The 72,089-nt window shown below is 38.3% G+C and overlaps 1 protein-coding gene and 1 pseudogene across 1 annotated transcript; one reads left to right on the forward strand and one right to left on the reverse strand.

Moving 5' to 3' along the window:
• Positions 1 to 1,330: 1,330 nt before the first annotated feature.
• Positions 1,331 to 36,847, forward strand: LOC116478770 (zinc finger protein 254). The gene is given in 5 exon segments (XM_032170271.3): positions 1,331 to 1,877; positions 20,678 to 20,804; positions 21,284 to 21,379; positions 34,071 to 35,688; positions 35,690 to 36,847. Coding segments are annotated over 5 exon segments (1,872 nt in total). The 5' UTR covers positions 1,331 to 1,874; the 3' UTR covers positions 35,718 to 36,847.
• Positions 36,848 to 63,712: 26,865 nt separating this feature from the next.
• LOC116479552 (hepatitis A virus cellular receptor 1-like) overlaps positions 63,713 to 72,089 on the reverse strand; it is an 8,736-nt pseudogene continuing 359 nt past the window's right edge.

Consider the following 72,089-nt stretch of genomic DNA (forward strand, 5'->3'; position numbering starts at 1 on the left):
CTCGTGATCCACCCACCTCGGCCTCCCAAAGTGCTGGGAATACAGTCGTGAGCCACTGCACCCAGCCCAGAATTTTTTTTTAACGTGATATAGAAAAGCTAACTATATTTAGATCTGTTACTTAACAGAAAATTTGAGCAACAAGGCAAATTCCAGTCTCTACTTAAAATATGGAAATAAACCGGGCATGATGGCTTACGCCTGTAGTCCCAAGCTGCTCCAGAGGCTGAGGCTGGAGAATCGCTTGAACCTGGGAGGCGGAGGTTGCAGTGAGCCAAGATTGCGCCACTGCACTTCAGCCTGGGCGAAAGAACAAGCCTCTCCTGGAAATAAAAAAAGAGTGTATAAACAAAAGCAAAATATGCTTTTGATGAAGAAAGTTAGAAACATCTTGTCTACTTTGAAATTATTTAAAGGTTGTTTCAAATTGAAAACATAAGAATAATGTAGATTAAAATACAATATAAAAACTTAAAAAATGGCCAGGCACGATGGCTCACGCCTGTAATCTCACTAACTTGGGAGGCTGAGGCGGGTGGATTACCTGAGGCCAAGAGTTCGTGACCAGCCTGGCAACATAGTGAAACCCCATCTCTACTAAAAATACAAAAAATTAGCCAGGTTTGGTGATGCACGCCTGTAATCCCAGCTGCTCGGGAGGCTGAGGCAGGAGAATCGCTTGAACCCAGGAGGCAGAAGTTGCAGTGAGCCGAGATGGCACCACTGCACTCCAGCTTGGGCGACAGAGCTAGACTTCGTCTAGACAAAAAATAAAAAATTATAAGAGATCATAAAATATGTATAAAAATCTAGAATGGTCAAAAAGACAAATTTGATGGACTTTATTTTTGTTATTATTATTATTTTTGAGACAAAGTCTCCCTCTGTCGCCCAGGCTAGGGTGCAGTGGCAGGATCTCGACTCACTGCAACCTCAGCCCCCTGGGTTCAAGGAATTCTGCTGCCTCAGCCTCCCGGGAAGCTGGGGTTACAGGCGTGCGCCACCATGCCCAGCTAATTTTTTTTCTTTTATTTTTTTGAGACGGAATTTTACTCTTCTTGTCCGGGCTGGAGTGTAATGACGTGATCCACGCTCACTGCAGCCTCCACCTCCAGGGTTCAAGCAGTTCTCCTGCCTCAGCCTCCCGAGAAGCTGGGATTACAGGCACGTGCCACTACGCCCAGCTAATTTTGTATTTTTAGTAGAGATGAGGTTTCACCATGATAGGCTGGTCTCGAACGCCTGACCTCATGTGATCCGCCCACCTCGGCCATCGAAAGTGCTGGGATTACAGACATAAGCCACCGCGCCCAGCTGATGGATTTACTTATAACGGTTTATCAAATTAGCTTTAGTACTGATAATACATTATTACTAAAGTAAAAGTTGATTTTTTCTTGAACAAAAATTTTATGTATTATTAATATACATAAAATATGTTTGTTCACATTTCGAATACATTGAAAAAGAGAGAGAGCAAAAAAGATACAGAATTTTCCCATGCTCTGGGGTGGGCCTGGCTCAGCTCAGGGAGGAAGCCCTGCCCCATAAGGCTGCAGCTTAGGCTGTCACTCTTTCTTCAGCCTAGGGTGTGATCACATCTTCTATCACTCAGGTTCTGAGTAGGCGGGGCCTTAAACGTTATCCAACTAGGGACGTTGGGCTGGGAACTGTCCAATCAGGCACACAGCTGGACTGGACAAGGCGGCTTCCGGGATATGGCGGGGTCTTTGTCTCTCGCTGTTGCCGGAGCTCCAGGTCTGTCTTCACTGCTCTGTGTCCTCTTCGCCTAGAGGCCCAGCGTCTGTGGCGCTGTTACCAGCAGGTATTGGAGATCCACAGCTAAGATACCAGGACCCCCTAGAAGCCTAGAAATGGTAAGAATGCCAGCGCGACATCCCGAGAGAGGGGAGGGGGCTGGGTGGAACTGGTGAGAAGCGGCTGTGGCGGGACTCAGGCCTCCCCGCAGTCAGCGCCACAATCTGCGCCCAGCTGGACCTCAGTCCCTTTCAGAAATAAGATGGCGGCTGCGCTGACAGCCAGGCCCCCAGGCCTCCTGTTTCTTCCCTGCGCAGTGACTGTGCCCTGGCCTGGAGCCCTCTCTGGGCAACTGTGGACCCGCAGCCCCGCGTCTCTCCCAGATTGTGCAGGGACCCGGGGAGGGTCCTCGGGGAGAATCCTGACTCGGGTTGCGGGTTCATGAACGGGAAGAGCTTTGGTCTGTGGGGTTCCCAGACCCTCTTTTTTTCCATTAAAAATTTATGGGCGTCACTGCAAAAATATTAAATAATTTAATAAAAGAATGATTCAAAAATTGTACAGCACCCAGCTGTGGTTTGTACCTTTGTGGGCCATGGAAGGGACCTGAAGAAAAGATTGTTACGAGGTTCATGATAAAGAAAACTAAATTCATTAATTGGCTAGGTACAGTTATCTAGGTTTTCGTTTTTTGTTTTTTTTTTTTTGAGACAGTCTCACTTTTTTGCCCAGGCTGGAGTACAGTGGTGTGATCTCGACTCACTGCAGCCTCTGCCTCTTGGCTTCAAGCGATTCTCCTGCCTCAGCCTCCCTAGTAGCCGGGACTACAGGCGCCCGCCACCACAGTTTTTTTACTTTTAGTGGAGACGGGGTTTTACCATGTTGGCCAGGCTGGTCTCCAACTCCTGACCTCAGGTGATCCACCCACCTCGGCATCCGAAAGTGCTAGGATTACAGGCGTGAGCCACCGTGCCCAGCCTAGTTTCTTAATTTTTACATTTAAGGCGGAAATATCCTGGTTATGTAATCAGAGCTTAATTGGCAGCTTATTCTTGGTTAAGCATGAATTTTGTTTCCACTAATGTAGTAATTTACCAAAAAATGCTCTTGAGTTTAGATTTTTTTTTTTTTAGAAGTAGAAATCCGGGGACTAGAGCCACCTCAATCGAATTGCCTGCCACTTAATTATTTCACACTCCACAGGGGACTGCTTTTTTCCTGAAATTTTCACATGTATCCCACGCAGGGCCTCAAGTCCACCCCTCATCCCCTATTCCTCCAGCCTAACTCTGGCTTGCAGGAAAATACTAAATTTCCCGTTTTGTCCGACATTCCCAAATGTCAGTTTCCCCTCCCTAATTCACTTTATCAACTCTTTGTCCTTTAGTGTAGATTTTGATACCTGTTTTAATTTTTATTTATTTATTTATTTTAATTTTTGAGACAGAGGCTCGCTCTGTTGCCCCGGATGGAGTGCAGTGGTGCAGTGGTGTGATTTAGGCTCACTGCAACCTCTGCCTTATGGGATCAAACGATTCTGTTATCTCAGTCTCCCAAGTAGCTGGAATTATAGGCGCCCGCCCCCACGCCTGGCTAGTTTTTGTATTTTTAGTAGAGACCGGCCTTCACTATGTTGGCCAGGCTGGTTTCAAACTCCTAGCCTCAAGCGATCCGCCTGCATCGGCCTCCCCAAGAGCTGGTACTACAGACGTGAGCCACCTCGCCTGGCCAATTAATCTTTTTCTTTTTTTTTTTTTTTTTGAGACAGAGTTTCACTCTTGTTGCCCAGGCTGGAGTGCAATGTGAAGATCTCGGCTCACTGCAACCTCTGCCTCCCAGGTTCAAGTGATTCTCCTGCCTCAGCCTCCCTAGTAGCTGGGATTATAGGCATGTGCCACCATGCCTGGCTAATTTTGTATTTTCAGTAGAGACAGGGTTTCTCCATGTTGGTCAGGCTGGTCTCCAACTCCCGACCTCAGGTGATACGCCCGCCTTGGCCTCCAAAAGTGCTGGGATTACAGGCGTGAGCCACTGCACCCGGCCAATTAATCATTTTTTGACAAAGCATTTGATGGCACATTTAAAAAGATTTGTTTTCTTTTTGTAAATATTTCCTATGAGAAGAAAGCAAAGAATAATCTCCTGACACTGTATTGTAAAATATCTCTGTGCGTTTTTTTTCTTCTATTTTCCCTAGACACAGATATCTTATCAGAATGTTTTTGGGTCAAGTTTTCCTTTTAGAAACTATAGTGTGATGTGTCTTCAGTCACCGTTCGCTTTTCTTGGACCTGGGTTTCAGTACTGTATTGGGATAAACTAAGATACCCACCATGGCTATGTCTGCTTAGAGTGTCTAGTAAATATCAGCTTCTGGGTCATATTCTCTCACAGGAAAATCTGAGGTATTGAGTGTTGCTTCCCAAGTGTGCAGGTGGATGCCCTGAGTCTAAAAGGCATTTCCTGGTGCACTTTTTTTTTTTTAAAGCTAATTTTTTGAAACATTAATATGGTCTTCACCCAACCCAGCTTTCATTTCTTAAAGACACATTGCTGGTCAGTCAATCAGATACTAGTATTGAGGAGAAAACAAATAATTTCTGCCTCCTGGTTTCCTTTAGAGGACAGAAAAATAGTAAAAAATTTCTAGAAAACAAAACAAAACAAAAACCAGGGCCAGGCATGGTGGCTCATCCCTGTAATCCCTGCACTTTGGGAGGCCAAGGAGGGTGGATCACGAAGTCAGGAGTTCGAGACCAGCTGGCCAACATGGTGAAACCCCATCTGTACTAAAAATACTAAAAAAAAAAAAAAAAAAGCTGGGCGTAGTGGTACATGCCTGTAATCGCAGCTACTCATGAGGCTAAGGCAGGAGAATCACTTGAACCTCGGAGGTAGAGGTTGCAGTGAGTGGATATCACGCCACCGCACTCCAGCCTGGGTGACAGATTGAGACTCCATTTCAAAACCAAAAACAAACCGCAAAAAACTGACCCCAGTGAGATGGTGTAAGAACTTGCAGACTAAAATGCGCCTGAGGCACTCACTGGGGCATAGTTCAGAGTCTCCTGAGAGGGGGTTATTGAGCACTTTAGTGAGTAGGATGGGGTGGGACAGTCTCACATAATTGGATGGCCTGACTTGACACATGATTAAGACATATCTGTGTCTTAAAAAGGTTTTTTCACTTATTTTGACCTAAGGTTTGTTTTCGTTTTCTTGAGACAGAGTTTCCCTCTGTCACCCAGGCTGGAGTGCAGTGGTACCATCTCGGCCCACTGCAGTCTCCAAATCTTGAGTTCAAGTGATTCTTATGCCTCAGCCTCCCAAGTTGCCAGGGCTACAGGTGTGCACCACCACACTCAGCTAGTTTCTGTAGTTTTAGTAGAGACAGAGTTTCACCATGTTGGCCAGGCTGTTCTCAAACTTCTGGCCTCAAGTGACTCACCTGCCTGGGCCTTCCAAAGTGCTGAGATTACAGGCGTGAGCCATTGTGCCCTGCTCACCTCAGTTTTTTAACTGTATATTGCATTTTATTAGTAGAGCTTGAAAGGTAAGAAAATATTTACAAAGGGCATAAAAGAGGTGAGTTTCAGAAACTTTAATATCTAATAATGTATTTTATTTGTTGAACATTTTCGTTTACCTTTTTCTTTCTCAGAGTGAGTTTAGGAAGTTTCTTGGGCATGTTTTTTTTTATGGCAGAGTGATTTTTTTTTTTTTTTTTTTTTTTTTTGAGACAGAGTCTCACTCTGTCGCCCAGGCTGGAGTGCAATGGCGCCATCTTGGCTCACTGCAACCTCTGCCTCCTGGGTTCAAGCGATTCTCCTGCCTCAGCCTCCTGGGTAGCTGGGATTTCAGGCACACACCACCATACCTAGCTAATTTTTGTATTTTTAGTATAGACAGGGTTTCGCCATGTTAGGCTGGTCTTGAACTCCTGACCTCAGGTGATCTGCCCGCCTCGGCCTCCGAAAGTGCTGGGATTACAGGCATGAACCACTGTGCTTGGCCTATGGCTGAGTGATTTCAAACAGAATTCCATCTAGCTTTTAGAATGGTAGCTACCAAGGAAAAAAATAAAGAGAAAAAGATCTCTCTTCAATTTCAGCTGTAGACAATGAATACATTTCCACAAAACAATATGATAGATAATTGATGAGTTAAATAGATTCCTGAAAACTTCAATTCCTTTTATAGCAGGGTAAATTCTTGGTAGTGAATATCTTTGTTCTATATCCTGTTATTTTGTGTGTTTGATTGTTTTTTGAGATAAAGAGTCATACTGCGACACGCAGGCTGGAGTACAATGGTGCGATCTTAGCTCACTGCAACCTCCAATTCCCAGGTTCAAGTGATTCTCCTGCCTCAGCCTCCCGAGTAGCTGAGACTGCAGGCATGTGCCACCACACCTGGCTAGTTTTTGTATTTTTAGTAGAGATGGGGTTTCACCATGTTGGCCAGGCTGGTCTCAAACTCCTGACCTCAAGTGATCTGCCCACCTTGGCCTCCCATAGTGCTGGGATTACAGGTGTGAGCCACTGCGCCCAGTCTTATATCCTGTTATTTCGATTTTTGAGTTTAATGCTAAATTTTATGTGATGAAACTTGGTACCTCCTAGAAGTGTTCCTATGTGATTAATTTTTTTTTTTTTGAGATGGAGTCTCGCTCTGTTGGCCAAGCTGGAGTGCAGTGGTGCAATCTTGGCTCACTGCAAGCTCCATGTCCCGGTTTCATGCCATTCTCCTGCCTCAGCCTCTGGAGTAGCTGGGACTATAGGTGCCCGCTACCACGCCCAGCTAATTTTTTGTATTTTTAGTAGAAACAGGGTTTCACCACGTTGGCCAGGATGGTCTCGATCTCTTGACCTCATGATCCACCCACCTCGGCCTCCCAAAGTGCTGGGATTACAGGCATGAGCCACCGTGCCTGGCCTTTTTTTTTTTTTTTAAATGGAATTTTGATCTTGTTGCCCTGGGTGGAGTGCAGTGGGCGATCTCGGCTCACCTCAACCTACACCTCCTGGGTTCAAGCAATTCTCCTTCCTCAGCCTCTCGAATAGCTGGGATTACAGGCACCCATCACCACCATGCCCAGCTAATTTTTGTATTTTTAGTAGAGATGGGGTTTTATCATGTTGGCCAGGCTGGTCGTGAACTCCTGACCTCAGTTGATCCACACGCCTTGGCCTCCCAAAGTGCTGGGATTACAGGTGTGAGCCATCACGCTGGGCCAAGCAATCCTCTTGTACCTCAGCCTTCCAAGTAGCTGGGACTACAGGCATGCACCACCACGCCTAGGTAATTTTTGTTTTTGTATTTTTTTAGAGATGGGATTTTTCCATGTTGCTCAGGCTGGTCTCAAACTCCTGAGCTCAGGCAATCCACCTGCCTTGGCCCCTCAGAGTGCTGGGATTACAGGCATGAGCCATTGTGCCTGATCATACCATATTTTCTTTATTCAGTCTACCACTGATAGGCATTCAAGTTGATTCCATGTCTTTGCTATTGTGAATAGTGCTGTAGTGAACACCCTTGTGCATGTGTGTTTATTGCAGAATAATTTATATTTCTTTGTGTATATACCCAATTATGAGGTTGCTTGATGAAATGATAATTCTGTTTTTAGTTGTGTAAGAAATTGCCACACTGCTTTTTACAGTGGTTGAATTAATGTACACTTTAACAGCAGTGTATAAGCATTCCCTTTTCTCTGCAACCTTGACGTCTATTTTTTGGCTTTTTAATAGCTGTTCTCACTGGCATGAGATGGTATCTCGTGGTTTTTCTTTGTATTTCTCCAATAATTATTGATAGGCATTTTATTATATGTGTGTTAGCCATATATTTGTCTTCTTTTGAAAAACATCTTTTTCATGTTTTTTGTCTGCTTTTTAGTGAGGTCTTTTTTTTCTTGTAAGCTTAAGTTTTTTATGGATTCTGGACGTTAGACCTTTGTTAGAAGCATAGTTTGCAAATGTTTCCTATCATTCTGTTGGTTGTCTGTTTACTGTGTTGATAGTTTCCTTTGCTGTGAAGAAGCTCTTTAGTTTAATTAGGTCCAATTTGTCAATTTTTGGTTTTTTTGCAGTTGCTTTTTGTGTCTTCATTGTGAAATCTCTGGAGATTCTATGTCTAGAATGACATTTCCTAAGTTATCTTCCAGGGTTTTTTATAATGTTAAAATAAACATTTCAGTCTTTAATCTTGAGTTGATTTTTGTATATGGTGTAATAAAGGGGTCCAGTTTCAATCTTCTACATAGTGCTAGCTCATTATTCCACCACCATTTATTACATAGGGAATTGTTTCCACATTTCTATTGTCACCTTTGTTAAAGATCAGATGGTTGTAGGTGTGTGACATTATTTTTGGACTGTCTATTCTGTTGCACTGGTCTATGAGTTTGTTTTTGTACCAGTTCCATGTTGCTTTGTTTACTGCAGCTCTGTAGTATAATTTGAAGACAGGTAATGTAATGCCTTCAGCTTTGCTGTTTTTGCTTATGATTACCTTGGCTATTCAGACTGTTTGGTTTTATATGAATTTTACAATGGTTTTTTTTTTTTTTAGTTCTTTTAAAAATATTTTGGGCATTTGATTAGAATAGCATTAAATCTGTAAATTTTGGGGGGCAGTATGATCATTTTTAGGATATTGATCTTTTCTATTTATGAGCATAAAGTTCTTTTCCATTTGTGCCATTTCTGACTTCTTTAAGCATTGTTTTGCAATTCTTACTGAGATCTTTCACCTTCCTGGTATTTGTAGATATTTTATTGTTTTTGTGGTAATTGTGAAGGGATTGTGTTTATGATTCGTATTTGGCTTGGATGTTGTTGATTTACAGGGACACTACTAATTTTTGTACACTTTGTATCCTGAAATGATACTGCAGTTGTTTGTAAGTTAAAGAGCTTTTCTGTGAAGACTATATGGTTTTCCAGATGGAGAATTATGTTGTCTGCAAACAGGGATAGTTTGACTTCCTCTCTTCCTGTTTAAATGCCTTTTATTTATTTTTATTTTTATTTTTTTGAGATGGAGTCTCGCTCTGTCGCCCAGGCTGGAGTGCAGTGGCAGTCTTGGCTCACCACAAACTCCACCTCCCAGGTTCAAGTGATTCTCTTGCCTCAGCCTCCTGAGTAGCTGGGATTACAGGCGTCTGCCACTGCACCTGGTTAATTTTTGTATTTTTAGTAGAGGTGGGGTTTCACCATGCTGGCCAGGCTGGTCTCAAACTTCTGACCTCGTGAGCCTCCCACCTTGGCCTCCCAAAGTGCTGGGATTACAGGCATGAGCCACCGTACCTGGCCAAATGCCTTTTATTTTTATCTTTTGCCTAATTACTCTGACCAGTACTTCCAATTTTATGTTGAATAGTAGTGTTGAGAGAAGGCATCTTTGCCTTGTGCCAGTTTTCAAAGAGGAATGCTTCATTCTTTTTTGTTTGTTTGTTTTTCTTTTTGAGATAGAGTCTCACTTTGTCTCCCAGGCTGGAGTGCAGTGGCACAATCTCGGCACTCTGCAGCTTCCACCTTCTGGGTTCAAGTGATTCTCTTTGCTCAGCCTCTCAAGTAGCTGGGATTACAGGCACCTGCCATCACACCTGGCTAATTTTTATATTTTTAGTGGAGACAGGGTTTTGCCATGTTAGCCAGGTTGATCTTGAAATCCTGACTTCAGGGGATCCACCTGCCTTGGCCTCCCAAGTTGCTGGAATTACAGGCATGAGCCACTGCACCCGTCCACTTCCAGGTTTTGTCCATTCAGTATGTTGGCTGATGGTTTGTCATAGATAACTTTTTATTTTAAAGTATGTACCTTCAATGGCTAGGTTGTTGAGGGTTTTTAACATGAAAGATGTTAAATTTTATCAAAAGCTTTTTCTGCATCTATTGTGGTAATCTTGTGGTTTCTGTCTAGTTTCGTTTATGTGATGAATCACATTTCTTGATTTGTGTATATTGAACCAACCTTGCATTCCCAGAATAAATTCTACTTGATCATACTGGGTTAGCTTTTTGATATACTCCTGGATTTGGTTTGTCAATATTTTGTTGAAGATTTTTGCCTCAATGTTCAAAGATATTGGCCTGAATTTTTTTTGTTTGTTTTATCTTTGCCGGGTTTTGGTATCAGAATAATGCTGTTCTTATATAATGAGTTGGAAAGAAGTTACTTTTTCCTAATTGCTTAAAATAGTTTCTGTAGAAATAATAATCAGCACTTTTTTGTACATCTGATAGAATTCAGCTGTGAATCTGTCTGGTCCTTGGCTTTATTTGGTTGGTAGGCGATTTATTATGAATTCAATTTTTGAGCTTCTTATTAATCTATTTAGGGGTTTCGTTTCTTTTTTGTTAATTCTTGGAAGGATGTATTTGTTCAATACTTTTTTCATTTTTTCTAGATTGTCTTGTTTGTGGGCACAGAGGTGTTCATAGTAGATTTCAAGATATTTTTGTGGGGTCAGTGGTAATGTCTCTTGTTATTTCTAATTGTGTTTATTTGGGTCATCCCTTCTTCCTTATCTAGTTAGTGGTTTATTTTTTTCATAGATTTAATTCCTGGATTTTTTGATATTTTGTCAAGTTTTTATGTCTAAATCTCAGTTTAGGTCTGATTTTGGTTATTTCTTGTCTGCTGCTAGCTTAGGGATTGATTTTCTCTTGCTGCTTTCATTCTTTTATTGATGATGTCAGGTTGTAAAATGAAGATCTTTCTAACTTTTTAATTTGAGCATTAAATGCTATAAATTTCCCTTTAACGCTATCTTAGCTGTATTGCAGAGATTCTGGTGTGTTGTTTTTTAGTTCTTTTTTTTTTTTTTTTTGAGATGGAGTTTTACTCTTGTTGTCCAGGCTGAATGCAATGGCACAGTCTCAACTCACAGCAATCTCCGCCTCTCGGGTTCAAGCATTCTCCTTCCTCAGCCTGTCAAGTAGTTGGGATTACAGGCATGTGCCACCACGCCTGCCTAATTTTTGCAATTTTAGTAGAGACAGGATTTCACCATGTTGGCCAGGCTGGTCTCGAACCCCTGACCTCATGTGATCTGCCTGCCTCAGCCTCCCAAAGTGCTGGGATTACAGGTATAAGCCACCGTGCCTGGCCTGTTTTTTTGTTCTTATTTGTTTAAAATAACTTCTTGGTTTCTGCCTTAATTTCATTATTTACCAAAAAGTTATTCAAGTGCAGGTTGTTTAATTTTTATGTAATTGTATCAGTTGTTTTATTTTTATTGAACTATATTTCTGTTCAGCTGTGGTCTATGTGTTTGGTTTGTATAATTCTGAGTTTTTTGAATTTGCTGAGGATTATTCTATTTCTGATTGTGTGGTCAGTTTTTGAGTATGTGCCACATGGTGATGAGAACAATGTATGCTATGTTATTTTTAGATGAAGACGTCTGTAGATGTCTTTTAGGACTATTTGATCAAGTGTGGGCTTTAGGTCCTAATGTTTTGTTAATTGTCTTCTTCAGTTATCTGTCTATTAGTGCCTGTGGGATGTTGTAGTCTCCCACTATTATTGTGTCAGAATCTGAAACTCTTTATAGGTCTCTAAGAACTTGCTTTATTCGTGTGAACCTGTGAATTTTATATAACACCTTTCTCTCTTCTGCTTTTTCTCCCATAAGCATTCTTACGTGTGCACACAGTGTGCAAAATTCAGATGTCCAAGAGTTCAAGGACATGTTATGGACCTGTCTGTTGTAAAACAAAATATAAATTAGAAATAAGAGGTTTGGTCCACATTAAAATGAGAGAAAATATCTTACTAAAATCTCTTTTCTTAAAACATTTAGATTATGTGTAGATTTTTATCCGTTTTTTTGAGATATATATAAATCATATTAACAGCAAAATAAACCTTTTGTCATATTTTTTTGACTCAGGATTGTCTTTATCTGGGACCTGAGATTAATTTTTTTGTTTTTGCTTTGGCAAAAGATTATTCTTATGATAATCTTTTAAAGTTGACACAGATTTGTTCAGAGTAAAGCTCATTCCAAGAGCACACAAAAGTTGAGCATAAAAATAGATAAAATTTAGCAATACAGAATTATAAAGATTAAAAGATACTGAGTAAGTTGTTTGACAGAAACCTGATTATCCATGGTGATTGTTTGCAGGCTGAAGTATTCATACTACAAAAGCAAAAAGAGTTCAGTTTATGGCCAGATGTGGTGGATCATGCCTGTAATCCCAGGATTTTGGGAGGTTGAGATGGGCAGATCACCTGAGGTTGGGAGTTTGAGACCATCCTGACCAACATGGAGAAGCCCCATCTCTGTTAAAAATAAAAAATTAGAAAGGTCTGGTGGCGCATGCCTGTAATCCCAGGTATTTGGGAGGCTGAGGCAGGATAGTTGCTTGAACCTGGGAGGCAGAGGTTGTGGTAAGCTGAGATCATGTCATTGCACTCTAGCCTGGGCAATAAAAGCAAAACTCTATCTCAAAAATAAAATAATAGAATAGAATAGAATAGAATAGAAATAAACAAACAAAAAAAATTCAGTTTATAAACTGAACAGTAGAGTCTGTTGTCATACCTTGGTTTCTATTTATTACTTCAGTACAATTAGCATAGTTATGCAGTGTTTGTAGACAACCTCTTCATACACATTCACTAGTATTTTCTACAATAGTATGAATATTTACTTTAAATGAATTCCTTAAATAGCTATTTTAATATTGTGATTCATACTTTTGAAATGTAGTTTTTGAACTGAATTATAGTTACAGAAAATTTTTAAAAATTCCACATACATTATGAGTTCTACATTAAAATTATTCATACTTACATATTTATGTCTAATATCCAAAGAAAATTTACTACCAAATTGTTACAGTAGATGTTAGTCTGATAGGCTTATTAATTTAACCAATAGGGATAATTATAAGTAAGCATAATGTTAGTGTCTTTCATTTCACAAATTGAAATGCTGCTATTACAGGACAAATAAAGGCAACTGATGTTACCAGCCAAAAACTGTAATACTTCTCTAGTAAGCTATGTTGCAGGCTCACATATATTCCATTATATTATCACAGTCATATTTACTGGTGGAAGTTGTCAAATATATTTCAATATAGATTCTGCCTTCAATGGCTAGATGAGCACAGCAGAGATGAATAAAAACTTTTAAAATTCCACTGATAATATGCCCCTTTTCTTCATAATACTCATGTTACTCATGCTGAGAGTAGCTATGCACTTTGGTTATTTAGAGAGAAATTCTTTTTAGAGGAATATTTTCTGGCTGACTTGAGCAATCTTATATCTCATCTCAGGTTTTTTAAAGAGGCTTTTAACTTCCTTTTTTCTCAATATAATCTTTCTTGGAGTGAGAACTGTTTTTCTTTTGAATGCTTTGTGTATCTGCTTTAGAAGCCCTATTAGTATCCCATAATATCTCTGAAAGACATGGGATGTCACGGTGAGAACTCTTGGAGCTAGCTTTATCTGGATGCATGCTGGAAATCCAGCAGTATTTTTTCCATGTAACCATTATAACTAGAAACTGTGGCTTAAAGGATGCTCTCATTACCATTATTGTGAAGGTGCAGTTCTACCCAAGAGGCCTGCAGGCTCTCCTTCTGCAGGTCAGGCTTCACTCTTTTTTTTTTTTTTGAGACAGTCTTGTCCTGTCTCCCAGGCTGGAGTACAGTGACACGATCTCAGGTCACTGCAACCTCTGCCTCCTGGGTTGAAGCGATTCTTCTGCCTCTGCCTCCGAGTAGCTGAAATTACAGGTACCCTCCACCACGCCCAGATATTTATTTATTTATTTTTTTGTATTTTTAGTAGAGATGGGGTTTCACCATGTTGGCCAGGCTGGTCTCGAACTCCTGACCTCATGATCCACCAGCCTCAGCCTCCCAAAGTGCTAAGATAACAGGCATGAGCCACCATGCCTGGCCAGGCTTCACTCTTTGATGTGACACTAAAGTGCTGCTGTGGGAATTGGCATTCACCTAAGATGTGAGCTGCCAGCTGTGAGCCCTGTGCTGTGGGCTGTATGTCAGTGGCAGATGGTAGGAAACAAAAGAGGACACTGGCCACCAGAAGAGGGGAAGCAAGAGTGCTTTAGCCCAGTCTTCAGGGAGTAGAGAGCCACTGATTTAAAATGCAAGTAGCCAAAAAGATAGCACCCTATTCAATCACTTTTGTAGAAGAGTGAAAGTCTACCTTAAGCAGTTACCTGGCTTCAAGTTGAAAACTACCTTCTGTCATGAAGATGTGAAAAGCTTATTTTGTCATTGAATATAACCAATTAGCATACATGGATGGCCTCCCCAATGACCAAGTGAATTTAGGATGAACTATGTATGGCATGGTGCTGTAAATTCTTCTACTTGTGAACTAATTATTGTAACTGTCTTTGTGTCTTTTCAGTCTCTTAAGTAGACTCACTGTAATACATGTGACATTCAGATTTAAGTGTGTAATGAAACAGTTTCCTTTCTGTTATATTATTGTGGTTTCTCTGGGGCTGAAGAGAATTTTTTAAAAATTATATTTTCCAAACACTGTCTAGAATTACCAGATATAATATAAACACATAAGGTGTCAACCAAGCTTTATTGTAAAGGGGACTTTCCCTCTTAGTCTTCCAGTCAGCTCACAATTATGCTCTAAAGTGCATGCTGTCACCTAAATTTGCAGGCAGAATTGTGTCTCTATTTGGTATCTATAGTCCTCTATAGTCACTTCTAGAGGGGCTAGACCAGATTTCTACAAACTTTATAGGGCAGATATTAATCATTTTACTTCATTCAATGACTCTTGTATCTTCAGAACTGAAACTGATTCAGAGACCATGGAGCCCAGTAACCTACTCAGAGTAACAATGTGCATTGAGTAGACATGGAGACATGAGAACCTCCACTTCTCTTTCCCTTCTCTTGCTAAAATGCTCACAATTGCAGGTAGCAACTGCTGCTACTCCACCCATCCAGGACCTAAATCTGCAGCTCTGAATTCTAAATCTAGGTCTTGAAATTTGAAAAAAAAAAAACAAAAAAAAAAACCCAAAACTTTTATTTGAGGAATGCAAGTCTTTTTACTTATAAAACTCAGAGAGACATTAAAATAAGAGCACAATTACGTCTTTCTCCCTTCCTTCAACTATGTATTCTTCTCTTGAAACTGTTCACTATTGCCACAGGTAGGTGCAAGTTAAACTAATAATGTCACACTGGACACTATATTCTATACCCTTACCCTTAATGTACAGTCAATCAATAATTAAAGTTATTTATTTAAACAAGAATTTCTGACAAACAAGTTTGTATGTCTCTTTTTTTTTTTTTTTTGCCTTCACAAATCCACTTGTAACTGCTGCTAATCAAAGTGTAAATTCCAGGCATCTTGAATATTTCTTCTCAAGTTACAATACTTAAGCTTGGCCCAAATAAACTGTCTACTTATATTCATGTTGTGGCAGCCTTTTTTTTTTTTTTTTTTAAGATATAGTTTTGCTCTTGTTGCCCAGGCTGGAGTGCAATGGCTTGATCTTGGCTCACTGCAACTTCCGCCTCCCAAGTTCAAGTGATTCTCCTGCCTCAGCTTCCCGAGTAGCTGGGATTACAGGCACGGGCCACCATGCCCGGCTAATTTTGTATTTTTAGTAGAGATGGGGTTTCTCCATGTTGGTCATGCTGGTCTCAAACTCCCAACCTCAGGTGATCCTTCGACCTCAGGGGATCCGCCTGCCTCAGACTCCCAAAGTGCTGGAATTACAGGCATGAGCCATGGCACCTAGCCTGTGTCAGCCTTTTTTTAGGTAAAATATTATTTAGAATTTTCCAGAGCAGCCTCTATGAGTAGATCTTTTGATTGTACTCTACTTGCTGTAACAGCCAAAAATGCAGAATGATGTTTATTTTATCTAGAATCTGCAAATAAGGTCTGGCCTCTGCCTGGAATTTATAAAACGGGGTCCGACTTTAGATTGAGAATGTACAGAAAACCAATAGGAGGTGTTTTCTGCATTGTGAGATATCAACATAGACATTTTAGATTCCTCCTTTGAGAGTGTGGCTCTTTGACCTTTTCACATCTTGTGTTTTCACCTGCTACAGTTATGTGAAAGGCTCCAGGTGTAAATAGAATCTGATGGCAGAATCTCTTAAGTGTAAAGAAGCATCTTAGGAGTGAGAGATCAAGGCCACAAAGTAGCCAGAGCCCTGAGCACAAGTATACCTACCTGGAAAATGTGATATTAGAGTATTCTTGCACTTCTACATACGCAAAAGCTAGCTAATCAGGACAGGTGATCCAGGTTCTGCAGCTCCACCGGGGTACTTCCATTTTCTATTTAGAATCAGCCTGAGTCTCTTCTGCTGGCTTGCTATTGAACCATCAGTCCAGGGTCACTGGAAATGCTCTCACAGTCACCTAGGTGTCTTTGAGACATTTGAGAATCTCCAGAACAGAATCATGTCAGGCTGACAAGAGTGGGTAATTTTGCTTCTGTCTTAGTGTAAACAAAATGAGTCATCCTGTGATTGTTCCTCCCCTCATACAAGAGATGTCTTTGGTTGGTACCCAGGTGAGAGTTTCTCCAGTTCCCTGGTACTTAGGTGAAAAACAAGGAGGAGGTCTGCAGACTCAAACAGATAAACTAATTGCTTCCATTTCATATAGTCATTAGAAAAATAGATGAAGCAGTCATGGTCTTTACCATGCAGGAACTTTTAGTTTAGACTAGCAACTGGATAAATGATTTAATTATGCATTATATGGTGGGTACAATAAATAGATGTGTGCAAAAATATGGGCTTTATTTGGGCCATTTTCTTTATATTGTGACTTCAGATGTCTATACCTGAACATATATCAATAAACAAAAGTTATTTATTTTTTTGCCTTGCTAAGAATACTTATTTATCTTCTAAAAATTATTCTAGAAAACCTTAAGGGATTTGTTTAAATTGCTTATTAGTATGTGATATAAAATTGAGAGGGCAGTGGGGCTAAAAAAGATTAAAATTACACAAACTCTGAGATTCAAGGTTTTTTTTTTTCTTTTAGGTAAGCTTAAAAAAAGAAACAGTAATAAAAATACTCCCCAGTGGTGTAAAGAACAGAATTTTATATCAACTCTACACCCTGCTTCAGCCCTGTTTAGATTCACCCTTTTTGAAGGCCTTATTTAGGACTTGCCCTACCCTGGAGTCTTGCCTCACAGAACTAACTAGAAGAGATCAGAGTTTTGGGTGATGAATCCTGTTGCCTTTTTAGAATTGGTGCTCACAATTTTCTGAAACCCAATAGCAGATAAATGGAAAATATAACATGTATTATAGGGTCTTAATTTAATAATTTTGTATTAAAACCAGTGTTTACAGAGACATTCCATTTAGCAACTTGTTTTCTGTTCCTGCAGATATAGTAGTTGATTCACAAGTCACAAAATAGCAAATATAAATACAATAAAAATTCATCTACATTTCATTAAACTCTATCTGTATCCTTCTCACCTGTCTGTATTTAGATTTTTATTCTATGCATTTTAAAAAACTCAGTGATAAACAGAATAGGAAATAAAAATGCTGGGTCTTTATTCTAAATCCTTGGATTTATTGGACACTTAGTATCAACCCACAGGGTATTATTAGAATCAAATAATGTGCTATCACAGTGCTCTGTAACATCCTATTGATCACATAGTACCTGCTTAATAAACATTGCATTAATACATGTGCACATGTTGTTTTCCAAATGCAGACTTACTCAGAAAATTGCTGCTTTCTGTTTTCTCTGTAAACTTTAAAGAGCCAGAAAATAATATGATACTTTAAGATAGAGAATGGTTGTCTTCATTTGCATCAGAAGTATTTGTGTTGTTACAAAAGTGCTGAGTGTAAGGGGCTCTGTGCTGTACCTCATTTTTCTAACTAATGCTAATAATGAGCCCAGAGAGAGTGACACCAGCATTGACAGAAGACTTGTTTAGAACACCCATTTATGGACCATTTCCAAACCTGCAGAATCACATTACATAGAGTGGGGCCAATTTTACCAAGCGATTCATAAGCTTATTAAAGCTTGAGTGACAATGCTTAGGTAAGTGGTTATAAGATCAGGCTTCTTTTTTTTTTTTTTTTTTTTATGGAGTCTCGCTTAGTCGCCCAGGTTGGAGTGCAGTGACGCAATCTTGGCTCACTGCAAGCTCCGCCTCCCGGGTTCACGCCATTCTCCTGCCTCAGCCTCCTGAGTAGCTGAGACTACAAGCGCCCACCACCATGCCTGGCTAATTTTTTTTTTTTTTTGTATTTTTACTAGAGACGGGGTTTCACTGTGTTAGCCAGGATGGTCTTGATCTCCTGACCTCGTGATCCGCCCGTTTCGGCCTCCCAAAGTGCTGGGATTACAGGTGTGAGCCACCATGCCCGGCCAAGATCAGGCTTCTAATTAGAATCACATGGCCAATTTGCAGAACTCTCTTTACTTGTGCCCTTTTCACAGTTTCTGTTCTGGGCGAAAGCGTCTATTTGTTTTAATTAAGTGCCTCATGTGACCCTCAGATGCCAGAATCAAATATGAGGAGTTCAAGATACATTCATCAGAGTTAAGTTCCACTTTTGCACTAAAGAATGTTCTAGGAATCTGTTCTGAGTTTGGTAAGGACAGGACAGTGTGGCCAATATTTCTTTCCTTTTCTTTTTCTTTTTTTTTTCTTTTTTTGAGATGGAGTCTCGCTGTGTCATCCAGGCTGGAGTCAATGGCATGATCTCGGCTCACTGCAACCTCCGCCTCCTGGGTTCAAGCAATTCTCCTGCCTCAGCCTCCCAAATAGCTGGGATTACAGGTGCCTGCCACCATGCCCAGCTAATTTTTGTATGTTTGGTAGAGATGGGGTTTCACCCTGTTGGCCAAGCTGGTCTTGAACTCCTGACTTCAGGTGATCCACCTGCCTTGGCCTCCCAAAGTTTTGGGATTACAGGTGTGAGACACCACACCCAGCCAATTTTTATATTTTTAGTAGAGATGGGGTTTCACCATGTTGGCCAGGCTGCTGTTGAACTCCAGACTTTGTGATTCACCTGCCTTGGCCTCCCAAAGTGCTGGGATTCAATATTTATATTACTGTAGCAGAAATTGCTAGTGTTTGTAACAGGGGAGAGCACCTGTGGACAAAAAGAAGAGAAACTAATATTTTTCTCTCTGTGGAGCAGCTCATTGTTCCTGAATCTTTTTTGTTGTAAAGGACAGAAATGGGTAGAGTTTTTGTGTCTTGGGCCTTCTGACTTTGAGTGTGGTGGTAACAGGTGAACATGTGGTGCTCAAATTTTTAAAGGCATATTCTCAAGATGCAGGTGTAATTAGTCCAGAAAATCTCATCTGAGAAAGAATTCTAGAGGAGGAGGAGAGAGAAAAAGTGACTTTTTTTTCAGCTAAACGTGTCCCAGATCAAGAGTTGTGTCTACTCTGCTTTCTGGAATGCCTTGCATTTAGTACTTGCAGATCTTCACTTCTATACCTGCGTTTTTTCTCCCTAATGAGTTTTAAACTACTTTTAAAAATGCTTATGATAGTCAAGGGTGTCTGAAAAATTTTTCTATATACCAGAGCCTTCTCTACGTCATGGCTTTTTATATGCCATGCAGGATTCTCACCATGAATTTGTGATCTGCAATGTTAAAAATGTTCTCGTTGTGGCTGTTGAACATGGAGAGGTGTGGATACTCAGTATTTCTATGGGGAGTACCTGAGGTTCTTAGTAAAGATGTAGAACATGTAATGTTGAGGTTCTATCTGTGTTCTTTATTATCTGTATGCATTACACAATTAAGAAAATGCTCATTTAAACAGGATGGCATTTATTATCCAGAAAGTTCTGAAAAAATTATCAAGAGATACCTCCTTATTAGGGTGCTATAGAAAGACTACTTAAAATCACTATTAAAAATTGCAGAACATGAAAGATATCTGTATCTTGAACTTTCCATAAAACTGATGTTTTCTTATGGTTAAATTCAGACTGTAATTTACTTTAGTGGGTACAATATCTCAGTAGTAATGTCGTGTCCTTCTGGGTGCATCAGCACGCTATAAAAACTTGTCCTAGTGCAGTTGATGTTGATGCTAATAACTCACTAAGCTCTCTTACAGATTTATTCACTATAGAATTATTTTTCTCTTCATTAAGTATCTTTATGGAGCTGATGTGCATAAACCATCACGTTTAATCTGGCTGCATTTTGTTTTTTGTCTTTCGTGTTTTGTTTTTTTTTAGGTTTTCTTTGCATTTATTTTTCTTTGGTAAATGAAAGCTCTCATCTTTGTTTATAGGCTAGAAAAACTGAAAAACAAACAAACAAACAAAAAAAAACAGGCTTTTCCACTTACTGGATATTTGACAAAATAGTCTTTTGGGGCCAAAATATTGGCTTTACTGGTGAGCTAGGTAGAGATTCATTAACTCAGACTTTATTTCAGATCTCCTAAAAAAAAATCTGCATTAACAAGATGTCCAGTTTATTGTACACATTAAAATTTGAGTGGTACCTTCTAACTCAAGATTTTGAGTTTTGAGTTTTTTGTCTGAAAAATATAAAAAACTATGTCTTTTTCATCTGAAAAATATACATAACTCATTCTGTATTATGTAAATGTAGCACTCAAAAATGTATGTTAGTGTTTATGCCTTCAATTTTACATGTTATCATCCAGACGAGTATCACATATACACTGATGTTGTGGATATTTTGCCACTCTCTTTTCTCAGAGTTAGAGAATACATTAGAAAATGTTTGTGTGTTGACAGTTATTTTATTGAATAATTTTCAATCACTCTTATAAGTCAGAACCAGTTCTATTTACTCTAATTTTACCTTGAGTCAAATGAAAAATTCTGCCCATAGCCACTTTGTAAATATGTGTGTTCATGTGTGTTTTCCAGGAACTGCTGACATTTAGGGATGTGGCCATAGAATTCTCTCTGGAGGAGTGGCAACACCTGGACATTGCACAGCAGAATTTATATAGAAATGTGATGTTAGAGAACTACAGAAACCTGGCCTTCCTGGGTGAGGATAACTTTAATACAAAATTCCTAACATAAACTAAAGCTTTTATTTTTCTTTTGTAGAATGTTTTCTGGTAATTTATGCTTTCAGACTTCTGTTTTCAAGAAAATCCTGGGGATTTGTCTGTTGAGAAAGGAATTTCTTCAAGATGTTTCATCTTGACCTGAACTTTCCACATTCCTGAGCTAATCTGTGTCCTGCACTTTAAGGCTAATTTCAGAAGTTTAGTGGCATAAAATATTGTTACACCTTAAAATCTAATTGGCATCACCAATTTTTGATTCAGTAGTACCAGGCAGTGAAATTAAGAACCTAAAAAATTAAAATATTTTCTAAATATTTAAAAATTTCTGTTATAAATTAGTGTATTATAATAAATTTGTTAGCATATTCTATTATATCCTCTTTACTGAGCACATTACTAAGTTGGTAATTGGAGAATATGAGCAAGATTCATTTAGTTATTTTTAATAAAACAGGTATTGCTGTCTCTAAGCCAGACCTGATCACCTGTCTGGAGCAAGGGAAAAAGCCCTGGAATATGAAGCGACATGAGATGGTGGATGAACCCCCAGGTAGGTGAGAGTGAATACAACAGATGACATGGATGAGAAGTCCAAAGTCAAGAAGAAAGCCGCTCTTTAAAGTGATTTAGGAAGCTGTGTTCCAAAGGAAATAGTTTCTGGGAAGCCTAAATCTTTTTTTAAATTATACTCTCACATAGGGGCATCTTCTGCTTATGCCTGTAAAATCTAAGAATTCTACTTTCCCTTCAATGATCTTCCTTCAAGTTTACAGTGACAGCCGAAGTACTGTTCATAGCATACAAAAGAGTGTACAATCTGACTTCTTTTTTCTTGTTTTGTGGACAGACAGATCTATCTCCATAATTTTGAGATACTCTATGTTAAACTGTTTTTTAAGTTCTCTTTTTGCATCATGTCTGAAATGTGTGAGAGTAGTAGTTTCTGTTCTATTGGGTTTTTTCTTTTTGGTTTATTTTTCTGCACATTTCATCCTGTTTTCATTACTATAGTCTTGAAATATAGTTTGAAAGCATAAAGTAGGATGTCCTTCTGCTTTGTTCTTTTTCCTCAAGATTGCTTTGGCTATTCAGTTTATTGTAGTTTCACGTACATTTTAGGATTGCATTTTTCATTACTGTGAAGAAAAACACTAGAATTTTGATAAGGAGTTCATTGAATCTACAGGTCACTTTGGATAATATGGCAGTTTCATAATACTTATTCTTTCAATAGAAATAAAATATTTTAAAATTTATTTGTGTCTTCTCTAATTTTTTTCATTGATATATCTTTCACTTAAAAGATTTATGAGCTCCTTGTTTAAATTTGTTCTAAAATTGAGTATTTCATTGCTATTGTACATAAGTTTTTTTCCTCTATTTTATCAGATAGTTTAAGTGTATGGAACCATAACTTAAACTTGTATATTAATTTTATATTTTGGCAATTAACTGAGTGTATTCATTAGTTTAAACAGATTTTAATGTACTGTCTCTGTCTCTATATATACACATATATATATGATTACATGATCTACAAACAGCAACATTTTACTTATTGGTCTTCAATTTCAATGACTTTAAATTTTTCTTTTGACTATTTTGTCTTCTACATGCTTTCACAGCTATGTTAAAATAGAAGCTGGTTTTGCATTAGTGTCTGTAAATTTGAAGGAGCAAAAACCTCTTCAAGTTTCTATAAACTGGTTTCAGAAAGTAAAAATGTATTTTTGTTGGGCCCCCAGAGTGATAGAATGTCCTCTGGGTTTGTAGTGAAGAGGGGTTGTAGCTTGGCCTTAAGGCTGCTGGGTTTGCACAAGGGTCCACCTTCAGTTGTCTTGTTAAAAGGAGCTTGGATAGTTGTAATTCTCATTTAATTTTTGGACAGACTGAATATCCTTCAGGACTTTGCTGTGCAGGGCAGACCCAAGGGCAGGTTTCTGCAGTCAGGCCTGCATATGGTGAGTTTTATATCAGGATGGGGATGAGCGTGGCTTTCACTGAGTACAGGAGAGGATTTTCCCAGGTAACTTTGAGTTTCTACATAGGTAAAACCGGCCGTGAACTATGGCTCAGGGAGCTGGAACTGAGTCATAGAACTGCTTCAGGGACCACAGTAAAGGTCAAGGTCTGCAGGCCTGCCAGCATGGCTATAAATGAGTGTCTTTCTCCGGACCTATGGAAAGGCAGGACCTCCCCCAGACTGTGACTGGGAAGAGTTTGGGATGTTTACAGAGTAAGTTTAAAATTCTCAGGGGAATCAAGTTAGGTGGAACAATTTCTTGTCTTTAGCCAAAAACAGTAGTTCTGTAGTTTGCCACCTGAATGAGGGCTTGCCTTCTAAAAAGGGTTACCTTCAATCTTGGGCTTTAGCAGAGTTTCACAACTCCTTTCCTGGATCTCAGAGTTCTTTTAAAGGCACTTATTTTTGATCTGGGGTATTGTAACATAACCCAGGCAGGTCTTAATATTCTGACCAAAAGCAATTCTCCAACTTTCATGTACCATGTAGCTGTCATTATAGGTGCAAACCGTGATGCCTGGTTCTCTCATAAAGGCATTTTTGTCAGCAATGGCTGACAAATTTTCTTGCTGTCAGAGGATAAGCAAATAAGGCACCTTTAATTTTTTATCTTATTAATGTCATTCTCCATATAAATTTTTACTGTTTTCTACTTCAAATTTGTCTGTAATTTTAGATTCAGACATTTAGGGCAATACACTAGAATATACATGTTGTGCCTGAATTAAATTAGATAATTAGTATGCACGCAGGCAAAAAGGAATTATAGAGCCAGGCGCGGTGGCTCATGCCTGTAATCCTTGCACTTTGGGAGGCTGAGGTGGGTGGATCACGAGGTCAGGAGATTGAGACCATCCTGGCTAACACGATGAAAACCCGTCCCTACTAAAAATACAAAAAATTAGCCAGGCGTGGCGGCATGTGCCTGTAGTCTGAGCTACTAGGGAGGCTGAGGCAGGAGAATCGCTTGAACCTGGGAGGTGGGGGTTGCAGTGAGCCGAGATCATGCCACTGAACTCTAGCCTGGGAGACAGAGTGGAGACTTCATCTCAAAAATAAAGGAATTATAGAATTTTCAACCACTTTTATCAGCCTATATCTAAATAATAGCATAATTTATTCCCCAAATATTTGTTTTATATATGAGGCTCTAACCATATTCTGCTAAATATATACATAATTTAGCAATGCAAGACAATTCTTTGCTTCTAAACTTGGATTACAGTAGTTTTGTGTAGAATAACATGTATTTAAAACATAAAAATTGAGACTAGTTTCTTTTAAATGCTTATCTATTGAAAGTTTCTCATTAGCATCTCCTAATTATGATTTTACTGCATTTACTCTGAAATTTTATTGCTATATAATAGATGCCATTAATTTAAAACACCTGCCTTCCCTAAATGCAGTTACAGTCAAACATTTCAGTTATCTAGACGAATTGTTTGTTAATGTACATTAATGTTGCCAACTAGATTTTATGAGTAAACATTTCTTTCATTATTATCTTGCAGTTCTATATTAGTGTGTTTTTTAAGTGCAAGTTTCTTAATATCAGTTTATTGTGTCTATTGATTTCATGCATTATAATTTTAGACAATTGGCAATTCTGTTTGTATACTTTAAGTCAATGTCGGGTTTAATTAAAAGATAAATGAGCCATATGTCTGTCATAGTCAGATTATCTATATGTGTGTGTTTATGTCTACAAATATGACCCAAATTTGGTTATAGTTTACTTGTATATATTCTACAGGTGTGTGTCACCATCCCAGGCTAATTTTGTATTTTGTTTTTTAGTAGAGACGGGGTTTGCCATGTTGGTCAGACTGGTCTCGAACTCCTGACCTCAAGTGATCTGCTTGCCTTGGCGTCCCAAAGTGCTGGGATTACAGGCATGAGCCACCATGCCCAGCCTCTTAACTCATTTTCAGTGTTGGTTTTATCTTGTCTAAGTGAGTAGCCTTGGAAATAGTCTTATTTTCACCATGTGTTTAATGATAAATATGTATTTTGTGTGAGAAAAACACTTTTGTGATTTGAAGGTAATTTTTTAAAAGATGTATAATTCTGTATTTTTTCCAGTTTTTTAAAAAATATTTGTTGTAAAAACACTTAACATATAATTTACCGTCTTAAATCTATTTAAATGTACATTTCAGGGCCAGGCGCATGGTGGTGGCTCACATCTTTAAAACCAGGATTTTGAGAGGCCAGGACAGGAGGATTGCTTGAGCCCAAAAGTTTGATACAAACCTGGGCAAAATATGGAGACACCCTCTCTACAAACTTTTTTTTTCTAAGAAATAGCCAGGCGTGGTGTACACCTGTGGTCCCAGCTACTTGAGAGATTGAGGGGCAGGATTACTTGAGCCTGGGATTGTGAGGCTGCAGTGAGCCATAACTGTGCCATTGCATTCAAGCTTGGGTGACAGATTGAGACCCTGTTTCAAAAAAAAAAAAATCCTGTATATTTCAGGCATGTTAACTATATTCACATCGTCATGCAAAAGACTTCTAGAAATTTTACATCTTGTAAAACTAAAACTCAATATCCTTTAAATAACATTTACCTGTTTTATTCTCTCTCTAGCCCTTGACAAACACCCTTCCACCTTCTGTTTTTATGAGTGTGACTATTTTATATATTTCATATAAGTAAAATCATAACATCCATCATTTCGTTACTGGTTTATTTCAGTGGACATAATATTCTCAAAGTGTATCTTTAAATGTGACAAGATTTTTTTTTAAGGCTGAATAATATTCCATTCTATCAAACATGTCTTCAAGGTCTTTTGTTGCATATTTTAGATATAGATTCATAAATGTAATTGCTGTATTTGATAATTTTATTTTTAGTTATTTGAAGTACATGTATAACATTATAAAATAATATGTGCATCCTTGTTTTCCACCAACAATCCACATGGGTTTCTTTTTTTTTTTTTTTTGAGATGGAATCTCCCTTTGTCACCCAGGCTGGAGCTCAGTGGCACAATCTTGACTCACTACAACCTCCGCCTCCCGGGTTTCAAGCGATTCTCCTGTCTCAGCCTCCTTAGTAGCTGGGATTACAGGCATGTGCCACCACATCTAGCTAATTTTTGTATTCTTAGTACAGATGGGGTTTCACCATGTTGGTCAGGCTGGTCTTGAACTCCTGACCTCGAAATCTGCCTGCATCAGCCTCCCAAAGTGCTGGGATTACAGGCGTGAGCCACCTCACCTGGCCAAGGGTTTTACTGCATCATCAACAGATTAGGTGTTTTTAAAAAATTAATAGTGGCCGTTTAAATGGATGTGAGGGATTTTTTTTTTCATTATGATTTTTATGCATTTCTCTACAAATTAGAAATTTTGTGTGTCCTTTCAAATTTTTTTATTTGTGTTTTTTGATGAAAATGTATTTCAATTATTTGCCTATTTCTAAATAAATTCATTCAAATTTATTGTTTAGTTTTAAAAGTCGTTTATATTTTTTGAATATTGACTCCTATCACATGTGATTTGTAAATATTTTCACCCATTTTCTAGGAGGCCTTATCCCTCTATTAAATGTTTACTTACATGTGCAGAAATTTTGAAGTGTAGTATAGTTAAATTTTTGCTTTTTTCTTTGTTGCTTATGCATTTAATGTTGTCTCTAAGAGAATGGCGCCAAGATTATTGTCATGTGTTTCCCCTATATATTTTTAAATGATGAAGTTATCTGGCCTGGAACGGCACCTCACACCTATAATCCTAGCACTTTGGGAGGCTGAGGGGGGTGGATCATGAGGTCAGGAGTTTGAGACCAGCCTGACCAATATGGTGAAACCTCATTTCTACTAAAAATACAAAAAATTAGCCAGGCGTGGTGGTGGGTGCCTGTAATCCCAGCTAATCAGGAGGCTGAGGCAGGAGAATTACTTAAATCCAGGAGACGGAGATTGGAGTGAGTGGAGACCATGCCACTGAACTCCAACCTGGGCAACAAGAGTGAGACTCTAACTCCGAAAACAAAAAAAGTTATCTTCTTGTGTCTGATTAAAAGATTTTTCCACATATGGTTTAAGGAAATAAACTTTATTATTTTTTATTTTTTTATTTTTTTTGAGATGACGTCTCACTCTTTCACCCAGGCTAGAGTGCAGTGACACAGTCTCAGCTCACTGCAACCTCTGCCTCCTAGGTTCAAGCAATTCTCCTGTCTCAGCCTCCCAAGCAGCTGGGACTACAGGTGTGTGCGACCATGCCTGGCGAATTTTTGTATTTTTAGTAGAGAAGGGGTTTCACCATATTGGCTAGGCTGGTCTCGAACCCCTGACCTCAGGTGATCCACCTGCCTCAGCCTCCCAAAGTGCTGGGATTACACGTGTGAGCCACCACACCAGGCCTTATTTGTTTGTTCTTGAGATAGGGTGTCACTCTCTCAACCAGGCTGGTTTGCAGTGTTGTGATTGTGGCTCACTGCAGCCTCAACCTCCCAAACTCAGAAGATTCTCTGATTGCAGCCTCTCAGGTAGCTGGGTTACAAGTGTGTAGCATCATGTCCTGCTGGTTTTTTTGTATTTTTGGTTGAGACAAGGTTTTGCCGCATTGTGGAGGTTGGTCTCAAACTTCTGAGATCCAGTGATCAGCCCACTTTAACCTCCCAAAGTCCTGAGATTACATTTATTTTTACTAAGTAGTTTAATTAATTTATATTTAAAATTATTTCTTAAAATGAAATTACTAGTTTTATTGCTATTGTTTTATGTGTTTGAGTGGTATGTTTTTTTCTTATTTACCGTTTTATTGCCTTAACTTTAATTGTGTAGTGACATGCTTCAATTATTTTAAATTTTGTTTTGCATACTTTCTATAAATATTATCTTCATAATCATCTTGTATATTAGTCTGTTTTCATGCTGCTGATAAAGACATACCTGAGACTGGGTAATTTACAAAAGAAAAAGGTTTATTGGTCACAGTTTCTTGTGACTGAGGAGTCATCACAATCATGGTGGAAAGTGAAAGGCATGTCTCACATGGTGGCAGACAAAAGAAAGAGCTTGTGCAGGAAAACTGCCTTATAAAGCCTTCAGCTTTCCTGAGACTTATTCTCTATCATGAGAATAGCACAGAAAAGATCTGCCCCCATGATTCAGTTATCTCCTACCACGTCCCTCCCACAACATATGGGAATTAAAGAGGAGACTTGGGTTGGGACACGGCCAAACCACATCATCTTAAAAATGGAGTTTATGTAAAACATCTAAAAATTAAAAATATATTTTAATCTCATGACAATTTCAGTTGAATATAAAAATTATACCTCTATATTTTTCAGTTTATTAATATTAAAAATTATTTTGTGTATTAACATTTATGCAGATTTTTATTGTTTTAAATATTCTACAGAAGAGCTTTAAGGGTTTTATGCGTCATCATTATGATAGTAAAGATTTCTACATTTGTATATTTACATTTAATAGAGAGCTTTATTTTTATATATGGTTTTATGATGCTATCCAGTATTATTTTATTTTTAAATAAAATTGACTCATTTTAGCATTTCTTCGTTGTTGTTGTTGTTGTTGTTGAGACGGAGTCTTGCTCTGTTGCCCAGGCTGGAGTGCAGTGGCGCAATCTCAGCTCACTGCAAGCTCCGCCTCCTGGGTTCACGCCATTTTCCTGCCTCAGCCTCCCGAGTAGCTGGGATTATAGGCGGCTGCTACCATGCCCGGCTGATTTTGTATTTTTTTGTTTTTTTTTTTGTATTTTTAGTAGAGATGGGGTTTCACCATGTTAGCCAGGATGGTCTCGATCTCCTGACCTCATGATCCGCCCACCTCGGCCTCCCAAAGTGCTGGGATTACAGGCGTGAGCCACCGCGCCTGGCCCATTTCTTTTTTTTATATGCAGAGTCTTGCTGTATTATTCAGGCTGATCTGAATCTCCTAGTCTTTAGTGTTGTGACAGCTTTGGCCTCCTAAAACTGCAGGATTACAGGCATGAGCCACAGTGCCTGGCCATCATGGAGCATTTTTTTGTAGAACTGTGCTAGTGGTGATGAACTCCCTCAACTTTTATTTTGGAGATTTTCAGTTTTCATCTTATTTTTAAAGGGAAATAAATTTAAATCAAATATTCTTGGTTACAAATTTTTTTTTTCTTTTACTACATCAAAATTTGGGAAGTTCTCACCTTTTCAAGTAACCACTGTATTATTTTTTTTCCCATATTCTTCTAAGATTCCCTTAATGAATATATTGATCTACTTGATGGTATCTAATAAGTTTTACATTCCGTGTTTTAATTTTGTTTTGCAATTTTATATTTTTGTGTTATATATTCTAGCGTATGCCACAATACACCTGATATTTGTGTTTTGACTTTTTAGTGTATATCATAATTGTGCATGACAATATTTAACTTTGTATAATTTAAGACCATGTGGAGCAAAATCAAATATGAATCAGCCATATGTCTTTTTCCAGTAGAATTATCTCTATGTTTGTTTGCCTGTATAAATGTTATCCTTTTTTTTCTTTTTTCTTTTTTTTTTTTTTTGAGACAGTTTTGCTCTTGTTGACCAGGCTGGAGTGTAATGGCACAATATCGGCTCACTGCAACCTCCACCTTCCAGGTTCAAGTGATTTTCCTGCCTCAGCCTCCCAATTAGCTGGGATTACAGGCGCCCACTACCACGCCCGGATAATTCTTGTATTTTTAGTAGAGACGGAGTTTACCACGTTGGCCGGGCTGGTCTCAAACTCCTGACCTCATGATCCACCCTCTTCAGCCTCCTAAAGTGCTGGCATTACAGGCATGAGCCACCGCACCCGGCTACCCTTGGTTTTTTTTTGTTTGTTTGTTTTTTGTATATTTGTTGTATAGGTTTTTTGTGAATGTTTTTCTAATCCTGTGTAGATGAGTAGTTATAAAATTCTTGTAGTTTCAACATCCTATTTATGAATCTATATGATTTTTGTGTGGGAGAAACACTTTTGGATTTGAATATAATTTAAAACTATCATAACTCTGTATCTCTTTTGGGTATTATTGTTTATTTTTACTTGTCAAAAAGAATAACAAATTTACCACAAAATATTTTTAAATATTCAGTTTAGTCATACTAATTATCTTGACATTGTCGTGCAACATATTGCTAGGATGCTTTTATCTTGCAAAGCTAAATCTTAATACATACTGACTACCACTTTTTTCTTTTTTTTTTCTTTTTTGAGGTGGAGTCTTGCTCTGTCACCCAGGCTGAAGTGCAGTGGCGCCATCTCAGCTCACTGCCACCTCCACCTCCCAGGTTCAATTGATTCTCATACCTCAGCCTCCTGAGTAGCTCAGATTACAGGTGCCCACCATCATGCCTGGCTAATTTTTGTATTTTTATTAGAGATGAGGTTTCACCATGTTGGCCAGGCTGGTTTTAAACTCCTGACTTTAGGTGATTCACCCACTTGGGTCTCTCAAACTGCTCAGATTACAGGTGTGAGCCACCATTCCTGGCCCCATTTTTTTCTGTTTTATGGCACTGTGAAAACACCAGTCTGTTCATTGTTTCTAAGAGTGTAACTCCTTCATATATCTCATAAAATCTGTCTTTTTGTGGCTGGCTCATTTCATTTTGCATAATGCCATCAACATTTATCTTTATAGTTCGTACAATATTTCATGCTTTTTGAAGACTGAGTGATATTGCAGAATTTTTATATTTCAAATTATCTACTGAATGATTTGGTGAAAGAAATCTGCATTGCTTTTACCTATTGGCTTACAGTAACAATGCTGCAATAATTATGACTATGTAAATGACTCCTTATATGACCATGTATGTGAAAGTTTATATATGTGCTGCATTCTATTAGTCTACTTTTTCACCTTTATACCCATACCAAATTGTTTTAATTCTGTAGCTTTGTAATGTGATTTAATCAAGAACTTTAATGCCTCCAGCATTGTTCCTTTTATTTTTTGAAGATTGTTGGGTACTTTATTGTCTCTTGAGATTCTATATACTTTTGGGGTTGCTGTTCCTGTTTCTTCAAAAATGCAATGAGAAATTTGAAAAACATTGCATTAAGTCTGTCTGTTGCATTGAGCAGGATGGACCTTTTCACACTATTAACTATTTCAGCCTTTGTTTAAAAGCACACTCAAGGGTGTGTTGTTTAATTTCTATATATTTGTAAATTTTTCAGTTTTTCTGTCTTATTGTTTTATACTCGTACTCCATTTTACTCATAGAAAGTAGTTCATAGAAGTTTACTTTTAAAAATTTTGGTAAGACTTCCTTTCTGGCTTAAGATGTGGTTTATCAAGGAAAATGTTGTATGAGCTAATTAGAAAGGTGTGTATTCTGATGTTGTTGAGGAGTGTTCTCCATAACTCTGTTTGGAATAATTGTTTTATATTGCCTTTAAGTAGTCTGTTCCCTTATTAACATTCTTGTTTTATTTTTATTACAGAAAGTGTGGTATTAAAATATCTTGCTATAATTATATTGCTTTGTATGTGTTTCTTCCATTCTGTCAATATTTGCTTTATATATTTGGAACCCTAATGTGAGACACATACACACACACACACCTGTGCACGTGCACAGACACATACACACATACACACACACAAATATACACAGATTTTTCATAGATTCCCAGTGAATCAGTCTATTATTTTTTGATGTCCTTTGTTTCTTTGGAGTTTAAATTTCAAGTACATTTTATGAAATATTATAATTTTTGACTTAAGATGTAGCTTGTGTAAGATTATTTTGACTGTTTCTGCTCTCATTTGATTAGTATTTGCATGGAATGTCTACTTTCTTCCTGCCTCTTTCAGTCTTTTTTTATCATTAGATTTCAACTGACTCTTGTAGAAAGGCAAGATGAATCTCAGTTTTTAAAATATTTTAATAAAACTCTATTGAAAGTATGTCTGAGTTTAAAAGTTAATTTTATATATGTTTAAATAATTTTCTGAAATAGAAAGACGTACTGTTATTAAGTATTTTATTTGATTCTTGCATCTTTGTCTTTTATTCTCTTTCCATCTTTCTTTGTGTCTTTTTGATAGTTGTATTGATAGGCTTTGACTTATTTTGTTTTGTGTATTTATACAAATATTTTTGTGGTACGTTGGGAATTACATATAACCTCTAAAAGATACAACAACATATTTTAATCTGCTAAATAAAGAAACTTAAGTTGCATACAAAAATTTGTTCTTTTTATACCTTCCCTCAAATTGTCATTGATGTTGTTAATTGTATCTTTTTATATTGTATATTCATTAATGAATATTTGTAATGTTTTCTATGCTTTTATCCTTCAAATTTCAGAGAATAATTAAAAATGTTTTCTGCACTACTAGGGTAATGCTAAGAAATTTGACTTTTGTGTATTTGCATATTTTTCCCAGAAAATCATGTATTTTTATATGATTCTGTGTTTTTATTTGAATCATGTTATTTTCAGTAGAAGGAACTGTTTTCAGCACCTTTTATATGTAGGGCATATGCACTTCCAATATACTTTTTTAGAATTTGGTTACTTTAAAGGTTTTTACTTTTTTTGTTTGGCAGGACAGATTCGCTGATGATATTATTCTCAGTTAAAGCTTTTTTTCTTCACAATTTTTTTCATGGCTACATCACACAGTTCCCTTATGGCCTGCAAAATTTTTGTTAACAGTTCACTGATTATCTCATAAGAGTATGTTTGTAAATGGCACATCACTTTTTTTCTTTTCTTTTTTCTTTTTTATTTTTTTTGGAGACAGAGTCTCACTGTATCCCCCAGCCAGGCTTGAGTGTAGTGGTATGACCTGAGCTCACTGCAACCTCCACTTCCTGGGTTCAAGTGGTTCTTCAGCCTCAGCCTCCTGAGTAGCTGGGATTACAGGCATGCACCACCAAGCCTGGCTAATTTTTATAGTTTTAGTAGAGATGGGGTTTCGCCATGTTGGTCAGGTTGGTCCCAAACTCCTGACCTCAGGTGATCAGCCCACCTTGGCCTCCCAAAATGCCTGGATTACAGGTGTGAGCCACCGTGCCTGGCCTGGCACATCAGTTTTGTCTTGCAGCTTCAAAGGTAATCTTTTTGTCTGTGACTTTTGAAACTGTGCTTATGTATGTGTTTGTTATAAATATCTTTTTGTTATTCTAGTTTGTTGAGCTTTTTTATTTTTACATCTTTTTTTTTTTTTTTTTTACTTTTAGGATCTGTCAAATTTTTTTGTGTATATTTTATCTCCACAGTTTCTGTTTTTTGATATCTTAAATATTTTTTATTCTCGCCCTCATTTATCTAATTTTCCATAGTTGTTTCTGTTCCTGTTTTAATCAGTATTATTCAGTTTATTACCAATTATTAAAATTAATGTATACACCTTTTTTATGGTTTCTTTCAGAACATTTTGTGATATTTTTGGTGGGATTGTATTGCCCTATTTTGTATATATTATAATCCTTGATTGAGATTTGGACATTAAAAAAAGCTACTTGTCAAAATCTTTATAATGTAGCTTTGTCCTGGCATATTCTGAAAACAATTGTCTTGGCTGGTGATTATGAGAGTTTCTTAAACATGTTCTTAGGATATGTGTTGTCTGAAATTTTATGTTTATTCTTTAGTTAAGAGAGTTTACTCATGTTAATTTGTAGTGTCAGTCATCACTTGCTACACTTGGTCCATTTCTGTGGTACTGCAGTCTCTCTGCTGCTGTAACATTTTTCTTTGGTCTCAGCAGACTCAAACTCTCATTCCAAAATATACCACCATTTCTTTCAGTACTTTATGTCATGAGAGACAGAAACCGGTGTCAGGAAAAAACTCTAAAAGCCAGAAATGACAATGATTGTGCCAGTATTTTACCTTTCTTTTAAAACAGAAACCAAGAGTTGGCAATTTACTTGTAAAGACACTATGTTATAGTGGGAACCAGGAAAATATGTGTTGGGTAAATTTAACAGACTTTTCTTTTTCTTCTGTGTGTTTTTTTGCATTATGCTTACGTGGGACACTGCACACACTTAAATCATTTATGAATTTTCCACAGATGTATTTTGGTCTGTATGTTTTTGTTACATTTATGTCTATGAAAGAATTAGGGCCTGTGGTATTTTGCAATGCCATCTTGTCTGTGTAGTTTGTATAATTTTATAGGTAAGATTTTTAAACTATATTCATGTGAGTCTAGTAAGTGGAGTAATTTATTATTTTTACTTTTTTTTCAGGTATATGTCCTCATTTTGCTCAAGACCTCTGGCCAGAGCAGGGCATGGAAGATTCTTTTCAAAAAGCAATACTGAGAAGATATGAAAAATATGGACATGAGAATTTACAGTTAAGAAAAGGCTGTAAAAGTGTGAATGAGTGTAAGGTGAACAAAGAACATTATAATGGACTTAATCAGTGTTTCACAACTGCTCCAAGCAAAGTATTTCAATGTGGTAAATATTTGAAAGTCTTCTATAAATTTTTAAATTCAAACAGACATAAGATAAGATATACTGAAAAGAAATCTTTAAAATGTAAAAAATGTGTCAAATCATTTTGCATGCTTTCACATAAAACCCAACACAAAAGCATTTATCATAGAGAGAAGTCCTACAAATGTAAAGAATGTGGAAAAACCTTTAATTGGTCCTCTACCCTTACTAATCATAGGAAAATTTGTACTGAAGAGAAACCTTACAAATGTGAAGAATATAGCAAATTTCCTAAGCAACCCTCAACCCTTACTACACATGAAATAATTCATGCTGGAGAGAAACTCTACAAATGTGAAGAATGTGGTGAAGCTTTTAATCGATCCTCAAATCTTACTACACATAAGACAATTCATACTGGAGAGAAACCCTACAAGTGTGAAGAATGTGGCAAAGCATTTATATGGTCCTCAACCCTAACTAGACATAAGAGGATGCACACTGGAGAGAAACCCTACAAATGTGAAGAATGTGGCAAAGCTTTTAGCCAATCCTCAACCCTTAATACACATAAGACAATTCATACTGGAGAGAAACGCTACAAATGTTTAGAATGTGGCAAAGCTTTTAAGCAACTCTCAACTCTTACTACACATAAAATAATTCATGTTGGAGAGAAACTCTACAAATGTGAAGAATGTGGCAAAGGTTTTAATCGATCTTCAAATCTTACTACACATAAGATAATTCATACTGGAGAGAAACCTTACAAGTGTGAAGAATGTGGCAAAGCATATATCTGGTCCTCAACCCTTACTAAACATAAGAGAATTCATACTAGAGAGAAACCCTACAAATGTGAAGAGTGTGGCAAGGCATTTATATGGTCCTCAACCCTAACTAGACATAAGAGGATGCACACTGGAGAGAAACCCTACAAATGTGAAGAATGTGGCAAAGCTTTTAGCCAATCCTCAACCCTTACTACACATAAGATAATTCATACTGGAGAGAAACCCTACAAATGTGAAGAATGTGGCAAAGCCTTTAACTGGTCCTCAACTCTTACTAAACATAAGATAATTCATACTGAAGAGAAACCCTACAAATGTGAAAAATGTGGCAAAGCCTTTAAGCAGTCTTCAATCCTTACTAACCATAAGAGAATTCATACTGGAGAGAAACCCTATAAATGTGAAGAATGTGGCAAATCTTTTAACCGGTCTTCAACTTTTACTAAACATAAGGTAATTCATACTGGAGTAAAACCCTACAAATGTGAAGAATGTGGCAAATCCTTTTTCTGGTCCTCAACCCTAACTAAACATAAGAGAATTCATACTGGAGAGCAACCCTACAAATGGGAAAAATTTGGCAAAGCCTTTAACCGGTCCTCACACCTCACCACAGATAAGATAACTCATTGGAGAGAAATCTTACAAGTATGAATAATGTGCCAAAGCCTAAAAAAGCCCTCAATTCTTAATAGATAAAAGATTATTCATACTGGAAAGAAACTACAAATGTGAGAGAGGCGCTAATGCTTTTGACAGTACCTCAAACTTTAAAGAAAATCATTCTGCTGAAAAATCCTAGAAATGTGAAGAATGTGAAAAAGCCTTTAAATGATTGTCACTCTTGATTGTAGGTAAGATATCATACTGGAGAAAACTACCAGTGTGAACAATGTGGCCAAGCTTCGACAATGCTCACACCTTATTGCACAGGAAAGCATTTATACTTGAGAACAAATGCACAAATATAGGCAAAGTAAAAAAGCCATTAATACCTGCTCACATCTTACTTAAAATCGCAGAGTTCATAGTAAATAAAAGCATTAAAAGTCTAATTACTCTCAGGAGATCTATCAGAAGATATGTCTTTAAAGTATAGAAGAACATTTATTTTGAAAAAGCATTACACATATGAAGAGGATTGTAATATCTTGTACCACAGATTTTATTGTATACATTTTATACTAGAGAAAAACCCTCAGGCAGTTGTTAAAATTTTGTTGAACATCAGGGAGTTTATACTGAAGAAAACCCTGCAAGTGTAATGAATTTGGAAAAACATTTTTTCAAGAATACGAAGTATAAAACACCAAAGTGTTCATACTAAAATATATTTTTGCAGATACATTAAATATGAAAGATATTCAATCCAAAATTAAGTCCATGTAAATATCAGGGAATAATTCACAGTAGAAATATCTAGGGCCACTCAAGCTTTAGACATTACACTAAATCAGAGTGCTGAGTATGGAAAATAATACAAACTAAAATTTTTCTAAACATTTGTATACAACTTCAAAAAGTAGAATATTTTTTGGAGGGTTATAATTGCATTCAAAGTACTTTTTTTTTGAAAATACAGATTTTTTAAAAAGTGAATAATGTGTTCAACTCATGCTGTTTCATCATTCCTGGTGTATTCACATGTGAAGGCATGTGACTAATTGTTGCTGCACAAAAGATATGAGATTCTTTTTTATTAGGTAGGCATTATTTATGACCTTTTCTATGAAAAGATATGGACATAAAAATATAAGATGCATGAGGAAAATTTAGGTAGAGAGGCTTTTTGTGGTTAACTTATAATATTGAGTGATGCATGAGGTAGGTGTTCAGAATAATATTTCTCTGCATTATGAATGAAAAACATTCTTTAGTTAAAATTAAGTTAGCCATATGTTATTTTATTAATTGTACTTCTATGGAATAACATGCAGTCTATTTTTAAATTATAGATTATGTGTGAACTTAGCTTTTCAATTCAACATTTTTAACATGTTAAATACTATTGTGAATTCAATGAAGTGTTCTTATGCCACTAACTTTAACCTATTCCCTTACTCAAGGGTGTAGGTAAAAGATGGTAACAATACACTATTTGGTAAGATAATGGACTGACATCTCTAGCAATCTTTTTTGCCAGTGGCTTTAAATTGCCAATAAATTAAAGAATGTTGTTCTTATAGGTTAAATTTTTATTCTTATTTTCACATTTAAATTTATTTTTATTAATTTTTGTGGATACATAATATGTGTGTATATATATGCCATATATGGTATATTTTGATGCAGGCATACTCGATATAATAATCACATTAGAGGAAATGAGATATCCATTACCTCTAGCATTTATTCTTTTTATTACAAGCAATTCAATTCTACACTTTCAGTTATTTTTAAATTTGCAATGTTATTGATTACAGGGTCGTTTTTATGGTCATAATAAAAAATTTTATACAAACATGTAAAATCCATACATTTCTGAGTTCTGAATATTTTTTAAAATTTTAATATATTTTTCTTTGAACATGTGGCCTTTGCCTGCAAGCACATATAGACTCTTAGAATTGATTTACATAAAATTAAATATATACATCTATTAAAGACAAACCTTAGGTGTAAATAAATTATGGAGTAAGTATGTTTGTGTGAGTATAAGTTTGAAACTATTTTTAGCAGCAAAAAGAAATATTCAAACAAAATAAATTATTTTAATAAGGTAATAAGGTGTCTAATTTACTAGAAAACAAAAATTTTCAAAAATGCTGAAACCAAATCTATGCTATTTGCTTTGTATTGAATTTATTACTGTACAGTCTTTGGGCTTATGATTCAGAATCTCCCCATGCAAATTCTATGTTTTAACCTGACTGGTACTCATGCTAGACCCATAACTTTCTTTTTTTGTTAATTATTTGTTTATTTATTTATTTATTTTTGAGACGGAGTCCTGCTCTATCACCCAGGCTGAAGTTCAATAGTGTGATCTTGGCTCACTGTAACCTCTGCCTTTTAGGTTCAAGCAATTCTCCTGCCTCAGCTTCCCAAGTAGCTGGGATTACAGGTGCCCGCCACAACATCCAGCTAATTTTTGTATTTTTAGTAGAGATGAGGTTTCACCATGTTGGTCAGGCTGGTCTTCAGCTGACATTAGGTGATCCACCCACCTTGGCCTCTGAAAATGCTGGGATTACAGGCATGAGCCACCACGCCCAGCCTGTGTAATAGTTTTTGAAGTATTCATTATGTGAGCTGGTCTGTAATTATAAGAATATTTTTTTTTAAATTTTGTTGTTTGATAAGTTATTGGAGTACATGTGGTATTTGGTTAGATGAGTAAGTACTTAAGTGGTGATCTGTGACATCCTGGTGCACCCATCATCTGAGCAGGATACACTTCACCATATAAGTTGTCTTTTATCTCTCCCCACTCCCACTCTTCTCCTCAAGTCCCCAAAGTTCACTGTATAATCTTATGCTTTCGTGTCCTCATAGCTTATCTCTCACATATCAGTGAGAACATATGATGTTTGGTTTTCCATTCCTGAGTTACTTCACTTAGAATAACAGTCTCTAGTCTCATCCAGGTCATAGCAAATGCTGTTAATTCATTCCTTTTTGTGGCTGAGTAGTATTCCTGTGTGTGTGTGTGTGTGTGTGTGTGTGTGTATCCACTCGTTGATTGATGGGCATTTCAGTTGGTTCTATGATTTTTTTAGTTGTGAATTCTGCTGCTAGAAACATGCTTGTGCAAGTATCTTTTTCAAATAATTACTAGTTTTTCTTGGATAGATAGTAGTGGGATTGCTGGATCAAATGGTAGTTCTACTTTTAGCTCTTTAAGGAATATCCACACTGTTTTTCATAGCAGCTGTACTAGTTTACATTCCCACCAGCAGTGTAAAGTTGTTTGAAATGTTTTTTCCTCAGTGCCATAAAGAAATAGCACTTGAACGTAAATTTAATTTATTTAGTAAGGCCATTTTTACTTCCTGCAGAAAGTGTACACTCGTCAGCAGTTTTGCCACGAGAGTACAATGAACAAAGGAGACAGGGTCATTTATAACCTGACGCATCCACCCTATTGCTGTGTCCGATTTCCATTGGCTGGAATGGGACCTCACATTCTGTATTTAGCCCAATTGGCTAGCAACTTAGAACTTTTTAAAAGAGGCAAAGGTAAAGGAGAACAAAGAAAGGAGTAAGTAACTTGTGGAATGCTGAGAAAGGTAAAACCACTTTTAAATAAGGAAGAGGAACAGGCTATGACCTAATGCTTGCTTGGACCAGTATAAGCATGCTAGGGCAAATATTTAGAAGCACAGGTGTTTGAATAAATTTTGCCTCTACGAAAAGTTACAATTTTTTCCTAATTAGATGGGGGTGGGGAATCTTCGAAGAGGAACCTCTACTTTACTTTTTACAAAGTGTTCCCTAATCACTGCATCCCTGCCAACAACTCCAGTTTTTTGATCTTTTGATTATGACCATTCTTGCAAGAATAAGGTGGTATTGCATTGTGGTTTTGATTTTCATTTCCCCGGTCATTAGTGATGTTGAGCATTTTTTCATATATTTGTTGTCCATTTGTATATCTTCTTTAGAAAATTGTCTATTCATGTCCTTAGCACGGTTTTTGATTTTTTTTTTCTTACTGATTTGTTTGAGTTCCTTGTAGATTCTGGATATTAGTCCTTTGTCAGATGTATAGATTGTGAAGATTTTCTCCCACTCTGTGAGTTGTCTGTTTACTCTGCTTACTGTTCCTTTTGCCGTGCAAAAGCTCTTTATTTAGTTAGGTCCCAGCTATTTATCTTTGTTTATACTGCATTTGCTTTTGGGTTTTTGGTCATGAAATTTTTGCCTAGCCAAAGCCTAGAAGGGTTTTTCCGTTGTTATCTTCCAGAATTTTTATAATTTCAGGTCTTAGGTTTAAGTCCTTAATGCATCTTGAGTTGATTTTTTTTATAAGGTGAGAGATGAGGATCTGGTTTTATTCTCTTACATGTGGCTACCATACCAGCACCAATTGTTGAAAAGGATGTCTTTTCCCCGCTTTATGTTTTTGTTTACTTTTTTGAAGATCGCTTGGCTGTAATTATTTCAGTTTATTTCTGAGTTCTCTGTTCCATTGGTCTATGTGTCTATTTTTATACCAGTACCATGCTTTTTTGGTGACTATGGTTTTATAGTATAGTTTGAATTCAGGTAGTGTGGTGCCTCCAGATTTGTTCTTTTTGCTTAGTCTTTCTTTGGCGCTGTGGGCTCTTTTTTGGTTCCATATGATGTTTAGAATTTTTTTTTCTAACTCTGTGAAGAAAGATGGTAGTATTTTAATGGGAATTGTGCTGAATTTGTAGATTGCTTTTGGCAGTAGGCTCATTTTCACAATATTGATTCTACCAATCCTTGAGCATGGGATGTGTTTCCATTTGTGTCATCTATGATTTCTTTCAGTAGTGTTTCGTAGCTTTCCTTTTAGAGGTCTTTTGACTCCTTCATTAGGTGTATTCCTAAGTTTTTTTTTTTTTTTTTTCCAGCTATTGTAAAAGGGGAGTTCTTGATTTAATTCTCCATTTGGTTGCTGTTGGTGAATAAAAGAGCTACTGATTTGTGTACATTAATCTTGTATCCAGAAACTTTGCTGAATTCTTTTATCAGTTGTAGGAGCCTTCTGGAGGAGTCCTTAGGGTTTTCAAGGTAAATTATCATATCATCAGCAAACAAGAACAGTTTGACTTCCTGTTTACTGACTTGGATGCCCTTTATTTCTTTCTCTGTTCTGATAGCTTTGGAGGACGTCCAGGACTATGTTAGAGAGGAGTGGTGAGAGTGGGCATCCTAGTCTTGTTCCCATTCTCAGAGAGAATGCTTTCAACTTTTCCTCATTCAGTATTATGTTGGCTGTGGGTTTGTTGTAGATAGAGCTTTTATTACATTAAGCTGTTCCTTGTATGCCAACTTTGCTGAGAGGTGTTTTTTTGTTTGTTTGTTTTTTGTTTTTTTTGACGGAGTTTTGCTCTTCTTGCCCAGGCTGGAGTGCCATGGCAGGATCTTGGCTCACCACAACCTCTGCCTCCTGGGTTCAAAATTCTCCTGTGTCAGCCTCCCAAGTAGCTGAGATTACAGGCACATGTCATCATGCCTGGCTAATTTTTGTACTTTTAGTAGAGACGAGGTTTCATCATATTGGTCAGACTGGTCTTGAACTCCTGAACTCAGGTGATCTGCCTGACTTAGCCTCCCAAAGTGCTGGGATTACAGGTGTGAGCCACCGTGCGCCCAGCCAAGCTGAGTGTTTTACTTTCAAAGGGATGCTGGATTTTGTCAAATGCTTTTTCTGCATCTATTGAGATGATCATGTGATTTTTGTTTTCAATTCTATTTATGTGGTGTATCACATTTGTTGACTTGTGTGTCAAACCATCCCTGCCTCCCTGGTATGAAACCCACTTTATCATGGTGGATTATCTTTTTGACATGTTGTTGGATTCAGTTAGCTAGTATTTTTTTTAAGGATTTTAGCATCAATGTTTGTCAAGGATATTGGCCTGCAGTTTTCTTTCTCAGTTGTGTCTTTTCCTGATTTTGATACTAGGGTGATGCTGGCTTCATAGAATGAATTAGAGAAGGTTCCTTCTTTCTCTGTCTGGTGGAATAGTGTCAAAAAGATTTGTACCAATTCTTTGAATGTCTGGTAGAATTCTGCTGTGAATCCGTCTGGTCCTGGACATTTTATTGGTAATTTTTTAAATTACCATTTTAACCTCATTGCTTGTTATTTGTCTGTTCAGGGTATCTAATTCTTCCTGATTTAAGCTAGGAGGGTTGTATTTTTACAGGAATTTATTCTTCTCTTCTAGGTTTTGTAGTTTATGTGTGTAAAGGTGTTCATAGTAGCCTTGAATGAATTTTTTGTATTTCAGTGGTGTCAGTTATAATATCTCCTGTTTCATTTCTCAGTGAGGTGATTTGGATTTTCTCTCTTTTCTTGGTTAATCTTGCTAATGGTCTATAAATTTTATTTATATTTTCAAAGAAGCAGCTTTTTGTTTCATTTATCTTTTGTATTTTTTTGTTTCAGTTTCATTTAGTTCTGCTCTGATCTTGGTTATTTTCTTTTTTTTCTGCTGGGTTTGGGTTTGGTTTGTTCTTGTTTCTCTAGTTTCTTGTGGTGTGACCTTAGATTGTCTGTTTGTACTCTTTCAGACTTTTTGATGTAGGCATTCAGGGCTATGAACTTTCCTGTTAGCACCACCTTAGCTGTATGCCAGAGGTTTTCATAGGTTGTGTCATTATTGTCATTCTGTTTGAAGAATTTTTTAATTTTCATATTGATTTGGTTTTTGCCCCAATGCTTATTCAGGAGCAGCTTATTTAATTTCCATATATTTGCATGGTTTTGAAGTTTCCTCTGGGAGTTGATGTCCAGTTTTATTCCACTGTGGTCTGAGAGAGTGCTTGATATAATTTCAGTTTTCTTAAATGTTTTGAGGCTCGTATTATGACCTATCATATGATCTGTCTTGGAGAAAGTTCCATGCGCTGTTGAGGAGAATGTGTGTTCTTCAGTTGTTGAATGAAATGTTTTGTATATATCTGTTAAGTTCATTTTTTTCCCGGGTATAGTTTGAATCCACTCTTTCTTTGTTGACTTTCTGCCTTGATGGCCTGTCTAGTGCTGTCAGTGGAGTTGAAGTTCCACACTATTATAGTGTTGCTATCTCATTTCTTAGGTCTATTAGCAATTGTTTTATAAATTTGGGTCCTCCAGTATTAGGTGGGTATATGTTTAGGGTTGTGATGTTTTCCTGTTGGACCAGCCATTTACCATTATATAATGTCCCTCTTTGTCTCTTTTAACCACTGTTGCTTTAAAGTTTGTTTTGTCTGATGTAAGAATAGCTACCCCTGCTTGTTTTTGGTGTCCATTTGAATGAAATGCCTTTTTCCACTCCTTTACTTTAAGTTTATGTGAGTCCTTATGTGTTAGGTGAGTCTCCTGAAGATAGCAGATAGTTGATTGGTTAGTTCTTATCCATTCTGCATTTCTGTGTCTTTTAAGTGGAGCATTTAGGCCATTTACATTCAATATTAGTATTGAAATATGAGGTACCATTGCATTCATTATGCTCTTTGTTGCCTGCATACTTTGGTGTTTTTTTTTGTTTTGTGTTTTTTTTTTTCTGGCTTTGTTTGTTTGTTTGTTTGTTTGTTTGTTTGTTTTTGAGATGGAATCTCACTCTGTCACCCAAGCTGGACTGCAGTGGCACCATCTTGGTTCACTGTAACCTCCGCCTCCCAGGTTCAAGCAATTTGCCTGCCTCAGCCTCCCAGGTAGCTGGGAGTAGAGGTGTCTGCCACCATGCCTGGCTAATTTTTGTGTATTTAGTAGAGATGGAGATGCACCATATTGGCCAGGCTGGTCTTGAACTCCTGACCTTGTGATCTGCCAACCTTGGCCTCCCAAAGTGCTGAGATTACAGGCATGAGCCACTGCACCCGGCCTTTTTTTTGGTTTTTCATTTTTGTTTTTTATCTTGTATTTCTGTTTTATAAATCCTGTTTGATTTATGCTGTAAAGAGATTCTGTTTGGTTGTGTTTCCAGGATTTGTTTTATGATTTAAGGTTTCCTTTGGCAGTTTTTGTATTAGGGGCTTGGTAATGGTGAATTCTCTCAGCATTTGTTTGTCTGAAAATGACTGTATCTTTCCTTATATATGATGCTTAGTTTCACTGGATGCAAAATTGTTGACTGATAATTGTCTTGTTTGAGGAGGCTGTAGACGGGACCCCAGTCCCTTCTAACTTGTAAGGTTTCTGCTGAGAAATCTGCTGTTAATCTGATAGGTGTTCCTTTATAGGTTACCTGGTTCTTCTGTCTCACAGCTCTTAAGATTTTTTTGTCTTAACTTTGGATAACCTGATCACAATGTGCTAAGGTGAAGATCTTTTTGCTATGAATTTCCCAGGTGTTTTTTGTGCTTCTTTTATTTGTATGTCTAGGTCAGGCCAGAGAAGTTTTACTTGATTATTCCCTCAAATATGTTTTCCAAGCTTTTAGAATTGTTTTCTTCCTCAGGAACACCAATTATTCTTAGGTTTGGTCATTTAACATAATTCCAGACTTCCTGGAAGCTTTGTTTATATTTTCTTATTCTGTTTTGTCTTTGTTGGGTTGGGTTAATTCAAATACCTTGTCTTTGAGCTCAGGATTTTTTCTTCTGCTTGTTAATTTTTATTGCTGAGACTTTCCTGATCATTTCACATTTCTAAAATTGTGTTCAATGTTTCCTGAATTTTTTATTGTTTTTTTTAAGCTATCTATTTCATTGAATATTTTGCCCTTCACTTCTTGTATGATTTTTTGGATTTCCTTGCGTTGGGCTTTGCCTTTCTCCCATCCCTCCCTGATTAGCTTAATAACTAACCTCCTGACTTCTTTTTTTTTTTTTTTTTTTTTTTTCAGATAAATCAGGGATTTCTTCTTGGTTTGGTTCTATTGCTGGTGAACTAGTGTGATTTTTTGGGGGGGTGTTGATGAACATTGTTTTGTCATATTACCAGGTTTGCTTTTCTGTTCCTTCTCATTTAGGTAGGCTCTGTCAGAGGGAAGGTCTAGGGCTGAAAGCTGTTTAGATTTTTTAACCCACAGGGTGTTCCCTTTTTTCTGTGGATGTGGCTCTCCAGGAGCTGAACTGCAGCGATTGGTGTCTCTCTTCTGGGTCTAGCCACCCAGTGAGTCTTCCCTGCTCCAGGCTGATACTTGGGGTTGTCCGCACAGAGTCCTGTGATGTAAATCGACTGTGGATCTCTCAGCCATGGATACCAGTGCCTGTTCCAGTGGAGGTGGTGAAGGGTGCAGTGGCCTCTCTGGGAGTCCTTAGTTTTGATGGTTTAATGCTTTATATATTTATTTATTTTTGCTTGTGGGCCTCCTGCCAGGAGGTAGCACTTCCTAGAAAGCATCAGCTGTAGTAGTGTGCAGAGGGACTGGTGGTGGGCCTTAGGACTCCCAACATTATATGTCCTTTGTCTTCCCCTACTAGGGCGGATAGGGAAGAACCATTGGATGCAGGGGGCACTAGGCGTGTCTGAGTTCAGACTCTCCTTGGGCGGGTCTTGCTGTGGCTGGTGTAGGGGATGCGGGTGAGAGTCCCAGGTCACTGGAGTTGTGTACCTAGGAGGATTATAGCTGTCTTTACTGAGTCACACAGGGTGTCAAGGAAGTGGGGGAAAGCGGGTAGTCACAGGCCTCACTCAGCTCCCATGCAAACCAGAGGGCCATTCTCACTCCCACTGTGTACCCCACAACAACCCCAAGTCTGTTTCCAAGTGGAAGGCTAGTTGGGCTTGAAAATTGCTCAAGGCTTTCTGCCTTCCAGTTGCAGGAAAAAAAAGGGCTTTAGTTCTTCCCCGCCTGTGAAGTCTGCAAGCAAGATTCGCGCCTTTCCCTGAGTTCTGGGCAGGAGGCTTCTTGCCCCGTTGAAATTGTTACAAAGTTCAGCTAAGGAAGTCCTTTTCCACTTGGAGTTTTACCCCTGCTCCTCTGTCCTCCCTCCTGATGGATCCCTTTGGTGCCAGGCAGGAATGGGCTGCTTGGGGATTTAGCGAGCCCCCGGGGCCTCCCTGCTGCCTGCTCCACCCCTGTATTCACTCAGCTTGGCTCTCAAATTTGACGCAGCTCCAGGTGGTCAGGAAATTATCCCACAAACAGACTTTCAGCTTCTCCAGTGGGGATGTGTGTTTGGGAGAGGAGGGTCTCCCTTTCTCACTTCTGCAGTTGCACTCACAGTATTTGGAGTGTCTCCAGGGTCCTGCAGGAGCAGTCTGCTTCCTTCAGAGGGTCTGTCCTGATGCCTTTAAAGACACATTTTCAAGATTCTCAGATAAGTGTGTCCCAGGTAAAAACTGTGTCCACATTTTCTTTTAGAATGTCATGTGTTTAGAATTGCAGTCATTTACATTTCCACTTCTGATGCTTTTGCCTAAGAAGATTATTTCAACTACCTTTTCCCTTTTCTTCTCATGACAGTGAAAGGACCTCTTTAAAATAATTCTCCCCTGTATATCAGAGACTTGTCTTTATTCTCTCCATCCAGGCTTCTTACATATCACAAATAATACTCACCTTGAGTTTATATGCTGAAATATTGAAAGTATTCCCTATGTTGACAGATCAGCCTGGGCAGGTGGGAATATAAAACATTCTTGTTGGGGATGGTGCTGGGTCCTCAGATATCAATGAGGGAGAAAATTGCACTGTTTAGGTTCCATCTGAATGCTCCATCAGCTCTATGAAGAATATAATTTTTAAATGCACACTTAAAAAGGATGGAATTGGCTGAGCGCGGTGGATCACGAGGTCAGGAGATCGAGACCATCCTGGCCAACATGATGAAACCCCATTTCTGCTAAAAATAAAAAAAATTTGCTGGGTTTGTTGGCATGTACCTGTAACTCCAGCTACTCAAAAGGCTGAGGCAGGAGAATAACTTGAACCTGAAAGAGGTTGCAGTGAGATGATAAGATGAGATCACGCCACTACACTCCAGCCTGGCGACAGAGCAAGACTCCATCTCAAAACGAAAAGGATAGAATTAGTCTGGGCACGGTGGCTCACACTTGTAATCCCAGCACTTTGGGTGGCCAAGGTGGGTGGATCATGAGGTCAGGAGTTCAAGACCAGCTTGACCAGCATGGTGAAACCCTGTATCTACTAAACACACACACACACACACACACACACACACACACACAATTAGCTGGGCAAGGTGGTGTGTACCTGTAGTCCCAGCTACTTGGGATACAGGCAGGAGAATTACTTGAACCCATGAGGCGAAAGTTGCCGTGAGCCAAGATTGTGCCATTACACTCCAGCCTGTGTGACAGAGTAGACTCCATCACCCCCCTCCCCCCCAAAAAAAGAATGGATAACCTGGAATAATTAGAAAGATACGAAAAGGAAGTAATTCAAAGAAATGTGTCTTCTAGAATGCTACAGAGAGTATTTAAATACACTCTTAGAAATTACAAAACATGGGCAACATACGTGGCTTGAACTTTACATAAAACATGTTTTTCATAATTAGATTCTGATTCTGATTTACAGTCATGTTGCATCATCCTATATGTATCAGCACATGATACCAATCTGTCCCATTAATTTTATTCACTTGGTTAATGTGTTTTCTGAAAGACTTCTTCCCCCCTCCCCGAGATGGAGTCTTGCTCTGTCGTCCAGAGCTGGAGGGCAATGGCACGATCTCAGCTCACTGCAACCTCTGCCTCCTGGGTTCAAGTGGTTCTCCTGCCTCAGCCTCCTGAGTAGCTGGGATTGCAGGCATGAGACACCACGCTCAGCTAATTATTGTATTTTTAGTAAAGATGGGGTTTCACCATGTTGGTCAGGCTGGTCTTGAACTTCTGACATCATCATCCCCCTGCCTTGGCCTCCCAATGTGCAGGCATTACAGGTGTGAGCCACCACTCCCAGCCAGGATTTCTTCACTCTAAAGTTACTTTATAAGAACTGTATTATTCACAGTTACTTTGGAGAGACTTTCTGACTAATGTGAATAAACAATCACATTTAATCTGAAAAATCCCCTGTTACACCAAGTGTCAGGTTCCAGTCCAAGCTGACGTCTGACAGGAGTGGGTGGGTGAGTGGTGGGTTGCTGGAAAAACAGTCGAGGAATGGTGGGGAGTTTTGACATGGCTTTATTCTCTCTCTGGGCACAAGCCTGGTCATGAGCCCTGCGTACAGAGTCAGCAGCTTTACTCTCTCTCCCTCTCCTGTCCACCTTTCTGTGTACTCCTAACACATAATAGTGGCTGAGAGCCAAGTATGAGCTTACACAACCAGGTTACGTAATGATTAGAATTGTGCATGTGTGCTCCAAACTCACTGAGTCATGCTGAATCAGATGTTTACCTCAGCCTATTCTTGACCACAGCACATCCATTTTTCTTACATTCCTTTTCTTAATAGTTTCTCTTTGTTTATACCTTGCTTTGGAAAATGAAGGGTGTCATCTTTTTTTTTACTGGTCATATACACTGGGATAAAACCCAGGTCCAGTCACTTACTAGATGTTTTACAAAGTATTTTCCTTAAGCTAGAATCATTGACATCATTGCTGAATTCGTTAGCAATGCAGTAACTCAGGTCTCATCCCAGATCTCTTGAGTTAGAATACGTATTTTAACAAAATCTCCAGTTTATTGATGTATGCATTAAAATTTGAGAGGTACCTCCTAATGTCCTGTGACTTCTCCATATGGGAACTATACACAGTTTACTCTGTATAATGTAAATATGGCACTCAAAACTGTATATGTTTGTGTTTATGCCATACATTTTATGCTGTATCATCAGAAAAGTATAGTACCTACCCTGGTTTTGTGGATCTTATTCTCTTTCCTCAGAATGATGGAATACATTAGAGAAGGTTTCTCTATTAAATAATATTTTACTGGATAATTTCGGTCTCATGTAAAACAGAGCCAGTTCTCTTAACTCTAAAACACCTAGAGTAAAATTAACAATTCTGCCCATGGCCACTTGCTAAATATGTGTGGGTGTTTGGGGTTTTTTAGAAAATGTTAATATTCAAGGCTGTGGCCATAGAATTCTCTCAGGAGGAGTGGGTGTGTCTGAATCCTGCTCGGTGAAATTTGTATAGAGATGCAGTGTTAGAGAACTACAGAAACCTGGTCTCTTTAGGTGAGAATAATTTTTCCCCAGATTTCCTAATATACCTTAAGGTTTCTATTTTATCCCTTTGTAGAATGATTTTGGGAGTTTTTGCTCTGCATACATTATTTTTAGATCAGTACAATTAAGGAAAACTTGAAGTTATTGGAATAGAAAAGAAAATTTTCAAGATGTTATATCTTAAGAGGAAACTTCCCCTTTCTTGAGCTAAACTGTATCTTTCACTCTAGATTAATGATAATTCTAGAAATTCAGTGGCATAAAGTATTTTCCCCAAGTATTAAAATCCAATATTCATCACCAATTTTAAATTCAATAGTATTGAATAGTAGAGCTAAGGATCCAGAAATGTGAAATACATATTAAATATTTTAACCTAAATATTCTAAAGGTTCTGTCAAAAAACAGTATTTTGGAATTAAATTTCTAGAATCCTTCATAATATTCTCTCCTCTCTACTGAACAGAGTACTAGGTTGGTAACTGGAGAATCCCAGCAAGTCATATTACTCTTTTTCTAACAAAACAGGCCTTGATGTCTCTAACCTTGATCTGATCTCCTGCTTTAAGCAAATAAAAGAGCCCTGGAATGTGAAGAGATATGAGACAGTAGTCAAATACTCAGATAGCTAAGCACGAATGAAGCAGATAACAGAGACGAGAGGTACAAAGATCAAAGAATTCCAGACCTTAAAATGTGGTATGGATTGCTCTGCTTCAATGGAAATATTTCCTAGAAAGTCATTTTTTTTTCTCTAGCTCTCAAATAGGAGCATCTTTTATTCCATACCCTTAAATTCTCTAAGGGCTCCACTTCCTATTTAGTGATTTTCCTTTGAGGGTGTTGTGAGAGCTAAGGTCCTCTTTATGGCTTATAAGGTATCACATGTTATTCCTGTTGTTCCATTGCTTTGGGGGGATATAAGAATGCCTCTTGATTATTTTTGAGGAGCTGCACATAAGATTATTTCTTAAGTTTTCTTTTCCCATCATGTCTGAAATGTGTGAGAGCAGTGGTGATATTAAGATTTGTTTCAGAAATCTTAGAACATTAATGACAGATGTTACTTGTTATTTCTCTATTTTTTCATTTTGATATTAGCAATCCTAACAGATTTGAAATGATAGTTCATCATTGTTTTCATTTGCAATTGCCTGTTGGTAGGTGATATTGAGCGCTTTTTTATATATCTATTGGTCATTTGTATATATTTGTTGGCAAAATATTTTTTGAGTCTTTTGACCATTTTTCAGGTGGATTATAATTGTTATTATTATACTTGCATCTACTTTGAATTTCCTATATATTTTAAATAACTTTTCTTGTATATATGGTTTGCTATTGTGAGCATGCTGCAGTAAACATGCAAGTATAGGTATCTTTTTTTTTTTTTTGAGTCGGAGTCTTGTTCTGTTGCCCAGGCTGGAGTGCAGTGGCTTGGTCTCGTCTCACTGCAGGCTCCATCTCCCAGGTTCATGCCATTCTCTTGCCTCAGCCTCCCGAGTAGCTGGGACTACAGATGCCCGCCACCATGCCTGGCTAATGTTTTGTATTTTTAGTAGAGATGGGGTTTCACTGTGTTGGCCAGGGTGGTCTCGATCTCCTGACCTCATGATCCGCCTGCCTTGGCCTCCCAAAGTGCTGGGATTACAGGCGTGAGCCACCACGCTCAGCCCAGATATCATTTTCATATAATAAATGATTTTTCTTTGGGTGGATACCAAATGATGAGATCTCTGAATCAAATGGTAGCTCTATTTTTAGTTGAGATTGAGTTTTTTTTTTCATATGCATGTTGGCTATTTGTATTCTTTATTGAAAAATGCTTAGTAATGTTATTTGCCCATTTTCAATGGAATTCCTTTTTTTATTATTATGACATTTTTGAGTTGTTTGAATTATTTGTAAATCCTGAATATTAGTTACATGTTGGCACATAGTTCGCAAATGTGTTCTTTTATTCTGTAGGTTGCCTATTTACCCTGTTGATTATTTTTCTTGCTGTGCCTAAACATTTTAGTTTGAATCCCATTTATCTATTTTTTATAATAATAACATAATAATTTTTGTTGTTGTTGTGTTCTTGACTAGTTTTGGTATCAAGGTGATACCTCAGAGTGACTTAGGAAGAATTTCATTATCCTGAATTTTTGGGAAGAGTTTCAGGAGGATTATTATTCTTAGTACATTTGGTAGAATTTGGCTGTCCATTTATCTACTCCCAAGCTTTTCTTTTTCAATTACTGCCTCAATCATGCTACTCATTATTGGTTTGTATTACTGTTGTATCCATTGAAATGTCTGTTCTTTCACTTCTGATTGTTGATTTAGATCTCTTCTGTTTTTGGTTAAGCTACCTAGCAATTTATCAATTTTGTCTTTTTGAAAAATCAACTATTCTGTTGATCATTTTTATTGTTTTTGGTCTTAAATTCATTTGGTTCTGTTCTGATTTGTTATTTTTTTTCTTGTAACTTGGAATTTGGTTTGTTATTAATTTTCTAGTTCCTTGAAGTGTGATGTTAGGTCCTTAATATGTAAGCTTTCTACTTTTTTGATGCAGGCATTTAGGCTATAAACTGCTCTCTTTGTACTATATTCGCTGTATCTCACAGGTTTTATTATATTGCATTTCTATTTCCATCTTTTTTCCCACAATTTTTGAATTTTAATTTTAATTTTCTTTTTTAGGTGGGTTTTACTCTGTCACCCAGGCTTGAGTGTAGTGGCACAATCTTGGCTTAATCTTGGCACAATCTTGGCAACCTCCACCTTCCAGGCTCAAGCGATCTTTTTATTTCAGCCTCCCGAGTAGCTAGGACTATAGGTGTGCACCACCACATCTAGCTTTTATATATATATATATTTTTGTAGAGATGGGGTTTGCCATGTTGCCCAGGCTAGTCTCAAACTCCTGACCTCAGGTGATCCACCTGCCTCAGCCTCCCAAAGTGCTGGGATTACAGCTGTGAGCCACCACCCCTGGCCGGCCATCTTAATTACTTCATTTACACAGTGACTGTTTAGGAGTATGTTGTTTAAATTCATTGTAAATTTATAGTTTCTGAAATTTCTCTTGATATTGATTTGTAGTTTTATTCTACTGTGATCTAAGTAGGTAGTTGATATAATTGTGATTTATGGGGGTACTTTGTTGATTTGCCGGTTTCCTATCTCAACGGTCTCTCTAATGCTGTGAGTAGAATGTTGAATTTCTCCACTATCATTGCGTTACTATCTCTTTCTATAGGTTTAATAATATTTCTATTTAAAATCTGGGTGCTTTGATGTTGGGTGCATATTTAGAATTGTTATATCTTTTTTCTGAAAAGATTTCTTTATTATTGGATGATTACCTTCTTTACCCTTTTTGTTGCCGCTTTTTATTTAAAGTGTTTTATTTGATATACATATAGATACTCCTGTTTGCTTTTGGTTTCTGTTTGTGTTAATATCTTTCCTCCTTTATTTTTAGTCTATATGTGTCTTGCAAGTAAGGTGAGATTCTTGTAGGCAACATAGAGTTGGACCATTTTTTCTTATTCATATCATAAATCTATACATTTCAATGAAGGATTTAATTAATTTATATTCAAGGTTAATTTTTTCTTTTTCTTTTTTTTTTTGAGATGGAGTCTCGTTCTTGTTGCTCAGGTTGGAGTGCAGTGGCGTGATCTCGGCTCACTTCAACCTCTGCCTCCCAAGTTCAAGTGATTCTCCTGACTCAGCCTATTGAGTAGCTGTGATTACAGGTGCCCACCACCATGCCTGGCTAATTTTTTGTATTTTTAGTAGCGATGGGGTTTCACAATGTTGGCCAGGCTGACCTCAAACTCTTGATCTCAGGTGATCCACCCTCCTTGGCCTCCAAATTGTATGAGCCACCTCACCTGGCCAAGGTTAATATTAATATTAACATGTAGGTTTTGTTACTATCATAATGTTAATTATTTTGTTTTTTTCATCTATCTTTCTGGTTTAATAAAATTCTGTCATGTTGTGATTTATTTCTTTTTCTCTTTTGTTTCATAAGACCTGTTAGTTTTATACTTTTATATGTTTTAATGATGGTGAATATCAATCTTTTGTTTTTCTATTAGAAGTACTGGCCTGGCACAATGGCTCATGCCTGAAATCTCAGCACTTTGGGAGACCGAGGTGGGTGGATCACCTGAGGTCAGGAGTTTGAGACCAGCCTGGCCAACATGGTGAAACCCCGTCTCTACTAAAAATACAAAAATTAGCTGGGTGAGGTGGCGGGTGCCTGTAGTTCCAGCTACTTGGGAGGCTGAGGCAGGAGAATCGCTTGAACCTGGAAGGCAGAGGTTGCAGTGAGCTGAGATTGTGCCATTGCACTCCAGCCTGGGAAACAAGAGCAAAACTCTGTCTCAAAAAGAAAAAGAAAAAGAAAAATCCCTTGAACATCTTTTATAGATCCAGTCTAGTGGTAGTTTCCCCAGCATTTACTTCTCAGGGTAAGACTATTTCTTCTTCATTTGTGAAGGTTAATTTATCTTGATGTAAAATTTTTGGCTGGCTCTTTTATTTCAACACTCGGTAAGTGCCATTCCATTATGTTCTGGCCAGTAAAGTTTCTGTTGAGAAGTCTGCTTTTAGTCTGATGTGGTTTTCTTTATAAATGAGTAGATGCTTTTCTTTTGCTGATTTTATAATTACTTATTTCACTTTGACTTTAGAAATTCTGATTATCTTGTGCCATGGTGAAGTCTGTTTTGCAATTTATTTTACTGGTGATTGCTGAGCTTCCTGTATATGTATGTCTAATTCTATTGCTAGACTTGGAAAGTTTTCATCATTTATTTTCTTAAATAGGTTTTCTAAACTTTTTCATGTTTTTTCTTTCTCAGAAACACTGATAATTTTTATGTTTAGTCACTTTATGTAGTCGGAAACATCTCAAAGTCTTCATTTTTAAAAATTCTTCTTAGTTTTGTCTGAGTAGATTATTTTAAAAGACCCATTTAAAGGTCTGAAAATTCTTTTTATGCCTTTTCAGTCTATTATTGGATCATTGAATGTATTTTCTTTTTCCTTCTGTAAATCTTTCAGTTCCATAATTTTGTTTTGGTTTCTTTTAAAAGAGATTTATCTCCTTGGCACATTTCCCATTCATACTCTAAATGTATTTACTTATTTTGGTATTGGTTATTAGATTTCTTTTGCATGTCTTTGAGCTTCTTTAAAATCTATATTTTGAAGCCTTTTAAAATCTTTTAAAGTCCTTTCAATGATTTTTTTTTTCTTGGAGTACTGGAGAATTATTGTGTTCCTTTGAAAGTGTCATAAACCTTGCTTTTCTGTGTTTCCTCTGTCTTTATGTGGCTTTATATTGATTTCTGCACATCTGGAGAAACAGTTGTTTCATTTTCTTTTAACTTACATTCATTGGAGGAAGCTTTTTTTTTTTTGACGTTATTACCATGATGTTTATTGCATAGAGCCAATTGGCTTTACTTTTGGGTTTGTGCAGAGGGAAAGACTGTATAAGTTTCTTGAGTATAAACAAATATATATATATGTATATATATATATATCACAAATTTTGGCTTAGGAGTCATATTTTCTCTTAGGTTGATTTTTAATTCTAAGTCTCAGAAAACAATTATCTTTGTTTTATTCGTCATTGAGGCCCCGCACACCTGAGATAAAAGGGTGAGAAGGTAGGGTGGGGGCTGGATAATGAGAAATTACTTAAGGATTATAATGTAAATTATTTGAGTGATGGATACCCTAAAAGCCCAGACTTCACCACTATGCAGTCTATGCATGTAACTAAATTACATTTGTACACAACACATTTGTAAAAATAAATTAAAAAGAACCACTAGAGCTTGCTATCTTGCTTATTCATACATACAAATGTATCATAAATGTTTCCCATGACATTATTATTGATACAGGAGTTAAAAAGAAATTATTTAGGCAGATAGTGAGGATAAGAAAGTCCTTAGTAAAGCTTTCCTTTTAATAAAAAGCAGCCCACAAATTATTTCTTTTTTAACAAAGAACAGCCTGTAAAATCAAGCTCCAAACATTGATAAGCAAGCTGGAAGCTTGCATGGATAAATGTTGGCAGCTGTGCCAATAGGAAAAGGGGCTAACTGGGGACTACACATGTTTAAAATGGTGACTCCATCTTCCCGTTTCTTTGTTAACCACATGTACAGTAAGAAGCAGGCAACAGGGTGCTGGCAAATGCTCCATTTGCATAATAGAAAATTATGGTGGAGCAGCCAGCTTCCTTGTGTGCTGTGTAAACTTTCAAACCTGATCCAACCAATGTTTGGGCCCTATGTAAATCAGACACCTGCTCCTGAAGCCAGTGTGTAAAATCCATTGCGCTTCGCTGCAGGCTGGAAGTCCCACTCAGAGGCACTGCTCTTTCTCAGAAAAGACGGCTATTCTCCTTTCTCTTTCTTTTGCCTATTAAACCACCGCTCCTAAACCAACTTCTTGTGTGTCCATGCACTGATTTCCTTGGCATGAGATGACGAAACTCGGGTCTTTACCCCAGACAGGTGATGCCACTTCATTATGTTAAAACTAATTAATTAGTTAAAATTGCTTTATTAATAAATATAGCACTTTTTTTTTTTTTTTGAGACAGAGTCTCACTCTGTCACCCAGGCTGGAGTGCAGTGGCGTGATCTCAGCTCACTGCAACCTCCGCCTCCCAGGTTCAAGCAACTCTACTGTCTCAGCCTCCTGAGTAGCTGGGAGTACAGGCATGTGCCGCCACGACCGGCTAATGTTTTGTATTTTTAGTAGAGACAGGGTTTCATAGTGTTAGCCAGGATGGTCTTGATCTCCTGACCTTGTAATCCACACGACTCGACCTCCCAAAGTGCTGGGATTGCAGGCGTGAGCCACCACGCATGGCAAAATATAGCACATTTTAAAGACCGCTGATGCACAGTGCAAAAACTGCCATATATGAATATGACATCAAATTATACTTCCAGTAACAGTGTTAGGAAAGCTCTTGTTTCCCTACACTTACTATTTATGAATAGTTTAATGGAATATGCTATTTTAAAAAATATTTTCCGTTTTGGTATGTGAAAAAATGGCATCTCGTTATTTATTTATTATTTATTTATTTATTTATTTATTTTTGAGACAGAGTCTCGCTCTGTTGGCCAGGCTGGAATGCAGTGGCATGATCTCGGCTCACTGAAACCTTTGTCTCCTGGGCTCAAGCAATTCTCCTGTCTCAGCATCCCTAGTAGCTGGGATTATAGGTGTGTGCCACCACACCTGGCCAATTTTTGTATTTCTAGTAGAGAGGTTTACATCATGTTGGCCAGGCTGGTCTCAAATTCCTGACCTTGGCCTCCCAAAGTACTGGGATTACAGGTATGAGCCACCGCACTCAGCGGCATCTCATTATTTTAATATGAATTTTAGTAACTATTAGGTAACTTGTTTTTATATATGTTTAGTGTACTACTTTTTGAATTGCCTAGTCATGCCTTCTGCTTATTTTGCTATTAAATTGTTTAACTTTTTACTGATTTATATAAGCTTTTGGTATCCCCATTATAGTAATTGTTTGTCCAAAATTATTTTACATGTATCTTCATTCAGCTCCCACAGTCCATCTTCAATGCTTTTGACAGAAAAGCAGTTCCTCCCTTCTAAAGATGTCTACTCTTAGTTTAAATATGTACCAATTAGTAATATACAATTAGGGAAGTTTAAACACTGTCTAATTGAATTTGATTTGGGGAAAATAAATGTTCTCACCTTTCCATTATTTTTTAACCATGTGTGAGAAGGCAGTCCTTACATTCTGGGATGAAAAGTCTCTTTTTAAAAAGAGAAAATGTATTCTATCAAAGAGGGTACCAAATTCCAAGTTTGCACTGCACTTTGCTGAACACATTGTGTTTTTTCAAGCTTAAACTTTCTAAAAGGTTAGCAGTATTCTCTGTGAAACACAGAGCTTCTCACATTGCAGCCCTGCTCCAAAACATTTGGTAGTTCATAACAGCCTACAAAGCTGAGCCCCCATCCATGTTTCTGAGGCCAACATCTCTTAACATCCCAAATCTACACAACACTCCCAAAGTAAATTCTCTTGTCAAACTCCACTTCTTGTCCCACCCTGTCCTCGAATAAGCCTCATATTTTTATACTTCATGTCCTGTACTTAAACTGCTTTTTTGCCTAGATGTACATTTTTCTTTTCCCACATTCTTCTCCACATGGAAAACTTGCACATTTGTGAGTATCACCTTTACTCTCCACTGCAACTTCTCACTTGCCGGTTCTCCACTTGTTCTTGCTGGTTGTAAGGCACTGGTGAATTTTAGAACTGGAACCATATTATATCCATCTTTGCAGTTCTAGAGCCTGATACCAGGTGTAGGTGTCAAGAAATGGTTCCCAATGGAAGCTTGCTGATGGTGATCTTCAACAGATGAGACCAGAAAGGAGCCAGAATGCTGATCGACTAATCCAGATTGCTTTCCACTATTATTTTGTTGAAACTCTCCAATGTCATGAGAAAAATAACAATGATAATAATAATACTAGTAGAAAATACAGAAGATAAGTCAGTTAAAATTGAGCTGGTAGCATGCATGACTTCAATTCTCTATTTATTACTTGTTTCAAAATATTCCTTATCCACAAATTGGAAGAAACAGGAAACAGACCCTCAAGTGCCTATCACAATGCAAGACCTGCCAATTTCATAACTTGCTCAGCCACCCTCATAAAAGAAACTAGGCACACTGGTGACCCCATATTACACACACTCAAAGGAGACAGAAGGTCTTCCTCTCACTGTCCTCCAGTACCTGTGTCTCCTCCTTAAAAAGCAAAACAACAAAGAAATAATACCTCCCAGAGGGTATGACACTTGAAATTGGACAAGTTTTTTTTTTTTTTTTTTTTTTTTTTAGATGGCATCTCGCTCTGTTGCCCAGGCTGGAGTGCAGTTGTATGATCTTGGCTCACTGCAAGCTTTGCCCATGCCATTCTCTTGCCTCAGCCTCCCGAGTAGCTGGGACTGCAGACACCCACCGTAACACCCGGCTAATTTTTTTGTATTTTTAGTAGAGACCAGGTTTCACCATGTTAGCCAGGATGGTCTCAATCTCCTGACCTCGTGATTCACCTGCCTCGGCCTCCCAAAGTGCTGGGATTGCAGACATGAGCCACTGTGCCCGGCCTGATCTTCAAGTTTTTAGATTCGATTAGTAATCAAGTCAATTCAATTGTTGCCCTTACTTGGCTCATATCACATACTATGAACCTCTTAGGATCACCCCATGCAAATTCTGAGGCAAAATCTTGAGTTTCCATATTATGTAAAATAGCAGTAACCTGTTATGAAACAACAGTAGAGCTGTTCCTAAGGCATTGACCCTGCCCAAAGCACAACTAAATTTCCCAAACAGTTATGAGTTTACAGTTTCAAAATCTCTTCAAAAATAGGCTTCATATGAGTCTTTGAACAGGGCTCAGCCCTTTCTGTGAGGTTAAAAGAGGGTGTACACGAGGAAGGTTTCAAGAGATAAGAAAGCCCCTCATTACCCACCACACAGAGGACGAGCAGAGTCATAGAGTCCATGCCCACCCTTTTTCACTTCTAGAATATCTCCCACCATGTGAAAGACCACTTCTCTTCCACATGCTATCCTTTTCAATGAGAACATGGTAAACATTTCATCCTTGGCAGGATTTGTTCAGGGTTTCACTCTACTTTCCCACTGGGTCTCAGTCTGCCAGCTTTCTGCTTTAGTGTCTTGTTGAACTCCCCCTCTTTAAGGGCACACAAATCCCCGTCAGTCAGTTCATGTACTAACACGACCTCTGCAAGCCTCTCACTCCACAAAACACCATTCCTGACCATCACAGAAGGGAAGGTCTAACTTATGTGGTCAAATATTAGCTAAAATGAGTTGTTCAATAGGTAAGCTGTAATTTAATTCTGGAAACCAGACCCCCCTGGCACACTTACACTTTTTCCTTGGTATGCCAATCTTTTCCCTTGATGTGCCTAATAGGGAGAACTCTGAACACAGGAGTTTTCAGTTAGTATTTGTTTGGTGAATGGATCATGTCTCTATGGTAGGTAGTCTGGCATGGGTCAGGAGCACAGCCCTGGAGAGAAACTTAATAATTTGAGTTCTAATAGCTGGCTGCCTCTCTGGGTCTTTATATCCTCATCTGAATCCTGAGGATAGTAATTACATCTACACCTCTCTGTCAAAGAATTGTGATGAATGAAAAAGATGATGCATAAAGAAAAATTAGGATGCTGTTAGCTAGCTCTCAGTAATTGTTATATCTTACGACATTTGCTCCTACTGCTATCAAGCTGAGTGTGTTTCTATGTATAAAAGCTAACAACCAACAAGCTAAGTGTGTTTCTATGTATAAAAGCTAACAACCAACAAAGGGTGAAAATTAAAGTAAAACTTAATTGTTGACTTGTCAGACTGGAGTCCTATGGATTAATAGGTCTAGCACAGGTAGAAGATAAAGAAATACTTAACTTCTGGTTTATTTGATTTAATGCAAATTCAGGCAAACCTGGATAAGAAATGCTTTTCACCAAAGTTTGTCTGCAACTTGAATGCTGTAGGTTAAACTTACTTAAAAGTACTTTATACAGATTCATTTGTCATATATGTATGTCATAGTTTCTGGTGTTTAGGACTGGATTTTTGTTTATTTAGTTTTCTGAAAAGACACAAGAGACAGCCCAAGCTGCTATTGGAATTCCTAGAGACAAGCTGGGCAAATGAGCCCTTAAAAAATTCCATTTATGGTAAAGATAATAATGAAATAAATAATTACCAAGACCAGCTCCATCGGGGAGACCCTAACCCAGCAGCACTAGAGGAATTAAAGGCACACACACAGAAGGTGTGAAGTGGGAAATCAGGGGTCTCACAGCCTTCAGAGCTGAGAGCCTTGAACAGAGATTTACCCACATATTTATTAACAGCAAGCCAGTCATTAGCATTGTTTCTATAGATATTAGATTGACTAAAAGTATCCCTTATGGGAAATGAAAGGATGGGCCAAAATAAAGAGATGGGTTGGGCTAGTTATCTGCAGCAGGAGCATGTCCTTAAGGCACAGATTGCTATGCTATTGTTTGTGGGGTTTTTTTTTTCAACAGACAAACAAAAAGCTTTTATTAATGAGTATGCATACAAACAAACCTAGACAACCACCAAGAGTCCCTCACAGTTTCATGTATTCACAATATTATTTCATCTCTAAAGCCACCAGTGAATGATTAGTTCTGCTACTTGTTAAAGTTGTGCAAAATTTCTCGATTTAAACATACAGTCTTAATTATACCAGTGTTCTAATGTCCCAAGACTGATTGTAGGTAATGGAATCTCAACAATATCTTAAATAGTAATTTAAAAAACTCAATGTGATCTACAAGACTAATATATTTAAAGGAAAATAATTCATATTCACTAAATTCCTCCCCTTTCTTCCTTCTTACCTATTCTCCCTTTCACTTGCCAGTTTTTTTCTACAGTATGTGATGATGGCCAAATTACCCAATATCAACTGTTTCAAAAAAGAAATGTTATTTTAAAAGATACCATAGAGCAAGAGACTTATAGGTGTAACACCACTGAAATTATTTACTAAGCCCTGGCCGGGTATGGTGGCTTACACCTGCAATTCCAATACTTTGGGAGGCTGAGGCAGGCAGATCACTTGAGGTCAGGAGTTCAAGACCACCCTGGCCAACATGGTGGAACCCTGTCTCTACTAAAAATACAAAAATTAAGTGGACATGGTGGCTATCCCAGCTACTAAGGAGGCTGAGGCAGGAGAATTGCTTGAGCCCGGGAGGCAGAGGTTGCAGTGAGCCAAAATTGTGCCGCTACACTCTAGCCTGGATGACAGAGCCAGACTCTGTCTCAAAAGAAAAAATATTATTTACCAAGCTGTGTTTTCATAGTGTTTTTTAATTCTCCAAACTGCTTCAGTATCTGTAGTGTTTTTTACATTTCAAAGACTTCCCACATGTAACATTTCATTGGAATTATCACTTTAAATCATAGTTGATATGGAAATTATTACATCTAACAGATGAAGAAAATAACCATTTGCTCTAATGTCATCCAGTAAAACTGCTAAGAGTTAGGATTAGACTCAAGTCCTATTCCCAATCCTGTATACTACCCTAAACTCCTAAGCCCCCATACACTGTACTTCACAGAATGCTACTAGTGACTGTGCTTATGCATTCAAACAAGTTTTGGAAATGTTGTGTTAAGCAAAGCTAACCAGGTTGCCAGAGTCTCTGTTATGCATCATAAATCCCCAGGAAGGATCTAGAGAATAGAGCAGGTGCCATAAAGTTGAAAGTCCCACAGGTGTCAAGCAGGTAACAAAGGCGAGCATGCAAGGCAAAGTAAGGACTTGGGGATTAGAGGATGCATCTCCATCTAGTGGAACCCTGGTCACATAGCAATCCAGTCCAATCTTGCCAGGTCTTTCCAGAGAAGCTACAAATCTTGGCTTTAATTTCAAATATCCAGTTTTGTGCATGTTGCCTCAAATTTAAGAAAAAAAGATACTATAGTTAAAAAAAAATTTTTTTTGACCAGATTGGGCCAGCCACATTTGGGAAAACTGAAATACCATGTATCACAAACTCATTTGCCCACAGAATTTTCCTTCAAAGGACCTATAAATTTCCTAGACGATAACGTTGTTAAAAAATGTTGCCTCTGGCTGGGCGCGGTGGCTCATGCCTGTAATCCCAACACTTTTGGGAGGTCAAGGCAGGTGGCTCACCTGAGGTCAGGAGTTGGAGACCAGCCTGGCCAACATGGTGAAACCCCGTCTCCACCAAAAATAAAAAATAAGCTGGGTGTGGTGACGGCCATCTGTAATCCCAGCTACTCAGGAGGCTGAGGCAGGAGAGTCACTTGAACCTGGGAGGTGGAGGTTGCAGTGAGCCAAGATTGCGCCATTGCATTTCAGCCTGAGTGACAAGAGCAAAACTACATCTCAAAAAAACAAAAATGGAAACAAAAAGTTTCCTCTGAAAGCAAGCATCCTGCTACCCCAGACAACTATGGTATGGGTAGCTCTGAACCTCAACTATGAATTATTTCAGAGTTTACTCAAATTGAAATTGAAATTAATACTCAGTCTTAACTGTTCATGTAGAAATGTTTCTTTTCTGACAAATCAAGCTCTTGCAAATCTACACTTAGTAGAGACGGGGTTTCTCCATGTTGGTCAGGCTGGTCTCAAACTCCTGACCCCTAGTGATCAACCCACCTCAGCCTTCCAAAGTGCTAGGATTAGAGGCATAAGCCACCATGCCCGGCTGGCAAATATATACTTCTAAACAATTATGCTGGTTTAGTATAATAGTTTTTTATATATTTTTTTGTACTGAGTAAAGATATCCTTACAATAAGCCTAATTGAATTGTAAAAAAAAAAAAAATACAGGAATTGACTAGATATGAGAAAGACACTTTGCCTTTCCAAAACAATTTTATCTTTCTTTGTTTTCTTAAATTTTTTTCTTAATAGAGATGGGGTCTTGCCCTGTTGCCCAGGCTGGTCTCAAACTTCTGAACTCAAGCTATCTGCCCACCTTGGCTTCCCAAAGTGCTGGGATTACAGGCATGAGCCACGGCGCTAGCCTCCAAATCAATTTTAAACATAAAAGTGGTTTGGAGACGATTTAGAATTTGGGTCAAAACTAGTGAGTTTCAAACACTTATATCTGCAATGTAACATAAGGCAGGAAAGGCAGCCTTTTCCCTACTCCAGCCTTTTTTTTTTCCTTTTATTTATGACCTTCTTGGTTCTAAAAATTTGTTCAGAAAGGCTGATGGTTGTTTAAATGCTTAGCACCGTGACACACATGTAATAAAAATTGCATAAATGGACCTGGCATGGTGGCTCATGCCTGTAATCTCAGCACCCTGGAAGGCCAAGGCAACTGGATCGCCTGAGGTCAGGAGTTCGAGATCATTCTGCCCAACATGGTGAAACCCTGTCTCTACCAAAAAAGTAGAAAAAATTAGCTGAGCATAGTGGCAGACACCTGTAATCCCAGCTACTCATGAGGCTGAGGCAGGAGAATCGCTTGAACCTGGGAGGTGGAAGTTACAGTGAGACGAGATTTCACCATTGCAATCTAGCCTGGGCAACAAGAGCAAAGTTCCATCTCAAAAAAAAAAAATGCATAAATATGTTGAATCACTTGGCAAATGATTTTCTTTCCCTGTTGTCTACGTGTTCCTTACTATTGTAGCCTCTTTTAACTGGTAAAATAGCTACCCCAATTCAGAGATCCAGTACTTAATGCATCACATTTCCAGAGTCATGAGAAAACAGCTAAACCTGTTAGAGTGAATTATACTCACTTTGTTTCCCCCTGGAGGAAATAAAAACCCATGATTTGAAACCTTTGGAAAACATAGGAAATGCAACATTTGGAAGTATAATATAGAAAGGAGTTAATCATACAATGCTTCCAAATGAAGTCTCACATTGAATTTGCTGATTTTTAAGACAGGTTCCCCTCTTCTGGACAGCTCTGATGGCCAAGATAGAAGTTCATTTGCTATGTTTCCAGGGACTATTCTCTTTGATGGATACAAGATTTATGGGTCTAAAGAGAACATACAATTCTAAAGTGTTCATGTTTGAGAGAAAACTCTGCAATGATCAGAAGGATTGAGCCAGTTTTAGCATAAAAAATTAGGACTACATTAATGATGAGGTTGACTATACACAGTTTGGGGTGAGAGAGTTACTCTACCCAGTATCACTGACATGTTGGAATACCAGATGAAACTGAAACAGAAAAATTGTCTTGGAGTCTAAAAGATGTCTGATGTGCTAATACCTGTTCAGTCTTCTGCAGTCATGGGCGTAGACACCACTGGGTCTTAGTCTGTGGCATAAAGACTATTCTCAGTGTAGAGATTGTCTTCTGCTTGGACTTCCTTTTTAACTGCATTTTTCAAAGCTTTAATTTGAAGGCTGCTAAACGATACACTTAGTTGTTGAATCTTCTTTTTGAAGAAATACTTTTTGGCAATGATGACAACCCAAAAGAGCAAGAAGCACCAAGACAGAAATACAGACTCCAGCATAGATTCCTTTTGTGGTGGTGGCCATCTGTGGACTATATGCTGGGGACAGTTGAGTTTGATTGTTATTCCAAAGGCCAATCTGAAGACTCTGTCACAGTGTCATTCCCATCTGTTGTGAAAGAGTGCAATGGTGAGCTGGTAGGTTGTGTCCTTATTTGTCCCTGAAGTGTCATAAGGTGGGTTTCTGCTGGCTGAGGTGAAGATGGTGAAGTGGCTACTGACTCATGGTTCTGCGTGGGCAATGGCATTGGAGGAACAAAGGTAGAGACCGTTGTTGTCATTGGAACACTTCTTGTCATTGGAACACTCGTTGTTGGAACAGTCATTGTCATTGGAACAGTTGTTGTTGGAACACTTGTTGGCGCACTCATTGTCATTGGAACAGTTGTCATTAGAACTGTTGTTGTCATTGGAACGCTTGTTGTCATTGGAACTGTGGTGCTCGTTTGGACAGTTGTGACAGTTGGAACAGTTGTGACAATTGGAGTAGTCATGACCCTGGGTGGCACAATCTCCAATGATATGTTGATTTTCATGTCATTGAACCACCCACTCTGCTCAACATGGCAACAATATAAGCCACTGTCAGACACAGCTATATTTTCTATAGTCAAAGAGAAATCCCTTCTTGAAAGGTCCCCCAATAGCTTATAGCGTGTGTCCTTCCGATAGGTGACATGGGTTCCATTGGTCCAGACAATGCTATTTCGGCATGTGAATAAAGAACATACACCTGCATTCCAGCACATGGATGTGACAGCTCCATTGTAGCAGCAAGGTAGCGTGATAGATGGACCTGCCATTCCACCAACCTTTACAGAACCAGCTACAGAATCTGCCAGATGTAGGATGAGGCTTAAGATGGCCACTTGAGGGATGCATTATGGGATCAGCCACTTAGAAGGCAGTTTTCCAGCTTCTTCTCCCTCCTCCTAGTCTGTGTTTGTGGTTTAAGGACGGCTTTAAATGGTTTTCCACGCTGGGTGGGCCAGATGTTCCTTGCCCTCATTCTGGTAAATGTACAATCTCCCAGCGTGGGCGTTATGGCCATCATGTACATGTCACAGTGCTGCAAAGATTTTGTTTATGGCCAGTTTTGGGGCCAGTTTGTGGCCAGATCTTGGGAAGCCTGTTCCCAACAAATAATAATCTCTAAACATAGGAATTTGACTAGTGTTAACAACTCCACTTCTCCAATACACTGATACTTCTCCCTTTTTCTTAGCATAACACAAAACAGACACATGACTACACACCATCTGCTTTCCAGTGCGGAACAGAGTAATAAAGACATAAGCAAGCTTAAGAACACAGTCAACCATATTCACCACATCTATATCTAGCACTGCTTAAAACAAAATCAATGAGAAACTGAGAAGATGACTGACTACCCTGTTTTCAGCACTTATTGTCACAAGAAGACAAAACATGTCCACACACTCTCTCATTCTAAGGCAGAGCATCCACTTTCCTGAGGAAAAAGTAATTTTACAGCATATATCTCAATCTCACATTATTAGCAAGATGACATTGGCTTTGGGCATGCAAAGAACAGGCATATTATAGACATCCTTAAGACACATAGCATGGCCTGGCTTACCTGATACAATTTTTCATTTCTCTGAAGTGAACTCAAATTTCAAACATGTATTTCTTTATTAACTTATTTCATTAATTTCCACAGGTACTTCACAGAAAATATATTCAACATTCATTCACTTAATCATACCATAATAGATGGTCTAACATATCCAGAAGACAGCCATATGTAAGACATGCTCATACCCCAAAGCATAGAAAACTTAACACACCAGGGCATTGAGGAAGCAACACTATAACAGTGCAAATACACAAATATTTAAGAAAACCTACATCACCCCACACAGAGCATGTATGGTCACCACTACCCAGCACTCTCCAAAATAAGTAGGTATGAATAGCTTATTCAAAAGTTGGCTTATATATAGTATGTTCAAATTGGTTCTGAACATACTATTCCAATTTTGGATATTCACAACAAGGTAATTATCTGGTAAGATATATTTATAATAACTTGTAATTAGACTCCTAAATGCACACATATACTTGAGTCACAGTGAGGTGAAAAAAACTGAATTATTTGTAGAGTACCTTAAGATTTAAATTTCCAAAAAACATACTTAAGCTTAGTTTTACAAGTATTCCACCCAGCATCTCTTCACCAAGCTTTTTCAATTTTAAAAGATGAAGAGTAGGGAGGGCTTTTAAAAGTTTTATTTCTTTCTATTCAGTTTATCTTATCCCATACAGAAATGGAATAAAGTGTGGTGTCTTTCCTAATGATATTTATGGTTGTGGTAACACAGAAATATCTATGCTTCCAAGCAAGAGATGAAAAATTATGGTCTCCCCAAAATAGAGAAACCAATGCTACCTGAGGCCCAAAGAGATGTTCAGGTTACATCTGTCAGAATTGATACCATGCAAGAGAACCATCTTTGGAGAACAGTGGGGCTCACCTGAGATTTTGGTGTGTCATGTGGATGGCATCAGAGACAAGCATTACACAAAATGAGCATCCCAATAAGACTTTCATGTGAGATTGTCTTAGAAGATGGTGGCCCAACTCACACAGAAGAGGACGGCTGTGCATCCAAGTGAAACTGATATTTTTTCTCAGGAGCAGAAATCTTAATGTAGGAGATGACCACTCACTGAGTAGTTGAAGCATGCCCTGATGGAACTCTCTGGGGGTCAGATTTCACACTGTCTCCCTGAGTTGCATAAAGCACAGAACAGCATGCCTGCACTACAGCTTCTAGCATGTACCAACTCAGCAGAAAACACATCACTATCTATTTTGTTTCAAAAATGCTTTGCCATTTAAAAAAATTAGTTAATATAGTAGAAACCCAAGAACTACCTAGGTGTAGGGAGCAAGTCTGTCATCAGAAGTATTTAAATGCTGGCTAGACACACACTCTGTGGAAATAAGTTTCACTCTTTGTGAAAGGGGTAAAATAAATCTTTTTCTTGGGCACTGACAGATCTAGCAAAGATCCTAGCATACAGTAGATAAACAGCAACTTCTATTTACTAAACTTTATTTTCACAGATTACTGGTGAAGCAACTTATTGATATAACTCTAAGACATGAAGGGTATCACAAGACCACTCATGTTCTTTATGGGGTTTCAATTAAGAAATTAGATGAAAAATCTGGCCACGAAAGGAGTTTTGATGCTCCTAAGTAGCATCAGAACTGCTCTGATGTGCTTAAGCCATTGTGACAGTCCTAGCTTGGTTCCTACCCAAAGTCTCTTCTCATGAATCCTAGGCTTACAGTTCAAACAGATAAAGCATCCCTAAATCAAACACAGACTTCAACACTCGTAACAGTAGGTGCACATCTCATCTGAAAATCAATCAAAAGCTCAGATCATCTACAAGAAATCTTTCCTTTGTATTTTAGTATCAATAAAAGGAAAGAAGGAAAAGAACAGGAGAAAGTCATTTAATTATTTTCATAGGTAAAAATATAGCATTGGTTTCTCAGTTACATAAGTACTTTTCTTGCTTCATCCATGCCACACATAATTTTTAACCAAGTAAAACACATTACAAGTAGAGAAATAGCTAAAATCATGGAAAACATATACATAACTCTTTAAAGAGGAGGAAACACTCTGTTCATATGCGTTGCTTAATCCAGCATTCCAATCTCACTGAGGCACCAGCATCCACGCTGTTCTCTGAAGCATTATTTTTCCTCCTGCCACCCATCCTTCAGATATTAGCTCAAATGTCACTTCCATGGGTCACCTTCCTTGGCCTGCATCCCGGCATCCTCCATTCCTCTCCCATACAAAAGGGCCAAACTTTATTTTGGGGTGATCAGACCCAACACCACATTGTCAGGGTGACAAAGTCCAGCAGAGTCAAAGGATTGAGAAAAAGAGAGAAAAAACTGGGACACCAGGGGGCCATCGCTATCATGGAGGCTGTGAAGGCCCTGAGCTCTGGGAGCCCATGGTATTTTTTGGTAATCCAGCAAAGAAACAGGTGGTGAGAATGTGGAGGTCAAAAGAGCAGGCCCATGATCTACAGCTGTGACGGTTTAGCATTTATATGGAACATGTTCTGCTACTTAAGATAATGGGAATAAGAGCCTAGGAAGGCTAGAACCAAGGAACCAGCAAGTCTAGACACATTCCAGAGGACATTATGCAAGCCCTGCCTCAGTTTCCCTCCCAACACAGCTTTTTCCCAACATGCCCCCTTATCTTTTTTGTAAAAGAGAAGGTATCATTATTACTACCATTATTACTAGCTATCATTATCACTAGCATAAAAAGTGGCCTCTTTTAATTGAGCAAGGTGATTGCAGGCTTTGCAGCCCTTAATTGACGGTGGGCTATCCAGCTTTATTTTTCTTAGCCCTTATTCAAACTGGAGTCGCTCTGGTTTGAATGCTTCCCATATATCTCCCCTTTCCCTTTTACAAAAGGACCCTTAATCCTAGGGGTTGCAGAAGGATGAAGGTCCATCTTCTGTAACTTCTTCATGCTGAATAGAGGTGATGATATTCCTGCCTAACTATTAGCATTTCTTGTATTCACGGCAGAGAGGAGCTGAGTCAGAAAGCATTGGTCCATTAAGCATCATGACTCTGGTCGGTCCTCGTTCCATCTTCTCATTCAGATTCCATTGTCTCATGGCTCGTACTGGGGGAACCCGGTCCATGGTTGGGATCCATGTGTCCCTCCAGTCTCCCATTCCATGGTCGTACACATCTTGAGGGTGTCCACATGGTTTGTTCATCTCCTGCAAAAACAAAAGCATACCCTCACCCCCACGTTAGTAAATCTATTGAAACAGAAGAAAAAACTTTTGTGGCTGTAGCTGGGAGTCCACTGATAATGAGAAACAGGCTTTTTCTGATTTACAGAAGGTATAGAGAAAGCAAATCGAGACTTTTCAAACCTTCAATTCTCACTGTACAGGTGGGTCCACTAGATGCTGTGGCTTATGATAGATCTTCAGATATTTGGTGGCCACCCATATAGGCACCTGATTGTCACCTGGAGAAACACAAGCAAATCCCCTTCCCCATAAAATTATCTTTAGGCAGGGATCAGAGGAAGTAGACTCAGAGGTAAGGAGAATTTTGGGGCCTAATGGCTTCCTGATGTTTGATAGGTGTTCCTTCGGAAGTTAGGAATTCCCTTTCTCTCCATATTGCTGTGTGGGCATGGAGGTCTAGCTAAGCATAGAGTTTGTGCATATATTTACCCTTTTTCATTCTCCTAATTCTAGTGTATAATGGCTCCTGCTTTTGCTAGGATGTCTCTCCCTAACAAAGGTGTGGGGCTTTCAGGCATAATTAAAAAGGCTTGTGAAAAGAGTCAAGTTCCTCAGTCACAACTTAGTGGCTGGGAGAAGTATCTAGTGACTGCCTGTCCTAGGACCCCTTGGATAGTGACAGATCTGGAGGACAGTTGTCCAGGACAGGAGAATAAGACTGAGAAGTCCACACAAGTGTCCAGGAGACAGTTAACCTCCTGGACCTAAATGGCCAAGCATAACTGGGGAGGGTGATGGCATGGGCTGGCCCTTGCCCCGGGCACCCTCATTCCTGCTGCTGGATAATTTGGTTAGGGCTTCTGACTCAGAGGACCTTTGCCCCCTGGGGCAGTGGGCCTTCCAGTGATTCCCTTGACATAAGGGGCAGGGACAAGGAAGTGGCTTATTTCTATTCGGACAGTCTTTTTAAAAGTGTCCTTGCAGACCACACTGGAAGCAAGCCCTATTAAGCATTCGATTTTCCCAGCCTTTCCCTTTTCCAGAACCTCCAAAGACTGCTTGCCTGAGGGTCATGACTAAAGCAGTGGCCTTTTTTTGTTGTTGTTAGTTTGTCCCATTCTGCCTGCTCCTGCTGATCTCTAGTATAAAAAACAAAAAAACAAAAAACACCGAGGTTGCCAAGCTCAATAGGGTTTCTAAGTTTTGTTCTGGGCCTAAGGCGGACTTTTGAAGTTTTTTCTAAAGCCTGCAGCTGACTGAGTGATAAACTTGTCCTTTAAGATTAGTTGGCCTTCAATAGCGTCAGGTGACAGAGAGGTATGCTTCCTCAATGCCACATTTTGTCTCTCCAGAAAGGCAGTGGGGTTTCATTCCTTTCCCTGTGTTATAGTGGACATCACTGAATACTTTATAGGCTTCTTTCTAGTTTTCCTTAGCCCTTCTGGCATGCAAGTTAGCAAATGTCTGTGGCACCGATCTCCATGTTCTGATCCTGCTTCCCAGTGAATGTCTACACTGGGAACTGCCTACTGTCCTGTGGGGAATTGTTTTCTTTCCTCTGTTGTCATCCTATCATTGACCTGAGTGAGATACCAGAGATCACCAAACTCTCGGGCTGCAGTTATGGCGGATTAGTGTCTGATCTAGCAGTAACATTATATCTCTCTATGTCAGATCAAAGGATTGTCCTAACCCTTGTAAAACATCATGGTTATCTGAGAATTTACCTAGGTCTATTTTAATTTGTGTCAAGTCTGAGAGGAAAAAAGGTACATAAACTCTGACTTGGTTGAATTCTCCAGAATACATCTTAGGGGTGTTTTTGCCTTGGGGGGAACATTTCCCATCTGAAAAAAAGAACATAGGGATGCCAGCACCCCTAGTCACTTTCCACTGAGCATTAGTCCCAGAGCATCCTCTATGTCCTAATGCTTATTCCTTTCCAGGGTGCATAATCACCCATGGACCTCTGCTTATTGGATTAGTTATGTCCACCGATGTAGAAGTCCTGCACCTGTTTTCTCACCTTTCTTGACCACAAAGAAAGGAGTCTGGGCTGCTGGATTCTAGTGGTCCTTTACCAGCATGCCCAACATTGCCTTTGCACTCAAGAGGTGAGTTCTAGAGCTGGGCTGAGTTCTTATTTCATAACAACCCAGCTGCCCCATCAAGATGCACTATAAACAGTTCTTATGTAAATTCATTTCAGAGAGGATGTAGGTAAACTTTTGAGTCAGGATTGAGATAGAGTTGTTTTATTCTGAAAGTACTTTAAGGCTTAGCTGAGTGCAAAGAGCTCACCCGCTTGAGAGGTCCAATTATTAGGCAATTTTCCTAACTCTGCTTCTACAACAGTTTCCCTATTGTTCCCCCCCACTACCTCAATCACCCAGGAGGAACCATCTGTCGTCCTGTCCTGAAGGAAGTTCCTCCTAGGTCTTGTCGGACCTTTGTATGGTAATTAAGATTTAAATACCTCATTAGGAAATCTGCTGGGTTAAGGGAATTTTCAGTGGTTAATGTTAAATCAACTTTTTCTAACAGAATAGCCCCATACTTTAAGATTGAGTTAGTAAGCTACCTTTTTGCTTTTTTTACTTTGGATAGCTCTGAACTGGTGAGATGTGCTCACAAAGGAGCTTGTTCTAAAAGATATTTTTATCCTTTCTTCGGTTAGCAAAGCAGTTGCTGCTACTGATGGAATGCATTTGGGCCATCTACAGGTTACTGGGTTAAGGATTTTTGATAGGAAGTCTACTGGTTGTCAGTGGTCTTAGTGATTTTGAGAAACGCCCTTGTTTACACTGACAACAAGATAGTATTGAAATGTTATAGGGTCACGGAGAAGACCTTTAGTTATCAATTATAGGTTTTAAATTTATCCTGGCTTTTAAAGGAATAAGGTACACTGTTTTTTCTTTAGCTACTTGCATCTCTCTTTCTCCTTTGTAGATGGATTTTGGAAACACAGCAGAAGGACGTTTGCAGTCCTCCCTGCTGGATTAAAGTTATGGGAAATTGCCATGCTTCAAGGTCTTCCTCCACTCTAGCCTTTTGAATAGAATTTTAGATAGTACCACCAATTGCTCCAGGTTTTAATGTTGCAATACAGGGGCAGTAAGTTTCGTAGCTAATTCATCTTCTCGCCCATTAATGGGAGAGAGAGGAGGTTGCCTTCACTTAATTGAGCAGGTGGAGCCAATGGGCTAGTAAAACATACTTTTTTCAGTTTCCCTTTCTTTTAATTTCTGTTTCCTCTTCCTCACATTCAGAATCTGAAGTTAGTTTTTACACTCGTCCTCTTCTCCCTCATCTGAATCTGCTTCATCATCTGTTTGAAATGCCTCAAGAGCTGCTTTTATTAGCATCCACATTGACCGAAACAAGA

This window comes from Hylobates moloch, unplaced genomic scaffold (assembly GCF_009828535.3).
Source record: "Hylobates moloch isolate HMO894 unplaced genomic scaffold, HMol_V3 SCAFFOLD_12, whole genome shotgun sequence".
NCBI lineage: Eukaryota > Metazoa > Chordata > Mammalia > Primates > Hylobatidae > Hylobates > Hylobates moloch.